The sequence below is a fragment of the Salmo trutta genome, chromosome 1, assembly GCF_901001165.1.
Source record: "Salmo trutta chromosome 1, fSalTru1.1, whole genome shotgun sequence".
NCBI lineage: Eukaryota > Metazoa > Chordata > Actinopteri > Salmoniformes > Salmonidae > Salmo > Salmo trutta.
The window spans coordinates 45197169-45251220 of NC_042957.1; the positions used below are offsets into that span (position 1 = coordinate 45197169).

General features: G+C 42.3%; 1 protein-coding gene across 1 annotated transcript; it reads left to right on the forward strand.

Annotated features, from left to right (window-relative positions):
- Positions 1-14139: 14139 nt before the first annotated feature.
- LOC115193642 (homeobox protein XHOX-3-like) lies at positions 14140-15725 on the forward strand. Its single transcript, XM_029752527.1, has 3 exons — positions 14140-14143; positions 14513-14751; positions 15255-15725. Exons 1-3 carry the CDS (start codon positions 14140-14142, stop codon positions 15723-15725), a joined length of 714 nt encoding a protein of 237 aa, XP_029608387.1.
- Positions 15726-54052: the final 38327 nt, after the last annotated feature.

Below are 54052 nucleotides of genomic sequence, written 5' to 3' on the forward strand. Positions count from 1 at the left end.
TTTCCTATACCCAAATCCAGGAATAAGTAATGGTAAGTTTCAAAACTGATTTGTAACCTAAGTAATATTAACTATGCGTAATTGTGCAACTGATAAGGGGAGTGCCTCGCGGGACAGACAACAATAGAAAGAGTGGTGTACACGTGCAAATAAACTCAGGTGAAATATTTCCTAGGGGGAAAAGAAAATGTATTACCAATGCTTTGAAAACGATAATATATTCAATTTCAAACGACTTGTCCATAAAACATATTCAAACCAAAAATCTTTACAATAACTAGCGTTATTTGGTATGAGTTACTTGCGAATAAAGTAGGCTATACAGTTTGGAAATAATACATTAGACTATTAGGCTACATTGTGGAATAAGTATGATATCATGCAGGTACTAAAGTTATTGAGGAGAACGTGTCGTGCGTAATTATAATGCATCACCAAACATGAAAAGGCCTCAGTAACATTTTTTGCATAAAAAAAAGGTGAATGTAGTCAGGCAAAAATCGGTATTGTGTGTGGATACCAGACATGCCTTTGACTATCAAGGTAACAACCCTGGGCGTTTTGAAATGTGTACCATTTTTTTTTTTTTTTTACCAAAACCATATCATGGAATATAAGTGCTCTCTGGAATTGAAAAGTTCTATATTCAACATTTGAGAATGATAAGGCCTTAAAAGTGTGATGAAAGTAGAAGCCAACAGCCCAACACAATATGGTTGTGTGCGTACACATGCCGCTATTTATTTATTTACACCCAAGAACTGTCTGATCATGTATGCTACAAATATTTAAAAACGACAAATAATTCCTAATACACAAATAAATGCCAATTATTCAGCATACTAACTCTTTGCAAATGTCATGTAATTTCCCATTGTTCCCTGAGCACTTGACAGAGATGGCGTGTTGCCATGGCCTCACATTTACCCCCTTGTATTTTTCTGCACCTGACCCATTTGGCTTGATTCTAAAATATTTCCAACCCTCTGTACTGAGAAGATACGTAGCCTATAGCTTTTCTTCCTGATGAAAATGCTGGATCCCGACACATTAGATTACATTTATGTGAACAATGGACATAAATATGGCATCGGCATACTGAAAACAAGACACTAACAACGAACCATTGGGTGAATTATCGACGAATACTTTCCATATACTAACAGTTTCTTGAAATATGAACCAGACGTCAAAGCAGCCTTGTACAGTATTTGCAATCTCTAAAGTACCACCATTTGGTGCAGGGGACAGGTTGGGCGTTTCACCTAATGGTAGGCTATTTATGTTTTCTAAAGTGGATTCGTGGAGCACGATGCATGCTAATCAAAGTAACCTAGTCCATTGTTGTAAAGGTGTTCTAGGCCTACATTTTGTGAACTGAATATTTGCGCAAATGCAAGCAACATGCTTTAATTTACAGCAGACATGGTTGAAGTATTGTACTAGCCTACACTTCTTGGGCACTAGGCATTTTCACCTTGTTTTCTATTTTCCGTGTAAATATATCTTCACCATATTGATCTTTTCTGCTCATGAAACATTGTCCAGATATGGACCTCGCATGCTGAGTCACCATTATAGAGGAATTAATACAATAGGGAGGCAAACACACATTTTCCTGTATAGTAAATTAGTACAATAATCTATATTTTTAAAGTAGATTTTGGTTGAGTTTTTAAATTACATTTCAAAGAGCTGGTTTAACAGTCTGACATGCGTGAAAAAAAATATGTTTTTATTTGTTTGTACCAAAAAAAAACGTGAGATTGGGCATAATCCTCACTTGAACTACATGGGGAAGTGTGACTTCCATTTTCACGCTTCACTGCCACTAACGTCATTCTAATCTTGAGTTTTACGCATGGGAAAAAACGCTTGTTTAAATCTTATTTGATCTGTGGCATAATTAACTACTCGAAAATAATAATAATATCGAAAATATTATCACATTTGACGCTTGCTGTTCATTGGAATCAACACCCTTCAACCATGTTTCTATCGTTTCTGACACAATGATAAAGCAGCATGTGGTTAATAATACACAACGGTTGTCAAAAGGTCAAATTGACAGACTAGACCAAGGTCATTTCAATGAACATGAAGTCAGGCTATATTTCAGGCTCAGAACAATGGCAATATTATAACTGCATCCTCTTGTAGTAATTCATGTAGCTAGATTAGGTTTTAAACCACTAAACCAAGTATCATCACCAGCCGCAGCCCCAGCATCAACCCTATAGTCAACAAATTGTAGCTAGAATAAATTGTGGGAAAAGTTTGAAGAAACAAATCCATGCATCAGCACTGAAGTAAAGCGGTTATTGGTGCTACTTACTAATAGCCTTAATAATAACCAAAACTCTCCATCATCATCATCATCATCCTCATCATAGCCACAATGATAACACAAAATACAACATCTAAATGACTTGATTACTGTTATTGAGCTTGTTAAACTGGGTGAGTAAACATTAGCCGTATTTAACATGAAATCAAGTCGTGAAATATAAGAGATTGAAGTAGCCCGATGGCTATTTATTCCAAATGTCCTTTATGTCCGCCAGCACCAAAGAAAAGAGTGTGGAGTGTTACAACACTAGTAAGATAGAGTGGCTATTATGTGGTTACATAAATGCCTCTAACTGCTTCCAAATGCACCGCCATTAAATGGTTGGAATAATGGTAAACGAGTGCATGCTTTCTTGATATTTAGCCCTAGATACAAAGTTTGAATACTCTTCAGATCCCTTAACAAATGTTTTATCATATGGAACTATTTGAAGAACTTTCAAAAATAGTTACAGAGGCAAAAATGTATTCTAAATGATGTTCCCTGTCTCAGATACATAATCAACAATGATGAAAACAACAAGGGTTGTGTGATGCGTCACACACAGGCAGCCTGTCATTGTATTCACGTAAAGATGTTATGAAAATGACCATACTCCTTCGAAGGGAATCATAACGGATCATTAGCACCAACCGTATAACTCCGACAATCATAAAGCCACAACAGAGATCATTTGAATGGCCACTTATCACTGTTCTGTGGAGTGTTATTGCAGCGTGGTGTCAGTTCATTTCATTTCAACAAGTTCATTTCAACATGGGTCTTGTTCAATGCCAATTTAAGTGCTTCTTTGCTATTTACAATGGAACTGTTATAACAAGTGGATATAGTTGGCATATGACTGGTAACATAAGATGTATGGTAGTGAGTGTGTAATTAGTATGACATTCTGTAAGAACAAACTACCAGATGAAAAACTGTCCACTAAAGAAGATTGACTCATTCTAACAGGAAATGGTTCCTACAAGACAATACACAGTATAACTTCTTGTAGAAAAGCTTTGATCGTACAGGAAGAAGCATAACTACAGAACAGGACACTACCCTAAAAGCACATGTTTAGAATTAAGATAAGGCACAGACCCCTCATTATGAGTGGATGTCCTTTACTCTGTCAGGGAATCCCAACCCAACAAACATGCATGTGTAACTTAGGTCTCTCATTCAAATCATACATCAGTGATGTCTGTGGGAGAGTTGAGAGGAAATTAGAGTTACACATCTAAAGTTAGGACTCAGACCTTAGATAGTGTGTGTGTTTATACGTGTGTGTGTGTGTGTGTGTGTGTGTGTGTGTGTGTGTCCGCGCAAGGCATCACCTAAAACCATGTGGCCCATGAAGCACAACCCACAAAAAAACAGACCTGGCAATCTGGCGACTTTCAGGAGGCTGGGGCTCATTTCAACAATCTATGTACTGCACAGTATTATCTGGCTAAGTTACACCCAAGGCTTTAGTTCCCAGTACAACATTTCACATAATACTTGAATGACTACAAAAGTCAATTATCTTAACCACAAAACCCGGCTGCCATTTGATTCATAACTTGGGTCCCACAGATTGTCATGGAGATGGGCCATAATGTTGACACGGTATGTTGCCTTCTCACGTGACCTTTAGTAGCAGTCTCTGAATATAGCCGACACTACTCTACTGTACACCATTCACTGTTTTTACTGGGATGCCTGCATTGGCCTTGTTGGGCACCTTCCTTGCCATGGTTTAGGGCCTTAACGACATGTACACTCAGTGGTCAGGTTATTAGGTACACCCATCTAGTACCGGGGCGGACCCCGCTTTGGAACCATTACATCCTGAATTCTTCGGGGAATTGATTCGACAAGGTGTGGCGTTCAAATGTTGCTCAGTTGGTATCAAGGGACCTAACGTCGTGCCGGGAAAAGATTTCCCACATCCTTACACCACCGACACGAGCCTGTACCATTGACACTAGGCAGGATTCTTGCCATTCTCCTTCAACTTCTCTCATTAACAATCTGTTTTCGCCCACAGGACTGCCGCTGACTGGATGTTTTTTGATTGTTGCACCATTCTCGGTAATCCCTAGACACTGTCATGCGTGAAAAGCCCAGGAGGCCGACTGTTTCTGAGATACTGGAACCGGCGCGCCTGGCACTGCCAATCATACTACGCTCAAAGTCACTTAGGTCACTCATGTTGCCCATTCTAATGTTCAATCGAACAGTAACTGAATGCCTCAATGCCTGTCTGCCTGCTTTATATAGTAAGCCACAGCCACAGCCACTTACTGGTGCGCCTAATAAACTATGTTGAGGATATAAGACATGGTTCACAAGCATAGTGAGTGATCCATCCATTAGCCCCTTGGTGGTATAGGCAAATACAATAGGTACTCTATCAGAGGCTGGCATTGGGATTCACTGATTTTGGTCAGATTTAATAGAGCCCTACACTCTCAGAAAAAAAGGTGCCGAATTGTACTTAAAGGGGTACAAATTCTTATCACTGTAGTGGGGCCAGTAACCGAAAGTTTGCTGGGTTGAATCCCCAAGCCGACAAGGTAAAAATCTGTGTTCTGCCCCTGAGCAAGGCAGTTAACCCACTGATCCCCGGGCACTGAAAGAAGTGGATGTCGATTATGGCAGCCCCCCGCACCTCTCTGATTCAGAGGGTTTGGGTTAAAATGTGGAAGACACATTTCAGTTGAATGCATTCAGTTGTACAACTGACTAGGTATCCCCCTTTCCCTTACCCTGTAAGGTACGTCCTTTGTATCATTAGTTATAGGTAGATAATTGTACCCTTGCAGTTTGTACCTTATTAGGGTAGCACCACAGTGAAAAATTAGTTTGATCCTTTTAAATGGCAAAAATGTACTTATTGCGATGATGTCTCATCAAATTGGACATATAGGTAGGATGAAAACATGCCAACGGGATATGTATGTGGTCAAAATGACTATTTGATTCCGTAGTTATTGACAACATTGATGGATTTACTTTTAGCCCACATATACTGTCAACTATTGTTCTAACATGATACAATCACGAATTATAAGACACCATAATGGCATTATGCAGCCAACTAGCAACTAGGCAGGCACGTTGAGCCACGACTGAAATAAAACATATTTAAGTACATAGTTTAAGACAGAAGGCAACTTAGAAATCCCTCCTCAGAAAAATACAAATAGCAATTAACATGTTCTGTATCATGAATATCCCTCATTTAGAAGATATGTATCTAAAATATTGGCAAATGTGGACCATTACAGATAGCAACCTACATAATTAGATTGTGACTCGCATTAAACTGATCAAGTGAGATTGAAAATATTACTTCATCAGTAAATCATAAAAAAATAAATCGATATTGGAGACAGAAAAGTAAAGGTGAGCCGGAGTAGCGTATTAGAAAATAAATCCCCGAAAAAAAATCCCCCTGAAAAGATGAAATTGGGCAAAATAAGACACAATCGCATATAGACTATCACTCTAGCCAATTTAAATCACGTATTTTTATATATTTTGAGAAAAGGAAAATGTAAAAAGAAACCATCCGAACTGAAAGTCGACAGGACATTCTCAACAACCTACTAGTGTTCTGAAATCTATTGAAGTAAAAAAAAAATATATATAATAGGCCTCCATGCACCTGACCTGCCTTTTGTAGACATATAAGCCTACGCCTATATGAAGTTGCCTTACTTGGCAATGAGTAGAGCATGGTGTTTGCAACGCCAGGGTTGTGGGTTCGATTCCCACGGGGGACCAGTACGGAAAACAAAAAAATGTATGAAATGTATGCATTCACTACTGTAAGTCGCTCTGGATAAGAGCGTCTGCTAAATGACTAAAATGTAAGTGTAAAAAATGTAATCTACAACATAACGGAAAAATAAAAATAAACACTAAACCAAAACTTGGGTGGCTGTTCTAAATTAGGATAGACTGGATAATATGTTATTTAGGAAATCAATAATGACTGAGGTGGTTCAGTTTCCCATGTTTAATAGATTCACCATCGACACAACCCAAGTTTAAGCTTGAACTGTAAAAGTACAGAATAATCAACTCAATTTTGTTTTGAGTAACGGACAGACATATATCTGTATAATGACCACAATTATGACCGAACTGCAAGAAACACTGGCAGCCTAGTCGGATAATTATGACTGGCGTTTAGATTTCAGTCCAGATAATAAACTTAGAGGAATAAAAGCGTTTATGGCAGAGAATTCCCACGCAGTTCCAGGCAGTGCCTTGCGCTCTGTTTCAGCTTGGGCACAGTAAATACCCCGGCTCGAATCATTACACACTTTCATCTTCGTTTTATAATGGCGGTCTGTGCAGTCGTTCAACCAACCTGAGTTAATGGATGCAGAGACGAGAGCCAAGGCAGGTAACAAGATCCGTACCTGAAAACGGTATAGGCCTACACGAGCGCCATTACGCACAGTTTACGCACCAGCCATTCTGTTTACTCTGAGCTGAAGATATTTATTGTCGGCGTAGCCTATATGTTCACGTTATCAGTTAGATTACTCAAATTCAGTCGCTAGAACATCTTGGCAATTTGTTACGAAAAGTGCGTAAAAAAAAACTTTAGTATAACCAAAAATCTATGATCATGACACAGAAAATACGTTTTGGGTTTGGCAGAATAATAATGGTTTTCTGACGCAACATCTTGGAGAGGGAAAAGCAATTGTTTCCCTATTATGAAGAGAATGCATTTCCAAGTAGGCCCACATTTAATAGTTTTGTGAACTTCAATAATGTCCATCAATGAAAACGAATACTACATATACATACTCCAGTCTTCATGTTTGAATAATAATTATGTATACTGTACTTTTAATAGTAAAATATTATGCTTCTGCTTTGTCTAATAGCAGTGGGGCTAAGGAGCCTATATTCGTTTGAAGGCAGTGGGTTGGTTAGACAATGGTGGTAAGGCAATAACTAAAATAACCAAACATTCAAATCCAAGGCGGTTGTTACAATGTTAGCTAATGTGCAGCATATATAACAGAAAACATTTCTGGAACAACGTATTCGATAAATCAAAAACGAGGTCAACGTTTAAGATGACAAGTACACTATCCATAAGAAACCTCATCGGCAACATTTACGCACGGTTCTTTTGTCCCCTCACAAGAAACAAAATGTTTGGTCAAATTATAGGCCTAAGCTTACTAATAAATATTGAAATTACTATTATTAGGCATGTATTGTAATAACCTGTAATAACATGATTGTGTTAAGGTACAAACCGACTGGGAAATGAGGTCCTGGCCGATATTCGTTGAAGGAATGATCCTTCAATTAATAAAACGCAGACCTTTATTGTCAATTTTAGTTTCAGGTCTCAGGTCAGAGGATCAAAATCACAATTTAATTGCTGCCCGTGAACCAAAAGGCTTAATCAAATATCTAGTTGTCATTTGTTCAGATTTTTTTTTTCATTCTAGTTCTCCTTTCTCAGAATGTTTTCCACCCATGATGGCTAATGCCACCGTTTTCGTTAGTTTTATCAAACAAAACATATCCTAAATTTAGAAATAATCGGAATGGGTTGCAGAAATTAATATTAGCCTACATATTAGTGACAAAGGTGCGTGGCTGTCTGTTTTCATACAGTTGTATGGAATTCGTCATATGGCATAGGTAACCTATAGCTGATTCGTTTTTGCACCATTTGATGGAAGATTTATATGACAGATTTCCCCTACCAAACTAATTCCAATAGCATTTATTTAATTTCATAATTAAGTCAATTTACAAAATAACTTTGAGGCCGCCTCCCTTGCTGTCCTAAACGTAGGCCTAAATAGTGTATGTAGGACTATTTCACGAAATGTGATATTATGGAACAAGTGGTTATGATTCAACGTATATTCTTTCAGTTCAGGAATCAATTGAGTTATGCTAGAACTATGCATTTGCAATTTTTTTGTCTAGGCAAAAATGGCTATTAGCACTAGCGCTAGGCTTAACGTGTTCATTAAAAGTTTGAGAACATTTATGTCAGCCTACGTTTTTCAAGTCTAATTGATTCAAGTGATGATGGACCAACCAGCCATGTCACCATCCAAGAATAAAACAACTAAATAAACGTTCGTGCATGTTGAGGAACCCCATGATGGTATCGGTGATGTCATGTTTCTTCCATATTGCAGTGTCGTTAACATTCGGGTTTGCCATATTGGACCAGAGAACGAACCACTCTGCCATTTGAAGCCGTTCTGTGCGTTTCATTATGCCTCAACGCGACGCCTATTCTTTTTTTGAGACCAAAATAAACCAACCACCCCTGTAGAGATCGGAGGGAGTCGAACAAAATTCTTGAGCCGATGCCAATCCTTCTCCCTTGACTGAAACTGGAGTTTGTTAATTTAACGACGTTTGGCAAAGGCCCATGCCCTCTTTGTCAAGACCGAAGCAGATGTGGTCTGTGTACAGTCAAGAGGGAGCCACACTGGTACTGTTTATGTTGGGGGAAACAAATATAAGCTTCACACGCACAGAATATAGGCTATAGGCCTCGGTGGATCCATTTGTCTGCCGCTGCTTCATCGGTTATTTTCTTTCTTTCTTTTTGCTTCATCTCTGACAGGTCGTTTAAGCGTCTGTGTTATCAAGAGTCGATATGTCAATCCAATTTCACTGTTGCTAATGAAGGTACTACTGTTACTAATGACATCATCAATATTTTAAAAATGGTTTTGTAAACATATAGATAAGGTAGCCTATACTGCAACTGTCAAATTGTATAGTTTTCAGTCAATGACATACAGAGCGCTTTGCGTCCAAATGGGCGTAAATCTTTTATCGACGTTAATGCATTTGCGCAAAGGTTTATTTTCCTCTGCCTTATGTAATATAGTGAACTCGAAATGAAGTTGGGTAAATCAATTAATGAGTGTATTCTTGTCGAAATATTCAATAACAGGTGTGTTTTGTCCCCCTCGCCCAATGGTTTGACGCTTACCTAGAGTGCAGATGAGGTGCGGATAGGCTAATCGCGGTGAAAACATGCGTGATGCACCGACGTCACAAGGAGTGCACACTGCCTCTATTAAGCATTATGATATGATCGTACCAGATGCATCTTTATTTATGGGTCAACAAGCACGTCGAGAGAATGTTCGATATGTGCGTCGTTAGACCATGTGTAGGATGGAAAGAAAAGCAGCGCTGCTCTTGGATTAGCTTTCTCCATTCAAATTATTCCACAATACTGACGACGGATCAGATCCCAGAGAGATACTACCACCTATTGCTGCATTAGGCTATTGATGCGGCTTATTATGCTTACCCCAAAATAATGATCTAAATCACATATGGGGCACATCATTGCCCACACGTTGGCACACACCATCAAACACTTGGCAAAAATTGCAGACACTAGCCTAGTCACAAAATAGAACTGAATTGATTGAACATGAAATTGATTTCAATATGATTGGAATAGGCTATAGGAACCATGTAGCTTAATGCAGTCAACCGCGGTTTTTAATTTATCCTTCACTTGTTTGTAACAATTCCAAATACTATGGCAACTTGGCATTTGTAGTCAACTTCGTTCTGAAGTTCTCTGCGGTCACAGACATACTTTCTTCTCTTTTATTTTGCCGCGGAAGAGCACTTTGTATGTGTGCACTTCGGCTGATACCGATGGTCTGGATCACTCGCAGATGTGCGAAGGTTTTTAAGAGCCACGTTAATAACGAAGGCTCCGGGAACCACATCCGATACTAAAGATAGAACCTTCTAACGATGATCGGAACGCTACGAAACGAAGGTCAGCTATCATTGTTTTAACTGGGAACGGAAAATGAATATTTCAAGCAAGCTTATCAGTCCTTCCTTATTGATTAGCTTATTGCTCCATAACCTATAGATGTCTAACTACAGCTCTGGAAAAAAGTAAGAGACCACTGCAAAATGAACAGTTTCTCTGGTTTTACTATTTATAGGTATGTGTTTGGGTAAAATGAAAAATTTTGTTTTATTCTATAAACTACTGGCAACATTTCTCCCAAATTCCAAATAAAAATATTGTCATTTAGAGCATTTATTTGCAGAAAACGACCACTGGTCAAAATAACAAAAAAGACGCGGTGTTGTCAGACCTCGAATAATGCAAAGAAAATACGTTTATATTCATTTTTTAAACAACACAATACTAATGTTTTAACATAAGAAGAGTTCAGAAATCAATATTTGGAGGAATAACCCTGATTTTCAATCACAGCTTTCATGCGTCTTGGCATGCTCTCCACCAGTCTTTCACATTGATGTTGGGTGACTTTATGCCGCTCCTGGCGCAAACATTCAAACAGCTCGGCTTTGTTTGATGGCTTGTAACCCTCCATCTTCCTCTTGATTACATTCCAGAGGTTTTCAATGGGGTTCAGGTCTGGAGATTGGGCTGGCCATGACTGGGTCTTGATCTGGTGGTCCTCCATCCACACCTTGATTGACCTGGCTGTGTGGCATGGAGCATTGTCCTGCTGGAACAACCAATCCTCAGAGTTGGGGAACATTGTCAGAGCAGAAGGAAGCAAGTTTTCTTCCAGGACAACCTTGTCTGTGGCTTGATTCATGCGTCTTCCTCGGTCTTCCACTGATCCATGACCAAATTTCAGTGGGTGCGAGACCTGGAGAGACCTACAAGCCAGTGTCTCACACCCACTGTGAAATTTGGTGGAGGATCAGTGATGATCTGGGGGTGCTTCAGCAAGGCTGGAATCAGGCAGATGTCTTTGTGAAGGACTCATGAACCAAGCCACCCACAAGGTTGTCCTGGAAGAAAACTTGCTTCCTTCTGCTCTGACAATGTTCCCCAACTCTGAGGATTGGTTGTTCCAGCAGGACAATGCTCCATGCCACACAGCCAGGTCAATCAAGGTGTGGATGGAGGACCACCAGATCAAGACCCTGTCATGGCCAGCCCAATCTCACGACCTGAACCCCATTGAAAACCTCTGGAATGTGATCAATAGGAAGATGGATGGTCACTAGCCATCAAACAAAGCCGAGCTGCTTGAATGTTTGCGCCAGGAGCGGCATAAAGTCACCGAACATCAATGTGAAAGACTGGTGGAGAGCATGCCAAGACGTATGAAAGCTGGGATTGAAAATCAGGGTTATTCCTCCAAATATTGATTTCTAAACTCTTCCTAAGTTAAAACATTAGTACTGTGTTGTTTAAAAATTAACATGTACAAATTTTCTTTGCATTATTCGAGGTCTGACAACACCGCATCATTTTTGTTCTTTTGACCAGTTGTCGTTTTCTGCAAATAAATGCTCTAAATTACAATATTTTTATTTGGAATATGGAAGAAATGTTGTCAGTCGTTTATAGAATAAAACAAAACATTTCATTTTACCCAAACACATACTTATAAATAGTAAAACCAGAGGAACTGATCATTTTGCAGTGGTGTCTTAATTTTTCCAGAGATGGATATGCTCCTCCATCCAAATGTTCATCTTCAACTCCGTGACGCGCCCACAGGTGGTACTCTGCACACTCGTTCAATGAAAGCTTTCCGAACGTGAGCAGTTAATGGTCTGATCATAAGGGGGCGCTCAGTGCCTAAACCCACGACCCCTTTTCTGCCCCAAAACATGGGTGGGTATACACTATGGGAAGCTCAGAGGGTAGGCCTATATTTAGCCAATACAGTCTAATAGAATAATGCATTCATGTGACCTATTCAATTGAAATCAGAGATAGGTCATTTAAACGTAAACGGTTTTGTTTTTAATTTGTTAGTCTCTCTGTATAATACTCGATAGACGTGTGTGGTTAACGTCTATATTAGGGTAGAGAAGATACAGATGTCCAGAACATCGATGTTTCACACATCGAATTACATCCAAGTTCTATTCGCATTCGGAAAGTATTTTGTAGACCAATTTTGATTGAATAACGGCCAAATATGACTTTCTGGTTATTTGCTCCGTCTGAATGTCCAGGATGATTGTCAGTAATTATATATATTTTTTAAGTAAAGAGAGAATGTGCAAACTTCCCACTTTGCAGACGTTTAGTGGCTGATATCAATCATGTCGATGATTCCTCATAATAATAACCCTGTATTGCAAGCGTCATTGGACCTGGTTTGACCCGGTTTGACTCTAGACAAAGGCAACAGTCAATCAACGTGGAGCCACTCGGCCATTTGTGATCAAAGAGTCTATGTATAACAATACAAACATCCACTTGGGTGATAGCAGTAGCCTAAGCCATCCTTCTGCGCCATGTCCGCCGATCTAACCACGTGCATGCTCTTGTCTGTCTACGTCTGGAATAGGATAGATTGGTGGACTACTGCGCACCCAGGCTGCCTCCCCTCTCCACTCCCCCGCTGGTCCCGATTTCCATGACCACTCCGCTGGGGCAAGGCAACGTTTATTGGGCCAAGGAAAGGTTTATACGTTGGTGAGCGGGACAAAGAGATGCTGAAACTCTTCCAGCAGTCTTATAGCCTACCCGGAGGCGAGCGTGTGACAACTAACACTTCCTATTCACCAATTACACAAAAAATACGTTCCCATGCTTTTCCATTTTAGATAGCCTGTCCAGAATGAGGGCGACGCATCGATTCAGCCATCTCTGCAATTCACTTTCACAGTGACACATTAATGAGAGTTAGGATCAGATTTCGTTTAGGTCTATGATTAACAAATCTGCTCAATAGAATAAATAATCGATCCCCTCAGTGTTTGACGCTTGGCCTAGCCAGTTTAATTAACACTCTTTAGTCGTCGATGGGATCAGGACTGGATTAAGCATTGTAACAGTGTTCTGATGGAACATAATCCAATGATCCCATTGATCAGTCAAGTAGCACCCCATTTACAAGTGCGCAACTGTATTGACACATTAGTAAGCACGGTAGGCTATTTCCTCTGATTTTATAGGTACCAACTCCAATTTCAACGGGGGACTCTGATACATTTAGGAACCATATTTAATTTCAAATGTGTTAAATGCATGTAGCTACGTTAATATTTATGTTTGACTCTGTAGCCTATCAATAATATGTTTTTAAGTATGTCTCTGTTTCAATAATCATTAACATCATCATCGTCACATGTGTTTACATAGGTGTAATTATACCAGTGTATGAGTTGGTGTTTTAAATACTATTTATGCCAAACTATATGTCTAAAATGTATTAAGTCGGTCAACAATATCTGAGAACATTTTAAATGCCGGGTTTTCTGCCTTTGTGCAGGTTGTACCTCACGTTTACGCAATTTACAAACATTAGGGTTCTAATGATTGACTTCCCGAAATACAAACATCAAACGCCACAGAACAATGAGGGTTGGTCTATTTCGACAGGGACGCTTCTGTGACAGTAAGGAAAGGGAGGTTGATCTTAATTCTCCATAACAAAAGTACAAAGACTGGTCGGAGACCAAAGACAATTGAACACCTCCTTCCCTCCTTGCGCCCAGGCGGCGCCTTGGCGGATAGACCGTGTCTCTCATTAGCAAAAGATGTCTCGACCAGGGAGATATAAAAGACAGAAAGAAGGAGAGAAAGCAGGGGGGTTCAAACCGGGCGACAAAAACAACTCATCCCCTCTCTGTAAACGAACTTGGCTCGAGTCTGCAGACAGTGCGTCAACAAGGCAAGGAGAGAGACACCAATTTTAGCGTTATCAACTTTGGATGATACAGTGGCGCACGCATTGGGAATAATTTTAAATTTTAGGCCAACATTTATAAAGGAGTAAACTTGGAAGTCAGGACACATATATCATAAAAGAAACGGCAATATGCGTAAGTAGCCCTAAAGTATTCTCAAATCTCTTAGTTGTCTGTAGCCTTGGCTTGCGCATGCCGTGAAAGCCAACCGATAAAGTGTTCTTAGGCTATTCACTTTTAGGCCCGTGCTACTTTAGTAACGTACGCGTAATTACGCATGGACAATACATTGCCAAATATTATGCTAAGGGAGTTATATCTCGACTAGACAACACCAATTGTGATAGACTTCTGTTTGGTATTCTTTTCGAATAGTAGGCCTATCCTATTCTATTGAGAAGTTTGGATCGAACCAGTTCGCAACAGACATGCACGTGAATTTCTAAAATGAAATCAAAACTGCTCTTTTTCATTTAACTTTATTTTCAATGTTTGTATTTTCAGTTGCAGAGGGCAGGGAAACGCCGGTCACCATAGTGGTTGATACAAACAGTGGACATGGAGATGAGCCATGCCCGCGCAGCTCAGTTAATATGACTGACCACAGTCGGCGACACCGAACTGCCTTTACCCGGGAACAACTGTCCCGCCTGGAGCAAGAATACCTCAAGGAGAGCTATGTTTCTCGACCGAGGAGATGCGAACTGGCGACAGCACTGAACCTCCCCGAGACCACAATCAAGGTAGCTTACCCTACTGCACACATGGAAATTCTAATTAAATGTCAAATTAGTTTTTACCTCTCTTTCTTGTTCATTTTTAGAGTTAAGCCTACACTTGGCATACTGACAGCTAAGCTGCCTGCCTTATGCAAGGAGGCCCTGACAAACTTAGTCACTTTAACATGCATATAAACGACATTTATCTAAACTATTTGAGGATCATTTATGAATGACAAGGAATGCAAGGCACGACTTCATAAATGAGGGAGTTTAGCAACAGCTTCTGGCATTTACTTTTATATAGGTAGGGAGTGTCAGTTCAGGCTCGCGAACTACCAGTTTAACAGTGATGGTCCAACCTTACCTGAATGTAACCTAAACAAAGCACATTTGTGATGTATTATAGTGTGGGTCTACTGTAATTTATCATTGAGAAATGTGAGGCAGCCCAGGTTAAGTGGGCATTTCGGTTGGTCCCTCCTTCCTTCCCCTCTAATCCTCCTTTCTCTCCTCCCCAATCCCAGGTATGGTTCCAAAACAGGCGAATGAAGGACAAGAGGCAGCGTCACTCTCTCAGCTGGCCACACCCTCTGGACCCCAACCTGTGTGCCCTTATGGTGAGCCAGGCTGCAGCAGGCCTACCTTACCCCTTTCTCCCCCACCTCCCCCTGCACCTCTACTCTCACCTCGGGGTGGGGGCAGGTGCCCCCTCTGTTCCCAGCCCCTTCGCTGCACCCCTCAGGCCACTGGATCCCCTGTGCCTCTCTCACTCCCCTTACCCTAGGCCGGGTGGTCTACCCCCAACGGCTCTCTACCCCCATTCCAATGTGATGCACAATCCCGCCACTTGCCCCTGCCCCCTCTGCCTCCACTGGGGATCAGACCAACTGTTCAAAGCCAGAGGGCTGACCGCGATTGGCCTGAATCGACCACGCAGTCCCAAAACGATGGCTACCAGTCTAGACAGGAGGGAAGAGGTGCCTTTGCCCAGATGAAGTTTCCTGCAGTAGCTACCAGGAAATTATGATATGAAGTCAATGGTGGTGACGATACATTGAGCACAATCACACCTCATGATCAGATAAACTGCCCTCCCTGGAGGAGTGCAATTTGATCCAGCTTTCCATGTTGTTGGAGCTCTAGATTTGCATGTGTCTGTCTGTAATAACACAGCTGGGGTTGTTAATACTGTTTTATTTATTCATGTGAAATGCAACAACTTTCCAGATTGATGACCTTGAAACATTCCAGCCCAACACTGGGGATGACCTTGAGGCAATAAAAAAAAACGTTCCTTTTGTCGTAACTGCATTTTCTTTAGTGCCAAGAACGAGAATCTTCATTCTTACTGCTGATTCACTAAAAGGCAGAGGAGATTCATTAGTAGAATGTCCAATTAGACATTGCAGGTGAAACAATATATAAAAAATATATATTACTGAAACTTTTCAGTCATAAAAATTCACCTATTTCACTGTTTGCTCTGATAATCAAGTATGAATCTCAACACCTGAGAAATGGCTTTGCAGAAACTACTGTTGCTCATGTGTTTGTCTAATGTTTGCACTATTCTATTATCTTGTCTAGAATTGAAGAGAATGCATACGGTACCAGAATATGTGAAGGCGCAATGTGTACATAAGATTTTCTTTTCCACCTTTTGGAATATGTGATGAAATATTTTAGTTAATACATATTTATGAGAAATCTCTGGTTCAATATTTTAAAAGAACAAATTGTGATTGAGCACACTCGTTTGTATCAACAATGACCTATATTACTCTGTCAAGCATACTTTTACAAAGTAAATAAAATAAATAAACTCAAATCAATCTACATTTTCAATGTACTTCTGAATGGTTCAATTGCACACATAGAACCTACATTATAATCATATAACTGTGTCTTATCTGATAACAGCTCCTTGGTCGAGGGCAGCAATACCTGTTAGACTTTTGTTTAGATTACTGTACGTGGTTCTTTGTCTGATTCAGCAGTAATCTCAGACAGACTGTAGACACAGAGGCTATCAATTACATTATTGCTATTTATTTACATTCAGGTGCCCTATTATTATAGATTGTATTACACATTCAGAAGCTGCATGTTCTTACCAGGCTAAAAATAGAGCAATTATTGCACAGGCCAAAACATCAACAGATAGGAGGTCAATGACGGAAAGATTAAAAAAGGGCAGAGCGATGGACAGAATGCTTAACATGACTAATAGAAGAGCTCACCGATATATGCCATAATCAAAGTAATATTATACTGTATGCCCGGGAATAAAACAATATCAAAATATCCAACACTCATTGAAGCTGAAAACAAATGAATAGCCTACTGCTGGACACATTTGCAGCTGTGTGCCATTATGTGAAACTGCAAAGCACAACAACCCTCCACATCTTGTAAATGGTTAGTAGAGTGGTAATAACATTTTTTGGACAGAAATCCCCAAAACAATGTTTGTAATGAAGCTCTGTTAACATTGTAAAACAGAAACATGGATGGAAGAGTTCACCATCCTCTGAGATAGACACAAAACCAACCAATTAGAACACAGCTCTGATAATCAGACTAGAGGTCTGGTTTACCAAGTTGACCATCAGGGCAACACACTCTGCTCCAACTCAACCTGTGCTGTTATCAAGAAGAAGAACAGAACAACATTCTTTCTATACTCTAGTCCCAAACACTGAGTATCCATACATCTGTTTCTTTGCAAGTCTGTCATCCCTTGAAAAGGTGATGAACTGGGCTACTGGAAAACAATGGTTGATCCTACTTTGCAAGTCTTAAAACTTGGCGAGGTCACCCTTCTCAAATGTAGATCAAACACTACTTTAATGATTTACCTACAGGAGCGGTTTAGAATATATTACAGTATGTGTAAGAATGTTTTATTGCATCTCTTTTTGGAAGCAAGAACTTTTACAGTGATATGGATACAGTTCACTGAAAAATCAATTTGGCACTGAAACAAAAACAAACCAATAACTGCCGCACTATAAGCGCTTGCTACTGTATAGTACATTTTGTGGTGCATTAAGGTAACTGAATGAAGTTCAACGGAAGTTTTAAACCTATGGTCCTTTCAAATGAAATCAGTCTAGATTGATTGCTTTTAACTAAGCACTCATAATGACTGGGCAGATGATTTCTAAAGGCCAGCAGTGGCTTAGATTACCCTGTGGTCTCCACACCTGCACAGGTGCTTAACAAAGTATAGGGAGAGATTAGTCTGTCTGAATACAGCTTATGTTGGCGGGACACCAAGGGGAAGAGCAGCCATTTGTGAAGGCTCTTCTGTCTAGGGTTCATCTCTACAGCTCTGTTGTGATCATGTGTTTGCCTGACTAAATATGACTGTCTACCAAGACCGTCGAGGTCAGATTATATATAACAGTAGTATCAGCACTAAAATAAAAAGTTGTTGCAACAGCAACAATATTGTATTAGAATAATAAATCATGAGTAGTCATGAGTGGTCATCGTGCCCTTGGATGAAATGACTGAATACATTTGTAAGCAGTTTATTGTTGCACAAATTAGTTAGCAATTTACCTTCATTAAAATTGCCTGTGAGGCGACACCAAACCTGCAGGAATGGTGTCAGCTTTTATAGGGACCAAAGGGGATGGAGAATTGCATTTCTGGAGGAGACCTTGCGGTCGTATCCATGTCGGTCACAGGAGCAATGACGTACAAGGTCTCTCAATCACCACCCTTATGCATTATGGCCAGTCTGTCCTGGCGTAAGATACGAGTAAAAACTCTCATAAAGCCCTGTTGTCTGAATCACAATCCCCTACCGTCTTCTTGACCAACGCTACTCCAGACCAGCACAATCCCTCAGGATTCAAAGCACAATCTCCAAATCAAAAAACAATCTCAGAGTTCTGAGCTCAAAGTCTTTTGTCTTTCATATGAACAGTAACTGAGGAAGGCACGATAGGTAACGCCCTCTGTATGCCATGGAAACACTAGATGGGAACAGACAGAGGGGAATCTCTTTCCCACTGGAAGTCTGCACGGGTAATAAGATCAGACAGACACTGGAAAGAAAAACTCTAACTGGAGAATTATGGGCAAGCCAAGCAGCGAAAGCAAGAGCAGACAGTAAAATTTCTGCTTCCCGCCCTGCGTTTCTGCCTGTGTATGGGGAACGCCACTATGTGATATTTACAACATCCTGCTGCTGGACATGCTAACGACATGCTAACGTAGCCTCTGTCTCTTTCTCTTGTCTTAATGGCATCAACAGCCACAATGCTCTGCCACCAGACTGCTTTCTATACCTTTACTTCCAACTGCAGCCTAATAGTAAGAGATTGTTTAAGGTCTGGATTGGTTCACAACCAAGGCCTTGAAATGGCATCAAGTTAATATGGTATACTTTGTAAACCACCCCCCAAATGAAGAATTTATAAGTACTTTCAAATATACTTAATACTGTAAATATGACATTAATGACAACTATGTGACTTGACAAGAGATATATTCACAAAAAGCTGCTGGATTGTGTTAAACAACTAACGATAACTACGTTCAATGTAATGTTTCCAAATGGAGGCCTACCTTTTTACTTTCAGCTACCAGATATCTTATTTTTAAAATGCTTCCCCTTGTGTTTCCCACTAATCCTCACAGCCAACCAGCCAGCCAGCCAGCCAGCAGCCAGCCAGCCAGGCAGTCAGTTCCACAAATGGGATATAAACACTGCGGTGGATAACCATCAGTGCTTCAGACTACAGGACAAGTTACAGCCTGAGCTATAAGCACCTGCTAGTTCAAGTTGAAATGATGTACCCACCTGCACATTTCAAAACAGTGCTCTGTAAAACATGAATGACTAGTAACAGATGCTGATTTAGATGTTCAGACATTTTTGTTTATTTGATGAAAATGTCAGAGAGTAAACTGCTGTGTCTCTTGGTGGAATTGGTCACAATCAAATCAAACTTTATTTCTCACATGCGCCGAATACAGCAAGTGTAGTCTCTACCGTGAAATGCTTACTTACAGTTGAAGTCGGAAGTTTACATACACTTAGGTTGGAGTCATTAAAACTCGTTTTCCAACCACTCCATAAATGTCTTGTTAACAAACTACAGTTTTGGCGAGTCGGTTAGGACATCTAACTTTGTGCATGACACAAGTAATTTTTCCAACAATTGTTTACAAACAGATTATTTCACTGTATCACAATTCCAGTGGGTCAGAAGTTTACATACATTAAGTTGACTGTGCCAGTAAACAGCTTGGAGAATGCCAGAAAATGATGTCATGGCTTTAGAAGCTTCTGATAGGCTAATTGACATCATTTGAGTCCATTGGAGGTGTACCTGTGGATGTATTTCAAGGCCTACCTTCAAACTCAGTGCCTCTTTGCTTGACATAATGGGAAAATCAAAAGAAATCAGCCAAGACCTCAGAAAAAAAATTGTAGACCTCCACAAGTCTGGTTCATCCTTAGGAGCAATTTCCAAACGCCTGAAGGTACCACTTTCATCTGTACAAACAATAGTACGCAAGTATAAACACCATGGGATCACGCAGCCACCATACAGCTCAGGAAGGAGATGCGTTCTGTCTCCTAGAGATGTACGTATTTTGGTGCGAAAAGTGCAAATCAATCCCAGAACAACAGCATAGGACCTTGTGAAGATGCTGGAGGAAACAGGTACAAAAGTATCTATATCCACAGTAAAGTGAGTCCTATATCGGCATAACCTGAAAGGCCGCTCAGCAAGAAAGAATCCACTGCTCCAAAACCGCCATAAAAAAGCCAGGCTACGGTTTGCCACTGCACATGGGGACAAAGATCGTACATTTTGGAGAAATGTCCTCTGGTCTGATGAAACAAAAATGGAACTGTTTGGCCATAATGACCATTGTTATGTTTGGAGGAAAAAGGGGGAGGCTTGTAAGACGAAGAACACCATCCCAATCGGGAAGCACGGGGTGGCAGCATCATGTTGTGGGGGTGCTTTGCTGCAGGAGGGACTGGTGCACTTCACAAAATAGATGGCATCATGAGGATGGAAAATTATGTGGATATATTGAAGCAACATCTCAAGACATCAGTCAGGAAGTTAAAGCTTGCTCGCAAATGGGTCTTCCAAATGGACAATGACCCCAAGCATACTTCCAAAGTTGTGGCAAAATGGCTTAAGGACAACAAAGTCAAGGTATTGGAGTGGCCATCACAAAGCCTTGACCTCAATCCTATAGAAAATTTGTGGGCAGAACTGAAAAAACGTGTGCGAGCAAGGAGGTCTACAAACCTGACTCAGTTACACCAGCTCTGTCAGGAGGAATGGGCAAAATTCACCCAACTTATTGTGGGAAGCTTGTGGAATGCTACCCGAAACGCTTGACCCAAGTTAAACAATGTAAAGGCATTGCTACCAAATACTAATTGAGTGTATGTAAACTTCTGACCCACTGGGAATGTGATGAAAGAAATAAAAGTTTAAATAAATCATTCTCTCTACTATTATTCTGATATTTCACATTCTTAAAATAAAGTGGTGATTCTAACTGCCCTAAGACAGGGGATTTTTACTAGGATTAAATGTCAAGAATTGTGAAAAACTGAGTTTAAATCTATTTGGCTAAGGTGTATGTAAACCTCCAACTTCAACTGTACATGCCCTTAACCAACAGTGCAGTTCAAGAAGAAGAAAATATTTACCAAGTAAACTAAAATAAAAAAAGTAATAATAAAAAGTAACACAACAAGAATAACAATAACGAGGCTATATACATAGGGTACCGGTATAGAGTCAGTGTGCGGGGGTACAGGCTATGAGGTAATCTGTACATGTCGGTGGGGGCGAAGTGACTATGCATAGGTAACAAACAAACAGCGAGTAGTAGCAGTGTACAAAAGGGAGTGGGGGGGAATCAATGTAAATTGTCCGGTGGCGATTTTATGAATTGTTCAGCAGTCTTATGGCTTGGGGGTAGATGACATTGAGGAGCCATTTGGTCCTAGACTTGGCACTCCGGTGCCGCTTGCCGTGCGGTAGCAGAGAAAACAGTCGATAACTTGGGTGACTGAAGTCTCTGACAATTGTATGGACTTTCCTCTGACACGCCTATTATATCGGTTCTGGATGGCAGGAAGCTTGGCCCCAGTGATGTACTGGGCCGTTCGCACTACCCTCTGTAGCGCCTTACGGTCAGATGCCAAGCAGTTGCCATACCAGGCGGTGATGCAACCGGTCAGGATGCTCTCGATGGTGCAGCTGTAGAACCTTTTGAGGATCTTGGGACTCATGCCAAATCTTTTCAGTCTCCTGAGGGGGAAAATGTATTGTCGTGCCCTCTTCAAGACTGTCTTGGTATGTTTGGACCATGATAGTTTGTTGGTGATACGGACACCAAGGAACTTGAAACTCTCGACCCGCTCCATTACAGCCCTGTCGATGTTAATGGGGGCCTGTTCGGCCGCCTTTTCCTATAGTCCACAATCAGCTCCTTAGTCTTGCTCACATTGAGGGAGAGGTTGTTGTCCTGGCACCACACTGCCAGTTCTCTGACCTGCTCCCTATAGGCCGTCTCATCATTGTAGGTGATCAGGCCTACCACTGTTGTGTCATCAGCAAACTTAATGATGGTGTTGGAGTCGTGTTTGGCTACGTAGTCGTGGGAGAACAGGGAATACAGGAGGGGCACCAGTGTTAAGGATCGACGTGGCAGACATGTTGTTGCCTACTCTTACCACCTGGGGGAGGCCCATCAGGATGTCCAGGATCCAGTTGCAGAGGGAGGTGTTTAGTCCCAGAGTCCTTAGCTTAGTGATGAGCTTCGTGGGCACTATGGTGTTGAATGCTAGGTGTTCCTTTTGTCCAGGTGAGAAAGGGCAGTGTGGAGTGCGATTGAGATTGCGTCATCTGTGGATCTGTTGGAGCAGTATGCAAATTGGAGTGGGTCTAGGGTGTCCGGGAGGATGCTGTTGATGTGAGCCATGACCAGCCTTTCAAAGCACTTCATGGCTACCGACGTGAGTCCCACGGTGCAGTAATCATTTAGGCAGGTTACCTTCACTTCCTTGGTGGTCTGCTTGAAACATGTAGGTATTATTATTGAGGAGTAACGTCTCTTGATGAGGCTTGATAGATGAACCAATGTTCCATCCACATTCTCATCTGGACAAAATCATCTTGGCAGAGTAAAAACAAGTGTCAGCATGCAATCCACAAGCATGCCTGTAGTTATGTTGACCTGTACAACATAGTCTCAACGAGTCTCAGATCGTCTGGTTTGGCTGGTTCATGGAAGGGTCAGCAGCCTTGCCGTTATCTAAGTCCATAGCTTCTTCTTTGTGCAGGTACCTTAAGTGATCGTGGTCGATGGCCTTGTTGTCGACGAGGTGCTTCCTGGTCTGGTGTTCTGCCTAATCACAGCGGTTGACCACGGTCTGGTCTGTAGCCTGGTATATCTTCCTCACTCCCTACGACACCACAAAGTGTCCGCTGGACAGCTGTGGCAGCTGGAAGTGGGCTGCTGGAGTGAGAGCCTCGCGCTGCGTCCACACTAGGTCACGGCTGAAGACTAAGACAGCTGCTGTGGTTTCCCCAAAGGTGTGGGAAAATCTTATTTCACCCACCTTGTCTTACCAACTTGCCCAAAACCTGAAGAGAGGTGGCATTTGTTACCAAAAACAATCGCTGGGTCCTTCACATACCTGAGGGTGGGGCAGCCTTGGGTGGAGCGGCCTCAGGGTGATAGGGGGAGGGCCTTGCACGTGCATTTCAGCAAAGGGCCCGTTAGAGCTGCTGTTGTTGTGGTTACCCAGCTTACCCAGAGAGGCACTGACTAGAGATGACGATGAGAGGTGAGGGAGGGAGGGAGGGAGGGAAAGGTTAGGTGAGGAGTATGCATGACAAAGGAGAGGGAGAGAGGTTATATAAAGTTAAAACAAAAGATGAGTATTAACTATTTGATGTACGTTTTAAGTACTGAGTGACATTTAGACCTAAGTCAAAATGTGAAAAACAGTAGGGAACAAAGGATGGAGTAGCTAAGCGGATCACCATCAACGTGGGGCAAACAGGCCTCACAGAAAAAGGAAGAAGTGAAAAAGGTACTGGTCCACTTACCGGGTAAGAGGAAACATTGTTCACTCCGAATAGGTGCACTTGACTCCCACTTTGGGCACATGCCCTGGAGGCATGGTGGAGACACTGTGGCCCAGCCCCTGGGGGTGCCAGTCTTGGTCCCGCCAGGGCCAATAGGGCTGAGACATAACAGTACTGGGAGCGTGACACTCAGACAGTACTGACGGCTCCTTACCTTTGGTCGCACTGCAGCGGTCACCCTACGACTCCAGGGGGTCAAACTCAATTCCTGGAGGGCCATGTGTTTGTTGGTTTTGGTTGTGTCCTTTCAATGTGTCCAATGAAGACATGAGGGGAGTTCCTAACTAGCCAATGACCTTAATTGATTAATCAAGTACAAGGTAGCGAAAACCTGCAAACACTCGGCTCTCCATGAATTGAGTTTGACACCCCTGTGGTAGAGCTCTCAAGCATCTATTCACTTTTCTAATGGGGGTTTTGGGTGGCTAACAAGTGTTAATATTGTTAGTTTAGTGTGTAGACATGTCTGGCCCTATGTGATGCCCATGTGTGTTGTTGTCGATGTTCTTTCTACACTTGTAGATGAGTATATCTGGACTGTAATGATTGAGCATTTCTGGGGCTCTCTGAAGTTCTGATTTCTGAGATTATAACTATGCACCTCTGGGAATATTAACGTGCTTTTAATGAATTTTGAATGACCAAACATATGTGTTTGCATTTATGGGCTATTAAAATAGCATGTGTGTTTGGATTTATGGATAGGCCTATATAATGGTGTGGTTCAACCTTTAGTAGAAAACATGTTATTTGCATGTTTACAGTAATGGGATGTTTGAAGGAAATGTTGTTGGGCCTTTTATTAACGAAACATGTTATTTTACTGTTGTTAAATTGCAGTCTAAAGAATAATAAGTAATAACCTTTGAACCTGTATAATCTGACATCTTTCAAATAGCTTCTCAGGTATTTATATTTGCCTGTCTGTGCACAGCATATATGCATAGTACCGTACAGAGTTGACTCCTGATAAGTGAACTTCGGATAAGTGTACATTTGGAAAAATGCTCACCTTGGCTGTCATGTTGCTTATGTATTGCCGTAAGTCAGTCTTGACAACAGGTGGCATTGTGACGTACACCTGGTCTGCCCAGGTCTCTGAGCAGGCTGGCCCTCAGCTGCAGCCCCGAGACGGTCTTCCACCCCCTGCTCTTCCCCCTTCAGCGCCTGGGTCACCCTGGGAGGAAGTGAGCGGAGTCGGCCAGAGGCTACAACGCAACGCCATAAAACAGTTTATTTTGAGTTGAGGAGCCAATGCAATGTTATTGATCAGGTAACAGAAACATCTTTTTTGGGGGGGGGGGGGGGGGGGGGGAGTTGAGGCAACCATAGGACACAGCAGCAGGCAGCAGACAGTACTCACATTGGGATGGATGGGGCAGAGGGGTACTTTGTGGATTTTACCCTTATCCAGTAAACCTGCATGCACACATTATGGATTGCACTGAGGTTGGAACTGATGTTGTATGCAGGTGTGGATGGGCACTTGTCGTTAACGTGTGGGTGATGTGTGTGTGTCTACCTGGTGCACCTCTCTCTGGCCTTGGTGGCAGCTGTCTCCTGGAAGAGGGAGCTGCTTTGTTTGAGGTACTTGTCGTACTCCTCCCCTCCCTGGCGGGGGAAGATCCTGCGGATGCCGCCCAGGTGCTGGTCCTTGTAAAAGATAATACATAGAAAAAAACATACGTTTCTTAATTTTTTTATTTTGTACCATCATCTTTGAAATGCAAGAGAAAGGCCATAATATATTTTTCCAGCCCAGGCGCAATTTTGATTTTGGTCACTAGATGGCAGCAGTGTATGAGCAAAGTTTTAGAATGATCCAATGAACCATTGCATTTCGGTTAAAATGTTTGTGTCAAGACTGCCCAAATGTGCCTAATTGGTTTATAACTATGCACTCCCCACAAACAACAGCATAGTATTATTTTACTGTAAATGCTACTGTAAATTGGACAGTGCAGTTAGATTAACAAGAATTTAAGCTTTCTGCCAATATCAGATATGTCTATGTCCTGGGAAATGTTCTTGTTACTTACAACCTCATGCTAATCGCATTAGCCTATGTTAGCTCATCCGTCCCACGGGGGGACCCATCAAAACGCCAGGGCAGGCAAAGGGCAGGTCCATTGTCTTGGTCTCCGGACCTGACAGGGAATAAAGCTGCGCCCGAGGCGGTGTAGTACCCGGGAGAAGGTTGATGGCGCAGTCATAGGGCCAATGCGAAGGAAGCGCGCTTGCACGGGCCTTGCTAAAAACCTCCTGGAGGTCCTTGTACTCCGCGTGAATGGGGGAGAGGTCCGGGGCTTTTCCCAAGCCCACAGGCAGACGTCCCAAGGCAGGCAGCGCCAACTTCTGGCAATGCCCATGGCAAAACGGGCTCCTACCCAGGATAGAACCAGTAGCCCAGTCGATCAGGTGATTGTGCGTCTGGAGCCAGGAAAACCCCAAAACCACAGGTGCATGAGGGGATTCGATCGGCAGGAACTGCATAAACTCACTGTGATTACCCAACACTCTCAGGTTAATGGGACACGTGGTGTGGGTGACTCTGCCAATAGAGCGCCCATCCGACACTCTGACGTCCATGGGAATGGAGAGGGGTTGTGTGGGGATTCCCTGCTCCGACACCAGGGTAGCATGCAAATGAAGAGGGCTGCAGCTCAAAGATGAGAGAACACAGGGAGAGAAATGCCCGGCAGAATCCGGGATCTCCAGCGTAGCGATCCGGAGGAGGTATGCAGGGTTCTTGGGAAGCCAGGGTAGATTGGGGAAAAACGCCAGTGGTAGTGGGGTAATTGACAGTCTGGGGGATTACTGTAGTGGCGGGCTGCCTCACAGACAATCCGAGGAATTGTTCCAGCAATGTGTTGAAGGCACGGTCCTGGCGTACCGCCAAGGTCTGGAATCCTTCCATAAGTACTTGAAGTAACTCCTTGTGTCTTCCAATGGTGGCTCCCTGGGACAAGATGGCGCTGCAGAGCTGGTAAGAGTCTGCTGGGTCAGTCATGGCCAGTTTGTACTATCAGACTCAGGATATGACCCAGATGCAGACACGGGAGGCGGATAGTACAGTTCTCAGATTATTTATTAGAAACACAGGGCAGGCAGAGGGCAGGCAGAGGTACGTGATCAGGTCAGAGTCAGGCAGGTGCAGGATGGCAGGCAGGCTCGGGGGCAGAGAACTGGTGGTGGTATTGTGCGAGAAGCAGGTGTGGTAGCTGTGGTGGAGCACTGAGTGGGCTGAGACCAGAGCCTTGATCACCACATCCTCGATGTCGACCCATGCTAAGTCTTTTATGACAAGAGCTTGTAAAACAGTAGCTTGAGTCATCAATGGGGCCATATCACTGGTAAACAAATACGGTTTGAGAGGAGCAAGATTGAACACACCCACTGAGTTCAAGGACAGACGTCTATCTTATCTAAGTCCGTCTGCCTGCGTGTCTGTGTTTGATTGTGTTCCTGTCTGTCTCTGTCCCCTTGAACACGTTTACAACATACTGATGATGTACAACATATCAATTTCCTGAATGAAAACAAATGTTACCACTTCTATCGTACATTGTACTATACATTCATTTTATTTTTGCACTGTCTCTATGCACACTCACACACACTTAATTTGCTCACACACACGTAACATGCACACACATTTGCTCCTTTGCACCATATTATTTATATTTATATTTTAACTTTTAACTTTCTTCAAACTACAAATCTACCATTCCAGTGTTTTTTTCTTGCCATACTTTATTTACTTTGCCACCATGGCATTTTTTTGCCTTTACCTCCATTATCTCACATCATTTGCTCACATTGTATATAGTCTTATTTTTTTTTCTACTGCATCATTGATTGTATGTTGTTTTACTCCATGTGTAACTCTGTGTTTTTGTATGTTGTCGAACTGCTTTGCTTTATCTTGGCCAGGTCGCAATTGTAAATGAGAACTTGTTCTCAACTTGCCTACCTGGTTAAATAAAGGTGAAATAAATAAATAAAATAAATTTAGACTGACACATTTACACACTCACATACAGTACAATCATCATATGCTGCTACACTGTTTATCATATACTGTATCCTGAGGCATAGTCATCTTACCCCTATACATATCTACCTCTATCACTCCAGTATCCCTGCACATTGTACATCTGGTATTGGAACTGACCCTGTATATAGCTTAATTACTTCTCGTGCTCTTATTTTAATATCTCGTGTGTTTGTTTGACCTTATGTTATTTGTAGCACTACATTCATATTGAATACTGCATTGTTGGGTTTAGAGCTTGCCAGAAAGGCATTTCACTGTACTTGTGCATGTGGCATAAAAAACTTGAAACTTTAAATACGATCCCTAACAAAACTACACAGTATGAACATAAAAGACCAATGACATTGAAATAAACATGAGAAGCACACAATGTAAAACACGTTGCCCTCTCCTTCTGTGGTTGTGCCGTGCCGCACCACGTTGTTGCGGGTGGAGTAGTTGAAGTGGCGGGTGCAGAAGCGGGCCAGCTGCTCCTTATACAGGAAGATACGGAAGGGGGTCGCAGAAATCACCAGCATGTAGCTGCGCAGGTCAAACGTGAAGCCGTCAATGACCAATGGCTGTTTGTGGTGGCAGAGAGGAACAAGAGGCTGAGACCAAGTAAGTCACAGTCAAAAGTTTGTGGACCACCATTCGCGCAGATGCAGAATTTTAAATAAATACAATTTAGAGTACATTTTATCAGTGAATGTAACAGTTTAAAGGCCAATTATTATTATTATTATAATGATAAACAATCTGCATTGTTAAACGCTATTTAAAATGGCTTATTATACCATTAATATTCCCAAATGTTGTTATTTTTGGAAGAAATACTATTTTAAAAACCACGATCACATGCAGTAGCCCTAAGGACCACAGGTGAAAACCACAGATCTATGCACTATGTTATTATTTGTTGCAGTACATGAGACTACAGTCATGCCCTGAAGATGTAGACCCGGCAGATCATGTGCTCTCCGTGTGGGAAGTCTTTGGTGGACTTGGTGAGGTAGATGTCACGGCCCTGGCTGCCCGTGTCCGCCTTGCAGATGTACAGTACCAGTCAAACTTTTGGACACACCTACTCATTCAAGGGTTTTGCTTTATTATTACTATTTTCTACATTGTAGAACAATAGTGAAGACATCACAAGTATGAAATAAGTGTTACATAAGTGTTATTTCATAGTATTGATGTCTTCACTATTATTCTACAATGTAGAAAATAGTAAAAATAAAGAAAAACCCTTGAATGAGTAGGTGTGTCCAAACTTTTGACTGGTACTGTACGTCTTGTGCTTCTTGGCCCTGGTGTAGGCCTGGAAGTCACTGTAACTGTGGAGCGGTAGTGGGAGGAACACAACAAAAACGTTTAAATACAAGAGGCAGTTTTATAAAAGACAAGGCTTCAGTTGCCAAAAAAGAAGCACAGATGTTTAGATCCATTTCCAACACAGCTGCATCTTCTTCGTCACATCTTCTTGTAAATGCAGTACAATAAAAAATAAAAAAAGTTAATCCTGCTCCTATTGTACTTTCAGAAATGATTTAAATCAGGGGTCTCAACCATTTTTCCCCAGGGCCCCCTTTTCACATAAAAAAAATGTCATAAAAATGTGGTATATTTAGATAGCGTATATTAAATAAAACACCAGCTTGAATTTATTTAATTTGAAGGACCTAGGAAAATGTTTGTTTTGAAGCTCATTTCCTGCAATTTTATGTAGTTTAACAAGACTCATTACATATTTTGGTAGGCTAGTTAATGTTAAAACATAATAATGGTAATAATAATAATAATCATACAAATAATAATAATAATAATAATAAGGAAAATAAAGTCTAGACCCGATATCCCTAAATGGTTGAGAAACCTTGATTTAGATCAAAATCAAATCAAATTTATTTATATAGCCCTTCGTACATCAGCTGAAATCTCAAAGTGCTGTACAGAAACCCAGCCTAAAACCCCAAACAGCAAGCAATGCATGTGAAAGAAGCACGGTGGCTGGGAAAAACTCCCTAGGAAAAACTCCTGAGAAAGGCCAAAAACCTAGGAAGAAACCTAGAGAGGAACCAGGCTATGAGGGGTGGCCAGTCCTCTTCTGGCTGTGCCGGGTGGATATTATAACAGAACATGGTCAAGATGTTAAAATGTTCGTAAATGACCAGCATGGTCAAATAATAATAATAATCATAGTAATTGTCGAGGGTGCAACAAGCACGTCCGGTGAACAGGTCAGGGTTCCGTAGCCGCAGGCAGAACAGTTGAAACTGGAGCAGCAGCATGGCCAGGTGGACTGGGGACAGCAAGGAGTCATCATGCCAGGTAGTCCTGAGGCATGGTCCTAGGGCTCAGGTCCTCCGAGAGAAAGAAAGAAAGAGAGAAAGAGAGAATTAGAGAGAGCATATTTACATTCACACAGGACACCGGATAAGACAAGAGAATACTCCAGATGTAACAGACTGACCCTAGCCCCCCGACACATAAACTACTGCAGCATAAATACTGGAGGCTGAGACAGGAGGGATCAGAAGACACTGTGGCCCCATCCGATGATACCCCCGGACAGGGCCAAACAGGCAGGATATAACCCCACCCACTTTGCCAAAGCACAGCCCCCACACCACTAGAGGGATATCTACAACCACCAACTTACCGTCCGAAGACAAGGCCGAGTATAGCCTACAAAGATCTCCGCCACGGCACAACCCAAGGGGGGGGCGCCAACCCAGACAGGAAGACCACGTCAGTGGCTCAACCTACTCAAGTGACGCACCCCTCCCATGGACGGCATGGAAGAACACCAGTATGTCAGTGACTCAGCCCCTGTAAAAGGGTTAGAGGCAGAGAATCCCAGTGGGAAGAGGGGAACCGACAAGGCAGAGACAGCAAGGGCGGTTCGTTGCTCCAGCCTTTCCGTTCACCTTCACACTCCTGGGCCAGACTATACTTAATCATAGGACCTACTGAAGAGATAAGTCTTCAGTAAAGACTTAAAGGTTGAGACTGAGTCTGCGTCTCTCACATGGGTAGGCAGACCATTCCATAAAAATTGAGCTCTATAGGAGAACAAACAAATAGAAAGCATTATCAAATTCCAAAGTACACCGCAGGGTACAGGGCCAATAATGTCCATCTCCCCTCTGTCCTCTAAGAAAGAGTTTGGGATTTCCATTCACAGACATCATGCAATCAAAGGATAAGGGTGTATTATCTAATGTAAAAGGTGTATCAATCTAGCGTGGTTAAACCAGATTGAATGGTGAGCAGGGCATACAATTAACACCTGCCAAATATGGGTAGATTTTGTCATTGTCGTGTAAGATGTCTATTTCACCAGCCACGCTGGCGGTTGGTCAAGGCTCCACAGCGCAAGCATTTGATTTCTGAATAAAAATAGTCAAGTATGATCACATTTATAGTCAAATAAATGCTGCAGCAGCTGTTTTGAAAGCATTTGCACCGTTTTGTTTCATAGCTGGTAAATTAATCTCACAAAGTCAAAGAAATTCTATATAGCCTACTCCACCTCGCGCTGCAACAGCGAGACTTTGTCCTTGTGTTTCTTGGCTAATTTACATTGTTTTGTTCACAAGCTAGGTTGTTTTTCTATGTTTGAGTTTCAACTGCTAGGGAAGAGAAGACCACTTTCACTAATCTCCACTAATCAGATTTAGGCTGCATTCCAAACACTTAAAAGACACCCCCTCTCCCCTCAAATTAAGTGGACACTTAAAAGACACTGATGACATATCATTACATTTTACATTTTAGTCATTTAGCAGACACTCTTATCCAGAGAGACTTTCAGTAGTGAATGCATACATTTCATTTTCATTTCATGCATTTTTTTTTTGTACTGGCCCCCCGTGGGAATCGAACCCACAACCCTGGCGTTGCACACACCATGCTGGCATTGCAAACACCATGCTCTACCAACTGAGTCGCAGTTTACACTTGCAGGGCAAGGGGTGAGGGAGGAAGGAATTCATTTTAAATGGACCGCCCTTGCCCGGAAATTCGTCACTCATTCATCCCGCAACGATTGTGTTTTCAGCCACCGGTAGCTTGTGGGTGCTTTATATGCGCTACAGTCAATTATGGATTGCATGTCTACTTATATTAACTATATAATTATTAATATACGCCTACTGTATGATAGCTAGCAAATTAATTAATGTTAGCCTGCCAAGCTGGAACTTCTGAAGGAAAATGTTTTATTTATACCATTTCCAAAAGCTAACCAAAGAAAAACATAATTACTTTTACAAGACGTGTTTGCGCTGTCATGTGCATTAGTAGCAACATTTCGAAGTTATTTACCTTAGTTTTTACTTACACTTGTATGTTAACTTCTCCATATTGACATTGAGGTTTTAAGTTTTGGCTGACTTTTCTTAGCGGATGTACAATCATCGTGAATTGAATTATGGGGCGTTTCAGGCTCCGAAGTGAACATAATTGACTCGATCAAAAACGAGGGTTGAGGGGCTTACGTAGCAAACTTCCCTTGTTTGGCTAATCGTTTGGACTGACGACAAAGATGGCCGTGGCGATTCCCCCAAGCGCATAAAGCTAGGATAAATGGAGGAGGGTGTGTCTTTTATGAGTTTGAAACGCAGCCTTAATCACACAGGCACAAACATGACTTGAGTCTCGCTACCACGGTGACTTCCCGGTCTTAAAGTGGCCGGTTAACTTTTTTTCCCCCATCTGTGATATTTTGGTTAAAAAAAAATATATATATTATTCAATATACCACATTAGTTACTTCTTACTAGTAATACATTTGAGTGTTTTAGAAACATTACAGAGCATGCTCATATGTTTTTTGGTGTTTTGTTGGTGTCATTTTAGCTGGGAAAAAAATATTTTGTCTGGAGGAAAAAATCTGAGTGGCTAGATTTTTTAATCTACCTGCCACAGTGGCTAGGGGACCAAAAAGTACATTTTATGCCCTGATGGTGAGCGCAGCATTCAGTTTGATTTAACCAGGCTAGTGCCAATTGACTAATGGGAGCGTCACCAGGTGCGGGGGAAGATGTTGTACTCCTTGGGGAACCTCTTCAGCATGCGGTAAATGTTGCGAGCCAGTATGTTCTTCTTGCACAGCTCCATCATGCCAGGGAAGTGGTTGATCTTCTGTCAGGCCCACATTCAAAAATACTATAGTTTAAATACTGTATTATTACTATAGTGGGAAAACCATAGTTTTTTGAGGACTGTAGTGTTTTTGCAGACTGTAGTACACTGTAGTATGTACTACTGTTTTTACAGTTTACACTAACATTTTACTGTAGTGTTTTATTATATTTAACATAGAACATGGTGGCTTTTCTATAACCTGTAGGTTGGTAGGACTGGGGTCTGAACAGATAGTTCAGAGCTTCTGCTCTTTTCTATAACCAGTAGGGACCACAATAAATGGTCTATACTTGGCATGTAGGTTTCTCACTTATGGGTGGCACAAATTGGGATATGGGGGAGGGGAATGGGCAGAGTATATGCAAATTAAATACTGTACTATTACTATAGTTAAACTGTAGTGTTTTTGTGGACTGTAGTGTTTGAGGACATAACTTGTCACGGATCCCTCTGGAACTTTCATTACGCACACCTGACCCCTATTCCCACTGATTGTGTCCTTTTGTTCACCATGGTGCTGTTGATTATTGTTACAATGTCCGAAGATCACCATGCTCTATGCCATGCGTCGGCTGGAGTGGTGTAAAGCTCGCCGCCATTGGACTCTGGAGTGATGAATCACGCTTCACCATCTGGCAGTCCGATGGACTAATCTGGGTTTGGCGGATGCCAGGAGAACACTACCTGCCCGAATGGATAGTGCCAACTGTAAAGTTTGGTGGAGGAGGAATAATAGTCTGGGGCTGTTTTTTATGGTTCGGGCTTGGCCCCTTAGTTCCAATGAAGGAATATCTTAATGCTACAGCAAACAATGACATTCTAGACAATTTTGTGCTTCCAACTTTGTGGCAACAGTTTGGGAAAGGCCATTTCCTGTTTCAGCATGACAATGTCCCCATACACAAAGCAAGGTCCATACAGAAATGGCTTGTCGAGATCGGTGTGGAAGAACTTGACTGGCCTGCACAGAGCCCTGACCTCAACTCCATTGAACACCTTTGGGATGAATTGGAACACTGACTGCAAGCCAGGCCTAGTAGCCCAACATCAGTGCCCAATCTCACTAATGCTTTTGTGGCTGAATAGAAGCAAGTCCCTGTAGCAATGTTCCAACATCTAGTGGAAAGCCTTCCCAGAAGAGTGGAGGCTGTCATAGCAGCAAAGGGGGGACAAACTCCATATTAATGGCCATGATTTTGGAATGAGATGTTCGACAAGCAGGTGTCCACATACTTTATATCATGCAGTGTATATTAGTGTTTTATTTTTTTATTATAAAAACAAAAATGTATCCCACTTTGTAACACAACAAAATGTGGAAAAAGTCAAGGGGTGTGAATACTTTCTGAAGGCACTGTACCTCATATTATCAGTATGTGTTCATACTATGGTACTGTATCAACTTACTGGTCTTGATCCCATTGACAGACTGTCCATATGTAGACAATACCAAATTAGCAACATCATATTTTCTTGGCGTTCAGAATATTTTGGCATGAAGATACTGAACATGCATTTAATCATTTCTGGAAATAATAATCTACATCTGACACTCAACTAGAGAACGGATCTAAGGATCTTTATTTGCCATTGGTAGGAAGTGAAGGAAATGTGTGGTTTGGTTCATGATGTGTATGTATGGACACAGTAAATGTATGTGTGTTCTTGGTTGAGTATCACAAGTGTTACTTTGGTGTTGTGTTGAATTGTGTGCCGTAGTGTAGTACTGGGTTTGTGGATAACATAATCAAAAGGTTGTGGTAATGGGTAGGACTTGTGTAGTTGTGTGGGTTTTGAGATTGTGTAGATCTGTGGCTGCGTACTTGACTATACAATTGTATTTAGTTCTGTGGTTGCAGATCGGATATGGTCGCAATGCTTAGTGCTTAGTTCTGTGGTTGTGTACATGGTTGCTCATGTTCCCTCTCTCTATGTGGGTGTGTTTGCATGTGCGTGCATGTTGTGCATTTTAAACACTTATAGTATGTTGTTTGAACCCAGAGACACAGAGTGTGGGAAATCCCTATGCAAAGGGAAAGGAGGCACAGCACAGCTGCCTTCTCATCACATGCCCCGAATCTAGAGCAGTCTGAACGCCGTCTGGCTCTGCCAACAAAGCATGCCACAATTTTATGGGCTTGTATATACGTGCAGTTTGCCCATGATCCTAAAGCCGGTCTCTTAACGTCTCTTCCCCAGCCCAGATAGTCCTTTCCCTTCTCTCTCTCTCTCTCCCTCCTTCAGAAAGTCATACAGTCCTTACTAAACACACCATGACCTCAATTTGGAGGCTGAGCTTCTCTTCAACTCAAAGATATTGCTTTGGACATTTACACTACCGTTCAAAAGTTTGGGGTCACTTAGAAATGTCCTTGTTTTTGAAAGAAAAGCACACTTTTTGTCCATTAAAATAACATCAAATTGATCAGAAATACTATGTTCCAATGGCACGTTGTGTTAGCTAATCCAAGTTTATCATTTTAAAATGCTAATTGATCATTAGAAAACCCTTTTGCAATTATGTTAGCACAGCTGAAAACTGTTGTGCTAATTAAAGAAGAAATAAAACTGGCCTTCTTTAGACTAGTTGAGTATCTGGAGCATCAGCATTTGTTGGTTCGATTACAGGCTCAAAATAGCCAGAAACAATGAACTTCCTTCTGAAACTCGTCGGTCTATTCTTGTTCTGAGAAATGATATCCCATGTGAGAAATTGCCAAGAAACTGAAGATCTCGTACAATGCTGTGTACTACTCCCTTCACAGAACAGTGCAGCAAACTGTCTCTAACCAGAATAGAAAGAGGAATGGGAGGCCCCGGTGCACAACTGAGCTATAGGATAAGTACATTAGAATGTCTAGTCTGAGAAACAGATGCTTCACAAGTCCTCAACTGGCAGCTTCATTAAATAGTACCTTCAAAACACCCGTCTCAATGTCAACAGTGAAGAGGCGACTCCGGGATGCTGGCCTTCAGCTGTTTCCAGCTACAATAGTAATTTACAACATTAACAATGTCTACAATGTATTTCTTATCAATTTTATGTTATTTTAATGGACAAAAAAAAATGTTTCTTTCAAAAACAAGGACATTTCTAAGTGACGCCAAACTTTTGAACAGTAGTATAAGTTAGGCCAATATAAATAGTTGGCTATGCCGAGACCGTCTTGGAAGAGTCTGTAAATACTTGATGTGTCGGGATAATTCCTTTACTTTCAATGTGACAAGACAGAACCATTGGGTCTTTCCAATTTCTAACTGTGTGTATCATTGAAACTGAACGATGGGTCAAATAGTCAGAGGGATATATCCGTCATCACACTGGTGTACCAACATTTCACTGTGACAGTACTAAACAAATTTGACACTTAATTCTACTGCTGATCAGGATAACAATATTACACTAGATCAGCATTTTATAAATATCGCAATACAGAATATGAAAAAAAAACTGCTTGTCAATCACTTTTGCTTCTTACTAAAAATCAGATGCTCAAGGCCACGAGTGTTGAGAGCACAATAGGTCTAGGTTAATGAGCTCAATTGATGATATTTTAATGATGCTTGATCAATGGCACTACATCATGGAGACAATGGCATTGATTGATCAGCTCTATAGGGATTAAGTACGATCCATTATCATTAGTCATTACTGGATTCAGTTATTCAGTGTGTACATCTCTTTGCTAATCATCAGGTTTGATAGTTAGGAGGACGGGAGGGAGGGAGGTACTCACCGCTCTCGAGCAGTTGGTCAGGTTGATCCACAGTCATCTGAAAGAGAAGAAACAGACAGACAGAGGCACAGATAGGTGCATTCTGACTAAACACAGACCATCCCTGACTAAACACTGACCATCCCTGACTAAACACTGACCATCCCTGACTAAACAGCGCCTGGCTAGCACCAAGTTTAACTGCATTTCCATTCACAATATTGAAATGTTTTCTCCCAACATCCAGATTTGAGTGGGATGTAATGCACTGACTATAAATCCTTGTAATAACAAGGTATGGTTCCATCAACATATGGTTTCATTGGGAGGCTTTCTACATTGATTGTATATTGTGCTTCAAGTCAAACACATTGCTACCCAAGCTTTTACAATAAGATCCAGCTATACTGAGCTGCTTCCGGGAAGCTCTCAGTGTCAGCAGCATGTCATTTCTGTAAAGGCCTGAGTTCCCCAGTGCCTACTAACAGGAAGCACAGTGCACCAAATGCCCCTCCATCCATTTCTCCCCCTCTCCCTTCCCCTGGTTACTGAGCCAAGATCCTAGACATACACATCATTGGCCAATACAGGAGTCTGATTCATACTAGTGTTACTACCACCACCTACTGGCTACTGGTCTACGGAGCACCATGCTCACCCACACTGCCAAAGCTCACACCTCATAGTAAGAAGTGCTAGAGGCTGCTAAACCGCAAAGCCACAATCATGTTTTCAGCATGCCCAAATGTCAACCTCGTATTTGTATATACATAAACAAAAACATAAATAAACAAACAAATACATAAATGACAACAAAAATAAATAAATAAATAAATGGACAAAATCAACTGCTCTCTTTTAATAAGAGTCAAAACTAAATTGTCAGGTGTATCGCATTGTGACTGGTCCTCATAAAAATAATGCACCCTGACAATAATTAAGAGGAGGGCAATTTGACTTTCCGCCGTTGGAAAAGACAGACTCTTAAAAGGTACCGGTCTTGTAAACAGCATCTGAGAGCTCATTTTAAGGACCTGTATAGTTCACATGGCGCTTATTACTAGTTTCTGAACTGTTAAGCCTTCTCCTCTCCCAGTAAAAAAAAAGGGGTGTGCCAAACTGTGCAGTAAAGAAATCCGCCATAAACTGTCCTTCACGGGGACTACACAAGGAATCCGGACTTAACTCTGCTCTCTCGGTCCTTTACCGGCTCCTGAATGTCATACGGTATGCAAGATATTTTAACAAGGAGATCAACTGGGTGGTGTGCCATGGTGGGTACAATGTTGACAACCAGGGTCTGGGTAAAAAAACATATTGCCTGCTTATACATGACATTATTTTAACTACCAACACAATTTTTGTCATTATCATCAGTACTGTTTCTATCATTATTATTATTATTATATTATAGAAATACTAAACGTTTATAACAGTATTTGGTATGCAGTAATAACATTAACCAATACATGGGATGGTCATTGATTCCTGGTCGTTGCTTTTAGGATCCCAGCTCACTCTGGGGTCTCTCTATTTGTCACCTCCACCACCACCTGACACCCCTACTCACCCACCCGTACCACCCGGCAGCACCCAATCCTATTTTGATCTCTGAACCTCAATGTCGGGCAGCAGACATCAAAAAGAACCCCTTGTTTGTGGGATTGTGGCCCCATAGCCACAGCTTTCGTCGCCTGTGCGATTTGTAGGTCGTACCGAGGGACCTTGGGGGGCCTCTGGAGGGGAAAAGGGGGGACGAGGGGCCTGGTTTTATGGACAGGTACTGTAACCGGAGAGCTGTGCTCCTGGCTGCTGCATCGTCGCCCACTGTCTTTACAGACAGGCAGCTGCTCATAACCCGCCCGACGCTGCCTCCAGGACCCACCCCCCTGTGCCACGTCCCTCCCTGCCAACCCCCTAATACATTACTCCCAGCATCCCCTCAGACGAGGCTCAGGTTGCTCCTTGGGATCCAAATGGGCTGCCAGCACTGCCACATTTATGACATAAGTAATGTATGTATGTGTGTGTGTGTGTGTGTGTGTGTGTGTGTGTGTGTGTGTGTGTGTGTGTGTGTGTGTGTGTGTGTGTGTGTGTGTGTGTGTGTGTGTGTGTATGCGTGTGTGACCACATGCGTACCATCACAACTGAATTAGGAAGAAAATGGAGCCTTGAGGTACCTCTTCTTCCTGATGAGTGCCACTAGTGGAGAGACATTTGGAGTGTTGGGCTCTTGTGCCAGCTGGCCACCCTGTGCCTTGCTGGTCCCAGGGGAGTCACATGATGATGATGGAGACGTCTCCTCGTCCAGGCTTCATCCTATTGAATGCAAGAGGAAGCAAAACATTATTTAATTATCAATCTATAGGCATATATACAGTACCAGTCAAAAGTTTGGACACACCTACTCATTCCAGGGTTTTATATTTTTTAACAAATGTTCTACATTATAGAATAATAGTGGAGACACCAAACATATGAAATAACACATATGGAATAATCTAGTAACCAAAAAAGTGTTAAACAAATATTGTTTTTACCAAATAGGGCTATCTTCTGTATCCCACCCCTACCTTGTCACAACACAACTAATTGGCTCAAACGCATTAAGAAGGAAAGAAATTCCACAAATTCACTTTTAACAAGGCACACCTGTTAATTGAAATGCATTCCAGGTGACTACCTCATGAAGCTGGTTGAGAGAATGCCAAGAGTGTGCAAACCTGTCAAGGCAAAGCTTTGCTACTTTGAAGAATCTCAAATATAAAATATATTTAGATTTGTTTAACACTTTTTTGGTTACTACATGATTCCATATGTGTTATTTCATAGTTTTGATGTCTTCACTATTATTCTACAATGTAGAAAATAGTAAAAATAAAGAAAAACCCTGGAATGAGTAGGTGTGTCCAAAATTTTGACTGGTACTGCATTTCAACTGTACCAGTCAAAAGTTTGAATCAAAATTCGGCATTCATTTAAAAATTCAGCATTCGTTCAAAAATATTTACATTCAAGACCAATATAAAATATTAGTTGGCCCGCATTTGAGAAAGTAGGAAATTGCATGTGCTTTGAATTAAAAGCACTGCGGGTGTTCTGGGAATGAATCATTACCACAAACTACAAAAATAAACACTGAACAACCACATCTCTGCTACCAGTTTTAACTGCTGTGTCAGCGTCAACTGGCTCCAGAAACAGAGTCTGCTTCTGGGCAACATGTCAGCATAGCAGTAGTAAACACATTCACCTCCAGGAGTAGAATAGTAGAGATGATGTATTCTACTAACCAACAACCCTGTGAATGTAAACAGTGAGGAGTACCCACATGGCTAACCACAGGGACACCTGAGGTAAGTAGGGCAGACATTAAATAGCTCAGATTATGAGTGTGGGCTCATCAAAGCACTGAGGTTAACCAAAAGGGTTACTATAAAAGTCTCAGGTAGGTAACTGGCCGCCATGCAGGTGGATGGGAGCTGAGACACTATGGGTAGACTGGGACACACCCAACCTGGCTGGCTACCATAGCAACATAACCACCTGAGTTGTCTGGTCCTTATTCCTCTGGTTCGATAGATGGTATGTTTGAACCCAGTTAAGGTAACAACAGCTCTCAGACTAAAAGCACAAGCTGAGATGTGGAAAAATGTGTGTGTGTAACTGATAGCCTAGCTAGCAATCTATCAACACTGCGCAAATTTGACCACTGGTCAGGTACTGTTCTCTTACCATCCTTCCCTTCTCATGGTGGAACAGCTATGGGGCAAAACAGAATTATAGTACATGTGTCAAGTGTACGCCTACTCTGTCCCAAAAAGACAGAACGATTATGTCAGATTGTCAGAACCATAGCCTACTCAGAACCATAGCCTACTCATATCAGTAAGCTACTCTACGACCATAAAATGCATGACATAGCTAGCTCATCTTTGAAGTTCTGACTAACTAAGTTACAGACAAACTGTCATGGGGGAAATGGAGGGAAACGTGAGGGCACAACTCTGTAGCTAGCCTACAGTAGACAGTAGCTAGCATACATAACGTTTCTCATTTCAAGGCGCACATCAAACTGTGCCACTGTGGACCAACTTCAACTTAAGCCCATTCTAGCTAGTCATTATTTACTGTCTGTCGTTAGCGTTTAATATGAAATATTTTCTTACTTTTATCATGTCTGGCCCGAATCATTCTTCTTCACAGGTCCGCTGGGATGACCCTCGAGACCGAAGGAACGTCGTCTTTTGATTGGCTAAGCTTTATGGGCTTTTGATTGAGGCGCCAAATAGCTTTTTTTTTTACATGCGCTGTCCACCAACTAGAAAGCTCGTAGTATTGGTTACTATGGACATTCTAGAATACTGGGGACTAATTACATTGTCCGGTGTAACAATCTGTCGCTAAGGTGTAGGCTAATGCATCAGATCAATTTCTATATTCTCTATGAGTCTATCTATTCAACTGGTCACAGAACGCTACAGGCCCTACTGGGTGTGCAGACTTTCGTTCCAGACCTGATTCATCATCTTACTGTTGACCAGAGGACTGGGGTCAATTTTGAACTGAATGCAGTCAATACAGGAAGTCATTTTAATTTAAAATGAAAAAATGAAAAAAATAATTGAAATGAATAGCTTCTACTTCTCAGTTTATTGAGAAGTCATTGAAAATAGATGCCATTTTTTTAATTTTAATTTTTATTGTTTTTCAAGTTTACTTCCTGAATTAACTGCCTTCAATTTGAATTGACCCCAGCCCTGGTTAACCAGACTGAAGACCATGATTAACCTAAAAATCAAGATAAGTACTATCATTCAGTCCACCGTGCACATTATGCTCCCTGGATCAGTCTCACCTTTTCCTTCCTAAGACCTAGTAAGCCTACTTACTGTATATGGATGTGAGTTGTGACATTTGATCAGAGAATGGGGGCAGATGGGCGCTCTCCTGCTATATCCCCATAGAGCACGGTAGTTTGGTAGTTTAAACATAATCTTGGTTCACCCAGAATGTTTGGAGAGATAAGTTTGGACACAACAGCTAGCAGAGAGTGGAGTTTTTCATGGTAGGCCTTCATTGTAAATAAGAATTTGTTCTTAACTGACTTGCCTAGTTAAATTAAGGTCAAATAAAATGTATTAAATAAATGTTCAGTATCATAGTAACACATTAACACCCCACGGGTGCAGGTGGTGTGAGTGTAGCCTGCACCAGCTGTTTCTTCTGTGAGTTGGCCATGGCCCCAGCTGGAACCATTGGATGGTGGGTAGTGGCTGCTCAATGGGTGGGCCTGCTATGGATGGACTGCTTTACGTCAGTGCTGTTTCAGCCACACAAATGCTCTTTGAGTGACTGACTGCTTGGTTGGGTTTACAGCACACCCATTGTCTGAACTATGGGGATGGCTTCTTTATCAGCCTACATGACATAGCCACTACAGTCTACTTCCTTCCCCCATCAGTACTCTCCTGTCACTGATCCTGTCAGATATCTAGCTGTTGGGCGGCCATTTTCCTTCCTCGCCCTGAACAGGGCCTATAAATCAGGTGGTCCCCTCCTCCACCTCCCCCCCACCCTTTCACGCATTCAATTAATCCAAATGATTTCTATAGGAAATCTGATGGACCTATCAATTCACCTGCACATTTCAATAGCCCTGCAGATCCGTCGAGTGCCTCTGTGGCCGTAACTGCACGGCTCCATCGCTCTTGTAAAAACATTATTAATTGCCACGTGAGCTGGGCCATCCATCTTTCTCCATCCGTCCGCCCGTGCAGGCAGCACAGAAAAGGCTGAATGTGTAATAATGTGCTCTGGCGACAGGCCGCGCCTACTACTACGTCCCTTTAATCCTATTAAAACAGCTAGCAGCTATAGGGTCACTCCTCTCCTCTCTCTCGCCATGCAGGGCCCAGTGTGATGCTACTGACACTGGGAGACAATGGTGTGGTCAGGAGGTGGGGGAATTTCAAAAGACTCATCCGTCTCCAGACTCTGCACCTATCGATTGCTCTGATGGTGGTCATTATTACCGTGTTATTGTTGGAAGGAATGCTGAGGAGGTGTGCAGTTTGTGTGTGTGGGGGGGGGCTTTGGTTGGAGCTACGGTAACCTTCTACTACCCCCCCCCCTTGCTTCACAGTAACACGTGTGCCTGCCATTGTCTGCTAGAAGATCCCCTCCTTTCCCTCTGCTGAATAAATGTAGTAACAAACTGCTGGTAGTTCAGTGCTTGTCTTTGGACAGTTATGTACTGTATATTTTGTGAATATTATAACTTAATGACTGTCTTTGTCAGAGGCAGCTGTGGCACCACCTTTCTTCCATTTTACACGTCTAAAGCCACGCCACCAGCAGATGGTCAGTGGGGAAGAGAGAACCCTGGACCCCTACCCTCCCCCTCAACCACCCACCAACCTCCACGTATCCCACCTCTCAAAGCTGGTCAGTGTCCACCCCATCGTCCATCAAGGTCTGGACAAATCCCACTCACTATAAAGCCATTGCATGAAAACGCGTGGAATCATGGATATATCCGAAAGTCTATATTTTGAAGTTGTGACACTTTGTGACAGTGTTAAGAAACTTGATCTAAAATCTATAGATCTACAACCTTCCCTATAAAGGCCTGATGAAGCAGATTCGTGCTCTTTGGTATAGTGTAGAGCCTAGAGAGTTGGTTCTAATATCATTTCCTCACTCAGCCAGTTAATTAAACCAGCGGCGCATTAGCAGTTAGCACTTAGTCATAATGACAATCATAACCCTTCTGTAGAATCGGCAGAGTAGTCTACAGGTTTTTTCATTCACAGTGAATGGGCACAATAAGCATCCATTCATTCACCCAGTGGATGAATGGTCCACTGTTGGGATCAGGGTCCCTGTTCTGTGTTTGTGTGGTGTTACAAACACAATGCCGGTGGTCATCGGGCCAGTCGGACACACTGCGTTTTAATATCAACCTGCTGAGAGATTGCCCTGTTTCAGAGCGCTAATCAATTAGCATGCTCTCATTTGTCACAGCCCGTGCCCAGAGAAATAAGCTTCAGTTGGCTGTTAAGAGTATATTGATTTTACACTTGCCACAGTCAAGGCATATTGTTGATGGTCTGCGGCGTAGGGATGGTGAGGGGAGGTGTTCGGGGTAGGGAGGGAGGGAGCTTGTTGTGGTCTTTAAAGAGCTTGCATGTGATTCAGTACACCGCCCACTCCCCTCCTCCCTCCCAACGTCTTGCAATTTATTAGCGACTTCAGCCCTTACCAAGAAGGCCCTTTGACACAAGCAACTGATAACCATTTTGACAGCCAGGCCCACTTTTTCCAATACCTCAGGCCATGTTGTGCTGCTACGGCTGTGGCTATAGGCCTGAGAGAACCTGCAGTGTTTACTGAGGCTCTTAGCAGATTCTCTGTCAGTTCATGGAAGGTTAAAGGGTTAAATTGGAGTAGGGGTATGGGAGGAAACAACATACAGTGGCAGTTGAATTGGTTTCCCTTCAAAATAATTATGGGAAAACAATTCATTTTGGGGAAATTATGCTGAACAAAAATATAAATGCGACGTGCAACAATTTCAACAATTTTACAGAGTTACAGTTCATATAAGGAAATCAGTCAATTGAAATAAATTAATTAGGCCCTAATCTATGGATTTCACATGACTGGGCAGCCATGGGTGGGCCTGGGAGGGAATACGCCCACCCACTGGGGAGCCAGGACCAGCCAATCAGAATTATTCTTCCCAACAAAAGGGCTTTATAACAGACAGGAATTACTCCTCAGTTTCATCAGCTGTCCGGGTGGCTGGTCTCACACGGTCCCCCAGGTGAAGAAGTCAGGTGTGGAGGTCCTGGGCTGGCGTGGTTACACATGGTCTGCGGTTGTGAGGCCGGTTGGACGTACAGCCAAATTCTCTAAAACGATGTTGGAGGTGGCTTATGGTAGAGAAATGAACATTAAATGGCAACAGCTCTGGTGAACATTCCTGCAATCAGCATGCCGATTGCATGCTCCCTCAAAACTTAAGATATCTGTGGCATTGTGTTGTGTGACAAAACTGCACATTTTAGAGTGGTCTTTTATTGTCCCCAGCACAAGGTGCAAATGTGTAATGATCATGCTGTTTAATCAGCTTCTTGGTATTCCACACCTGTCAGGTGGATGGATTATCTTGGCAAAGGATAAATGCTCACTAACAGGGATGTAAACAAATTTGTACAGAACATTTTAGAGAAATAAGCTTTTTGTGAGTATTGAACATTTCTGGGATCTTTTATTTGAGCTCATGAAATATGGGACCAACACTTTACATGTTGCATTTATATTTTTGCTCAATATAGTTCCATCACGACAAAATCCCAACCGTAGTTTTACATTGCTTACGACACGTTGAGATGGTTATTCTGTTGAGAGGGAATTAAAATCATTAATGTACACATGGTCAAACTGCTTGGCACTACTTCCATATATTGTGATATGGATAAGTGTAATCATTATTTTCTGTGATATATGAAAACTGTTTTATATTTTTGCTTTAGGGGATAAAAAAAACGGAGATGGCTTCATAAGTCGATGCCCACTGCAATTGGTTACAACATAATCGCAACCGATACCCTATGCTCCGCCTACAAACATCCTCTGCTGTCTCCATCTGCGCTGTGGGCTCAGGTGCCAGGCTTCAAGCACGGCTGCCCTTTGACCTCCCCAACGGATTACCTCACTACCCAACTGTTTTGCTGAGGAGGGTCAGTGTTACGTCGTTTTTCATCCTCTGTTCACTGCATTGTCATGGAAATCATGTGCACGTCGTCGCAGCAGCAGAGTGCTCACAGTAAACGAGCCTCAAACATTTCTGGCCAAAATTGGACACAGCTCACAACCGTATTGCCGCGTGTGTTCTGTTTATTGTACAGCCGTCATGTGGGCTCATGGGGGATGGGCTGTATTGTATTGGTAATTAAAACAGTCATAGTGGCCATCATAGACGGACCAGTGGAGGCTTCCATTTCAACCAATGGAGGCTTTAGTTTCAACCAGACCCAATGAAGGCTTCCATTCCAACCCAATAGGCTAATAATTAAAATATTTATGGTTCTGTCGCATGCCATCTCATAATTGAAGGTTGTCTCTTTATTGGCAATGACGGGTAATCACTATTTTTCTGTCCCCTTTTTTACACACACACACACACACACACACACACACACACACACACACACACACACACACACACACACACACACACACACACACACACACACACACACACACACACAGACACACACACACTGATGTAAGCTGTCTGGTATTCCAGTCTTGCAGCTTGGCTTAGCCTTCGTGTGTATAGGTCCAGCAGGAAACACAGGGGTTTTGGCCCATGTTTCCAGGCCTCCCAGCCTCTGGCCTCAGTCTGTCCTGCCCATGTGTGTGGCGACCAGGGTGGGCCTGATGGAAACTCGACACCATGGCCCCATGTGAGACCCATCTCCCCCTTTCCGATTATAGGAAAAGTCCCCCTAGCTGCAGCTGTCTCAGCCCCCCACCTCCAACACACACACACAAACACACACACACACACAAACACACACACACACACACACACCTATAGTCCACAACCCAACACTACACCTCACCACATGACCACATAAAGACACCAAAACACAAACAACAAAACCACCTCCTCACTACTTCCCAGCCCTCACGGAAAAACATAATCAGAACCCCCCCCCCAGACATTCACCATACCTCCTAAATCTCCCTCAACCACTCCACCTCTATCTCTCTTCGACACACACGCACAAGCATACACGCACGTCCACAGATGCGCAGACACAAACACAAAAACACACAAACACACACACTAAGCTGGTTGGGAAACTCTACACATCTGAGTGTGGGTTTATCGGCATCCGTGTGGACAACAGCCGTCAGCCCGTAAAACCCTCTCAGAGCCTCCAACTTCCCCACAATGGAGACCTATTAGACTTTTTATCACGTCTATGCCGGTGGTTTTGAGAAAGAGGGGTCTCACAACCCCCAAAATGGCTGCCCAATGACCAATAGTGCCCACTGTTGTGAAAACATGATTAGTGTGACTTTTCTATGGTTTTTATACATTCATTGAATTATGTCTCTAATTTACAATGACTTGCATGAAGCTGCGTAGTGAGTAGCGACACCGTGCAGTGACACCGTGCGCCAACTTTGACTTTAGTGTGAAATTCTCACCCTTTGATGTCAGCTGGCACTGTGGAGAGCTGTGAGATAGCCTACATACCTACAGAAGCCAAAGCTGCTGGTTGAAGTTTTGACACTGGTTCAGCTGATCTGACTGCAGCCACTAAGTTAAGAGTCCCCCCTTGAGCCATTTTTTTCCCTTTCTTTTTTTCTTCTGTATTATTGACTGTATGATTTGTTTATTCCATGTGTAACTCTGTGTTGTTGTATGTGTCGAATTGCTATGCTTTATCTTGGCAAGGTCGCAGTTGCAAATGAGAACTTGTTCTCAACCAGCCTACCTGGTTAAATAAATGTGAAATAAAAAATTTAAAAAAATAAATAGGGGGAAAGGATCATCTCTGGAGGATTTGGGTGGCAGGAAATTCAGGTATTCCATTCAGGTATTTCAAGTATTGAAGTCATATTCTTCAATAATGAAGGTGTATATTTCAAAAGTTGAAATTGTCAACGGCACCTCGAGGGAGTATAATTTTCCACTCTCGTGAGTAGGTTTGTCATTCACAAGCTACAGGAAAGTATATTTAAAACCCACTTCCCTCACAACCCCATGTGACTAGGAGAATTTGCAATATTCATATAAATCAAACTGAAATTGTTTTAAAGATCTCAAATCTGGACGATCAGGACCTGACTGCTCAATTCTCTGCGTCCAGTACATTATTTGTATGATTGAATCATGTATTTTTTTTACATTCTAATTTATTTAACTATTTGAGTCATGCATAACGGATGGATACAGCTATTGTCGGTGCTGTAGAATACCTGGTAGCCCACTCGGTGTGAGAGAATGTCTGGATGAATATGTTGGATTATTGATGAGCAATGAATATGAAACATCCTAATGATGAGCTATGACGGATGACCTGCCACCTGGCTTTTCCCGTTAAACGCATAGTTTATAGCTGGTATTTCGAAATAGATTGAGGCTGAGCATTTATATTCAGATTCAGTTAAAAGTGAGGGGTTTCATACAACTAAGTAGAATGAAAGTGAAAGTGAAAAAAATACATTTAGAATTCATTTTTAAGGACCAGATCTGACCACTGAGAAGATAGTGCCACCTGATGGTCTGAATTAGCACATACACCCCTTCATAACGCTTGAAATGCAATGGGGCAAATCTTAATAACTACCAGAATAGTATAAACGTGAGATGAAATGTGGATTAGATAGGATATTACTGCAGTCTTACTTCTAGTGAATTATTAGGGATTCTCAAGGGTTATTTCTACATCTCTATCATATAAATGCAACCCCCCGCCCTTTGTATGTCGCTCCTCTTCCCCCCAACAGCATGCAGACTGACTCTGTGCTTCTCTCACCGCAGCTTGTAAAGACGCCATAATTTATTGCTCTTGTCATCTGTAAAACATTTCAAATCTTCCTCCTGCTGAAGTGAAGCAGCTTCGCATAGGAATAGGGTTTGTCTCGCTGTATCAGGGCAGGACGAACCCATAGCCTCTCCCCTCCTTCATACCCAGCAAATGATGTAAAAAAAGACAAAAAAACAAGGGAAGACAGAAATTATGTCGGTCCCAATATATGCCTACGTTTTTATGATATTCTGTATAATTAGGAATATATTATGGATGATCTACTCGTGTATCCTCTTACAAGAGTTATACTGCATTGAATGAGAAGCAGACCATGTCCATATCTAGATGCTTTGCATATTCATAATTCATGGTGAACGTCCAGAAGGTCCGTTCCTTTGTTCTTATCTGCCGTAAATGTTGCCTGTCTCACTAAAATTGTCATGAGAGGAAAATAAAAGTAGGACATTATTTTGAGGTTCTGTTGTCAAAACATAATCCCAGTTATGTTTTTCAGTTTGTATAACATTTTAATTGAACATATTATTTGTAAAATAGCCTGACTATAGAGGAAATGCACAACTAATGACTAGATATTAGGAAACCATAATATTTATGGTTGTATCTATAGAGCTTTGGTGATAGGGATAATGCATAATAAATCACAAAAAATCATCAACAATTAGCCCTCGATCATTTGAAAATACAAGCGGGAGACCATTTATGCAATAGCTAAACTTGTCTTGCAAATACTGAATATCCAAATGACAATGATTTCATACCAATCCTTTAACAAAAAAAAAAATCAGATTTCTAAATCATCACATGTAGACGCTTTGAATCTGTTTATATGTTTTATGTGTCAACTTGAGTTTGTTCAAAGTATTCCCACCAAATGAGGATTTGCATGAATTAGTTCTACATCTTGCTGCACTACATCTTGCTGCATGGTGAACTGTATCTAACAAACTTCAACATGGCGTCAATGAGTCATAGATGATTGGACACACTGGGCGCATCTCAATAGACTAAAGCGACCCCCCTTCGTCTCCTCTTCTTCATCTGCACCGACCTGAAACTCCAGGATACTGTAGGTGAAAGCAATATGGCAGTTGAAAGAGGAGTGGAAGTGGAGGGTGCAGAGGGGTGGTGGTGGTGAAATGGTGTTGGAAGGAGAAGAAGAGAGATTTTGGGGCTGATTTATACCCTCACTATAATCCAGCACGGCCCATGTTCAGGCCGGCAGTTAAAATGATATAGACATCTTGACACGGAGAGAAGGACAGGTCTGACAGCTCAGGTCATTGGGGAGAAGAGACTCAGAGTTCACCATCCCGGCTGAAAGTATGCAGGTATATTGCACTCCCGTTCAAAATAACCTTTCACTCAAACAGGCTCCAGTTCATGCACAGAGAGCATAGGAAGGGTGAATTATGAGTACACATATACATACACACACACACACACACACACACACACACACACACACACACACACACACACACACACACCACACACACACACACACACACACACACACACACCACCAGTGGCTCAAATTCATAGTAGTGTACAGGCAGATTGTCACCAACAGGTGGAGACAAAGCCCTTATCAATAATTTTTCAATTTTATTTTATTTCACCTTTATTTAACCAGGTAGGCTAGTTGAGAACAAGTTCACATTTGCAACTGGTCAAGATAAAGCATAGCAGTTAGACACATACAACACAGAGTTACACATGGAATGAACAAAACATACAGTCAATAATACAGAAGGAAAAAAAAGAAAAAAAAGAAGTCTATATACAGTGAGTGCAAATTAGGTAAAATAAGGGAATTAAGGCAATAAATAGGCCATGGTGGCAAAGTAATTACAGTATGGCAATTAAACACTGGAATGGTAGATGTGCAAAAGATGGAATGTGCAAGTAGAGATACTGGGGTGCAAAAGGAGCAGAATAAATAAATAAATACAGTATGGGGATGAGGTAGATAGTTGGGCTGTATACAGATGGGCTATGTACAGGTGCAGTGATCTGTGAGCTGCTCTGACTGCTGGTGCTTAAAGCTAGTGAGGGAGATGGGAATTTCCAGCTTCAGAGATTTTTGCAGTTCATTCCAGTGATTGGCAGCAGAGAACTGGAAGGAAAGGTGGGCAAAGGAGGAATTGGCTTTGGGGGTGACCAGTGAGATATACCTGCTGGAGCGCATGCTACGAGTGGGTGCTACTATGGTGACCAGCGAGCTGAGATAAGGCGGGGCTTTACCTAGCAGAGACTTGTAGATAACCTGTAGCCAGTGGGTTTGGCGACGAGTATGAAGTGAGGGCCAGCCAAAGAGAGCATATAGGTCGCAGAGGTGGGTAGTGTATGGGGCTTTGGTGACAAAACGGATGGCACTGTGATAGGCTGCATCCAGTTTGTTGAGTAGTGTTGGAGGCTATTTTATAGATGACATCGCCGAAGTCGAGGATCGGTAGGATGGTCAGTTTTACGAGGGTATGTTTGGCTGCATGAGTGAAGGATGCTTTGTTGCGAAAATAGGAAGCCGATTCTAGATTTAATTTTGGATTGGAGATGCTTAATATTAGTCTGGAAGGAGACCAGGTATTTGTAGTTATCCATGTATTCTAAGTCAAATTGAGTGGATGGAGTTAACATTTCTACCTTGGAACTATTTGTTGAGGAAATAATATATGGACAAGAATGACAAGAGTGAAGTGACTTATTGGCTAAAGCCATGAAATCTAAGGGTTGCATGATGTTTACTGGCAGTGTTGGGGGAGCTACTCTGAAAATAGTTTACCAAGCTACCAATAACTTCACACTGGAAGAAGTTAAACTACACTAAAGGTACCCTTAAGAAAGATGTAGTTTACTTAACTAACGTTACTTTTAAAAAGTAACAAGATGGCATTGTAATTACATTGTTTGTATACCCAACCAGGACCATTGGTGATGACTATTGACTACTGAATATAGGGTTACATCATAGACAACAAATTGCATATGTTAACAGAATGTGTAATTAAGCCTGTTAACTCACAAAAACGATGTTTCAAGTGAGAATTACGCAGGTCTGATGCTGAAAAAGAAAGTAAATTATTGCCTACTTCACCCATATTTTATTTTATTTTTGCAAAAAGAGTAGGCCTAGTGTGTAGTTCCAGTAGTTACCCAGCAAACTTGACCCCATTGACCCCATGTGGTTATTCGGCTTCCTATGCTCTCTGTGCATGAACTGGAGCCTGTTCGAGTGAAAGGTTATTTTGAACGGGGGTGCAATATACCAGCATACTTTCAGCCGTGATGGTGAACTCTGAGTCTCAGGCTAGCCCATGTTGGGGTTGATGTGGGCCGGTGTAGGCTAGCCCATGTTGGGCTTGGTGTGGGGTAGTCTACACCGGCCCACACCAACCCACACCAAGCCCAACATGGGCCAGCCCACACCAAGCCGAACACGGGCTAGCCTACACCAGCCCAACAGAGGCCAGCGCGGATCCGAGGCCCACACCAAGCCCACACCAACCCAACACGGGCTAGCCTACAACACTCCAACACGGGCTAGCCTACAACACCCCAACACAGGCTAGCCCATACCATAACAAAGCCAAGCCCCCACCAAACCCAGCACTGACCAGCCCACACCAAGCCCAGCACGGGCTAGCCTACACCAAGCCCAGCATGGGCTAGCCCACACCAAGCCCACACCAACCCAACACTGGCTAGCCTACAACACCACAACACCGGCTAGCCCATACCAGCCCAACAGGGCCAAGTCCCCACCAAGCCCAACAGGGGCTAGCTTGCATCAAGCCCAGCACGGACTAGCCCACACAAAGCCCAGCACATGCTAGCTCACACCAAGCCCAGCTAGAGACAGGGTATCATTAGAATATTTGGGGTCATGGTTTGCAAACAGTTGTAGTGCATGTGACATATGAGAAACTTAACAATTTCTCTTGGAAAAAAATATGTGTATGAAAGTAAGAACTTGGTTGTCTTTCAGATACAGGGTATCACATTTCCTAAATACCTTTAATTTGTGACAAATATAAATACATTCCTATTAAATATCAAAGGCTCATCGGCCAAATATGGGCAGCCTACATTGCCCATTATTTTAGCCTGCTTTGGGGTCACATCGTGCCAATGTGGGCATGTTTTCTGGAAAAAATAAAGGCTTATTTCAGGTAAAGTGAGGGCTGCCTTAACCAGATATGGGCTGCCTACACTGTGCCACACTGGGCTGCGTTCAGTACAAAAAACGTAATGCAACGTTCAATTAAATGCAAAAGGTGCTGTACTGAACGACAAGTTGAAAAATAGGGAGGGGTTGGGTTGTGGAACGCTGTCAGCATGGCCACTGTCCTTTAAATATCTCACTCATTGCTTCAACCCACATCCCGCCACACCCACCATATGGAGCAAACGTACCTCAAAGTCTAAGAACATTTGAAAAATGTTTTGGGGAAACGTGTTGTTCAGTACAAGCCATTACGTAAAGTATCAAACGTTTAATCGAACTGAATATACCCCTGGGAAAATGCCTTTGGCTGCCAACGTGGCGCCAATGAGCATTGACCCAATGTTGGCAGCCTACATGGGGCCAATATTTTAGCCTGCATTGGCCAATGTGAACATGTTTGCTGGGTAGCTACACCACTATATGGCAAAAAAAATGATTAACTACTGAAAACAATACCTACATTTGAATTTAGTTCAACTACCACAAAGCTACTGCAAAATACAGTATAGTTACATGATTACTAAACTCAGCAAAAAAAGAAACGTCCCTTTTTCAGGACCCTGTCTTTCAAAGATCATTTGTAAAAATCCAAATAACTTCACAGATCTTCATTGTAAAGGTTTAAACACTGTTTCCCATGCTTGTTCAATGAACCATAAACAATTAATGAACATGCACCTGTGGAACGGTCGTTAAGACATTAACAGCTTACAGACGGTAGGAAATTAAGGTCACAGTTATGAAAACTTAGGACACTAAAGAGGCCTTTCTACTGACTCTGAAAAACACCAAAAGAAAGATGCCCAGGGTCCCTGCTAATCTGCGTGAACGTGCCTTAGGCATGCTGCAAGGAGGCATGAGGACTGCAGATGTGGCCAGGGCAATAAATTGCAATGTCCATACTGTGAGATGCCTAAGACAGCGCTACAGGGAGATAGGAGGGACAGCTGTTCGTCCTCGTAGTGGCAGACCACGTGTAACAACAGCTGCACAGGATCAGTACATCCGAACATCACACCTGCGGGACAGGTACAGGATGGCAACAACAACTGCCCGAGATGCACCAGGAACGCACAATCCCTCCATCAGTGCTCAGACTGTCCGCAATAGGCTGAGAGAGACTGGACTGAGGGCTTATAGGCCTGTTGTAAGGCAGGTCCTCACCAGACATCACCGACAACAACGTCGCCTATGGGCACAAACCCACCGTCGCTGGACCGGACAGGACTGGCAAAAAGCTCTCTTCACTGACGAGTCGTGGTTTTGTCTCACCAGGGGTGACGGTCGGATTCACAATTATTGTCGTAGGAATGAGCGTTACACCGAGGCCTGTACTCTGGAGCAGGATCAATTTGGAGGTGGAGGGTCCGTCATGGCGTCATGGTCTGGGGCAGTGTGTCACAGCATCATTGGACTGAGCTTGTCGTCATTGCAGGCAATCTCAACGCTGTGCGTTACAGGGA

Coding starts and splice junctions, on each gene's coding strand:
- LOC115193642 (XM_029752527.1), top strand. Junction 14,752..15,254: donor TCCCCGAGACCACAATCAAG/GTAGCTTACCCT, acceptor CCCCAATCCCAG/GTATGGTTCCAAAACAGGCG.